Source organism: Physeter macrocephalus, chromosome 2, assembly GCF_002837175.3.
Source record: "Physeter macrocephalus isolate SW-GA chromosome 2, ASM283717v5, whole genome shotgun sequence".
In the NCBI taxonomy this organism is placed as follows: Eukaryota; Metazoa; Chordata; class Mammalia; order Artiodactyla; family Physeteridae; genus Physeter; species Physeter macrocephalus.
The window spans coordinates 51,726,148-51,798,236 of NC_041215.1; positions in this window are offsets into that span (position 1 = coordinate 51,726,148).

Genomic DNA, 72,089 nt, shown 5'->3' on the forward strand with positions numbered 1-72,089 from the left:
GGTCTCTTCTCCTCACAGATTCATAATGTTTATTAAAATCAGCAATGTACTATATGCATATGAAGGTGCTTTGGTAATCAAGCCTGATCTAATTGTAAAATGGTATGGCAATATTTAAAGTAAAGTAGAATATTTTTCATAATACTGACATTGAGGAACAGGATCAATATTACCTTGAGTTTCAATTTTTTGCAACATAGGGAGTATAATACTGTTGATAAAATGGCAAAATCTCTGTAAGAATCAATGAAATTTTAGAATATATCAGGGCAATCTAAGCAACAACTTTCCAACATTGTTCTCATTTTTCACTAACACATTTTTCTTAGTTGCACAATCTCCAACTATAACCAAGCGGTAACCAAGTAGTTTATTCAAATTTCCTGGAGTGTCCTCTACACTCTCTTCGTCTTGACCTTCTCTGATAATATCACCCTCAGTTTATGACTCTAATAACATAACATCACATCATAATCCTAATGTTTTCTCTTTTCGACAACTGGGAAATTTTAATAGAAATCAACAAACATACTTGGGGTGGGTAGTAGAAAAAAGGGCTTTGTCTCTACATGTGACTGGAGCAATTCATGGAAACTGACCTACAAAGCAAACTACAACATCTGCTTTTGTTATAAATTTCAAAATAAAACATGGGTCCACAGTGATTCCATAGATTTTAGCCACCAATGCTGGGAGCTAATTCACTCACCGGTAACTCACTTATCACTAACTTATGTAAGTTCTCATCTTGAAACTTGTCATGGTGAGACAGAAATATTTCTAGGATCAAAACTGAAAGCAGGTAGATGCCGTGGTTATGTAGCTAAGAATATTAAATCTGTCTGAATTGAATACATGTTGAGGTTACTGAGATTTGGTTCATTGAACAACTGGGTGAAATACATATCATAGTTCAGATATGACTGCACACTGGAATTTCTTTTAGCAACTGAATAGGTGCCATGTATGCGTGTATGTGTGTACGTGTGTGTGTGTTTGTGGTAGAGCTCCTCAGCATGGTTAGTGTAAGACTCATGTGTCAGTTCTTTCCTTGAATACCAAGAACTGATGGTCTAACTGGAGTGGTATCAGATAAATTGGAGGCAACAAAGGAGAATGATATAGAAGGTAAAAGAAAGCTGAGTGGAGGATTAGGTTGAGTCCCGTTTCCTGGATAAACTTAGGTTAGTCAGAAGCATTCCAGGATATGTGTTTGCTAATACCCAACTTGGGCAGGTCTGAGTCATTCTTTTAAACATTATTTAATGCCAAGACTAACTATTCTTGAGGTCACCAACTTTCCTGAGCAATGGAAACCCATGATGGTATATGTGAATGGTTTAAATTGGTGGTTCTCAAATTCTAGCTTGCATCAGAATCACCTGGAGAATCGTTAAAGGACAGATTCCAAGATTTTCGTTCAGAAGTTCGGGGGCAGAGCCTGAGAATTTTCATTTTTAACACGTTCCCAGGTAATGCAGATACTGCTGGCTGGGGTAAACATACTTTGCGTGATCCACTGGAGCCACCCTATTTCCACGCATGTGCTTTGTAATTGTCCAGTCAAATGACACATTCAAATCACTATGAGTGAGCTCCCTCCTCACCCCTCCCCTCCCCCTCCCAAATAATAAATGTGTGTGCAGTCAAGTAGAGCTCTTGAAAGTGATCAGTGGAGAATCATGGAAATTAAGTCCATGCCCAGAGGAGCTACTCTTTATTTGATAAATTAGCTGGTTTATTTTAAAACAAGCCGCATTCTAGGGCCTGTGGCAGAGACTGTGAACCACAAGGTCCTTTAATGAGAAAAATGATGATAACTCACCACCAGATGCTTATCTTCACTTTTCAGTATATTATGTGGAGTAAGGTGGACTCCGAGAAGGAGTTAAGAAGGATCCTGAGCTCAGAGTGGAAGGCCCCGATGCCACGCAGCTGCATGTTCCTTCTCACTCTGCAGCACACTCCAGAACTTTTCAATCATTGACTCATCCACTTACATATCAAGCAGTTATTGAGTACCTACTATTGATACATGCCAGGAATTGGCCCAGATGCAGGGATTACAACTGGTAACAAGATAGACATAGTTCCTGCTTTTGTGGGACTAACCTCTTAGTGTGGGTGGGAGGAAGGGGGAGAGAGAGATAGAGTGAAAGAGAGAGACAGAAAGAGAGACAGAGAGGGAGAGAGGGAGGAGGGGGGCAGGAAGAGAGACAGAACATGGGCAAATATAGAATAATTCAGAAAAATATCCCATAGCAGTAAGTAAAACACAGAGAAATAAAACAGTGATTTGTTATTAAGTGATGGGTTACAGAGTGGCTATTTTGGATTGGATGGTCAAGAAGGGCATTCTGAGATGACATTTAAGCTGTGAGTTGAATGACAAGAAAAAGGCAGGTATGTGAAAGATCAAGGGCTAAGAGTCTTCCAAGCAAGGGAGCAGCTAGTGCAAAAGTCTCAAGGTGGGAGTGAGCTTGGCAAGTTTAAGGAATGGAAGATCAGTGTGGCTCGAGCGTCATGGACCAGAGAGTGAGAGATACCAAATGATGTTAAAGGACAGGCAGGGGCTATTTGAGAGTCATTGATGTGATTTAGTCATAGGTGTGATGGAAAAAGACATTGGCTATTGGTAATATGGTGTGACTGGTATAAGGATGCGGTGGACAGAACATCCTACAGAACAGGGGAAAAGCAGAAGCAGGAGACTAGTTGGGAATCCATGATAGTACTATAGGGGAAAGATGATGGTGGCACTGCCAGGTGTTGTGAGTTGGTAAGTCATCAGATTCTGAAGAAATGTGGTCAATTAAGTGTTACTGACTTTTTGAATATGTGTGTGGGGATGTGCATTAGGGAAACAAGAACTATCTCCAAGGTCCTTGCTATTCAATAACATGATTTGAGGACTAGCAGCATCACATCATTTGGAACTTGTTATAAATGCAGAATCATAGGCTATGACTCAGACCTGCTGAATTAGAAGACCCCTCAGGTGACTCATATACACATTAAAGCTTGAGAAGCCTTGTGTTAGATTATTGTCTTGATCTCCAGGGAGAATACTGCTATTTACTGAGATGGAGAACCCTGAGGCAGGAGTCAGTTGGGGTGAGGGAAGGGAATCAAAATTTCTCTTTTATGTGTGTGGATTTTGAAACATTTATATGACATGCAAGTGGAGACCTCAAGTAACAGTTGGTTACATGTGTCTGGATTTCTTTGGAATGGTCAGGGCTAGAGATAAAGATGTGGGATATGTTAGTATTTGCATGGTGCTCACTATCCAATGAATGAATGGATGAGCTAACTAGTGAGAAGGTGTAGACAGAGGAGAAATCCAGGAATGAGCTGGGCACTCTAAAGTTTAGAAGTCAGCAACGGAGACTGAACAGAGGAAAGCCATGAGAGCATGATGTCATGGAAGCCTGGAGAAGAAAATATTTCAAGAAAAAGGGAGCAGTCAGCTGCACTCAATGGTGCTGAGAGGCTGAGTAAGAGAACAAGGAAAAGAGCATTGGGTTTGGCAACATGGATGTCAGTGATGACTTTGGCCAAAGCAGTGTTAAAATGGTGGGAATGGATATCTTTTGAAGTACACAGAGGAGAGAATTTGAGATAAGTGAGTAGAGACAGTGCTTACAGATGACTATTTAAAGTATCTGGGAAGTAATATAGTTTTGTTTACTTCATTGGTGCTCTGAAACCAGTGATCACTCTTGGTATCTCCTGCCATAGCTGAACTCCTAACGTGTCCTTCCAGATATGTAGAATAGAAAGTATAAAAAATCCTGGTCATTGCCTTCAAGCAACTCATAATCTAGTGAGAGATAGATGCACACAAGTAATTCAGTGCTCTGATAACTTTATATTAGAATTATTAGGATTTATGGGCTGGGGAGAGAGTTAATGTTTTTGCTTGCATTCTGCTGGGCACATTGCAGATATTATCTTATTTAATCCTCACTATATTCCTTTGAGGTTATCCCAGTTTTACTGATGGGGAGATAAAAATTCAAAGAGGCTCGGGACTTGTTTTTGTGTAACTAGTCAACGGTGAGGCTAAAATTTGAAACTCAGTTCTGCTGACCCCAGGGCTATAATCTTTGCAATGACATGTTACTTTTCACAGTGGAAAAAGAGAAGAAATAAAAATTATGTTTAGCAAAACTGCGATTGGTCTTTTACAAATTGGAATACAAGGATTCCTTACTGTATTAATACAGTAGAGTTGCATCTTATGCAGTGTTTAGGGGTAAAATTCCAAGTGGTGAAAATTATCCTAAAAAAATTTCATTATATCACTCACATGTGGCTGGGAAATGCTCACATTATGAGAGCCATTTAGGAATTGAGGTCAGCTGAAGAAATGTCAGACTTACGTTTCCCTTCTCACTCAGGGAAATACAATCATTGAGGAGACTTGCCTGTAATACTATTATTATTATTATTGGCTGTGTACATATGGCTTCATTAACATCAGTTAAATTCACATATTAGGCAAATCTAATGAGTTAGTATTAACTGAAAACTTACTATGTATGGTCAGTGTACTAGAAACATTTCATGTATTTTCTTTTTTTAAAATTTAATTTAATTTTTTAAATTTTTATTGAAGTATAGTTGAGTTACAATGTTGTGTTACTTTCTGCTGTACAGCAAAGTGAATCCATTATACATATACATATATCCACGTTTTTCTGGATTCTTTTCCCATATAGGCCATTACAGAGTATTGAGTAGAGTTCCCTGTGCTATACAATAGATCCTTATTAGTTACCTATTTTATATATAGTAGGGTGTATATGTCGATCCCAATCTCCCATTTATCCCTCCCCCCGTATCCCCCCTGGTAACCATAAGATTGTTTTCTACATTTTTAACTCTATTTCTGTTCTGTAAATAAGTTCATTTGTACCATATTTTAAGATTCCACATATAAGTGATATCACGCAATATTTGCCCTTCTCTGTCTGACTTACTTCACTCAGTATGACAATCTCTAGGTCCATCCATATTGCTGCAAATGGTATTATTTTGTTCTTTTTTTATGGCTGAGTAATATTCCATTGTGTTTATGTACCACATCTTCTTTATCCATTCCTCTGTTGATGGACACATTTAGGTTGCTTCTATGTCCTGGCTGTTGTAAATAATGCTGCAGTGGACATTGGGGTGCATGTATATTTTCAAATTATGTTTTTTTCCAGGTATATGCCCAGGAGTGGGATTGCTCCATTCTTAGTTTTCTTGAGGAACCTCCGTACTATTCTCCATAGTGGCTGTACCAATTTACATTCCCACCAACAGTGCAAGAGGATTCCCTTTTCTCCATACCCTCTCCAGCACTTATTGTTTGTAGATTTTTTTGATGATTGCCATTCTGACTGTTGTGAGTTGATACCTCATTGTAGTTTTGATTTGTATTTCTCTAATAATTAGTGACGTTGAACATCTTTTCATGTGCTTTTTGGCCTCTCTATGTCTTCTTTGTAGAAATGTCTACTTAGGTCTTTTGCCCATTTTTTGATTGGGTTGTTTGTTTTTCTGTTATCAAGCTGCATGAGCTGTTTGTATACTTTGGAGATTAATCCCTTGTCAGACACTTCATTTGCAAGTATTTTCTCCCCTTCTGTGGGTCATGCATTTTCTTTGTTTTTCTTTTTTTTTTTTTTAACGTCTTTATTGGAGTATAATTGCTTTACAATGGTGTGTTAGTTTCTGCTGTATAACAAAGTGAATCAGCTATACATATACATATGTTCCCATATCTCCTCCCTCTTGCATCTCCCTCCCACCCTCCCTATCCCACCCCTCTAGGTGGTCACAAATCACCGAGCTGATCTCCCTGTGCTATGCGGCTGCTTCCCACTAGCTATCTGTTTGACATTTGGTACTGTATTATGTCCAGGTCATGCATTTTCTTCTTCAGATTTTAATCCACACACTAACCCTGTGAGGTAGGTATTTTTATCTCTTTTTTTGCTGATGGGAAGACTGACTTTCCTAAGATCACAGAGCTAGCAAGTTGGAGAATTGCTTTCCTAACTCCAAATGACTCCAACATGAGTGTGCCTTCCCCTGTGCACATGGTCTTCCTGGCTTGCAGTCTTCTGTACCAGCCAAACAGACCCTTACAGTTAGTTAACTCACAGGGCTCCTTAACCATGTGACCTGCTCATTCCTCCGCAGCAGTAGCTTCCCCCTTTATCTCCACCACATACTTTCACTCCTTTCTTAGTAAAGGCTCCCTTTCCTTCTTAAGCCACTGCTGAAGCTCATTAGTATCTATGGATCAGCTAGGGGATTTGTATTACAGACTCTGTAAGGAGGAAACAAACTCCTGAAGTCAGAGAGCATTTAGAACCATGTGACCTGATTTAATGTAAACACAATAACCACATTCTTGTTAAAGATTAGCTCTTTGTCTTTCAAAGTTGTCAGAGCAACTGTTTTAAAAGTTTAGATGTTTGCAAGTACCATCTAAAAGACTCAATAAAAATACTGCTCAGCTCAATTCAGATATAACTTAATATTTTTATTAACATAAGCCACCCTTTAAAGATTATTCGCAACTTTTGTTCTTCCAGTCCTCTTCCATGGCTCTCTGGATAGTACCCTATTTCTATAGCCAGCTAATGGGCATTTGCCGCTCCCCCTTGCCTGATTGGATAATGCAAACCTGAATTTTAGGGGTTTACCTAAGGGATTTTTCTCCAGCCCTCTTTGACTCTCTCCTGGCTTTGAATGTTAATTCTCTATCTCTGGAAATTGCCCTGAGCATTGTGAACAACTACTGTCTTCCAAGTCTCTTTCTTGATGGAAAAGAGAAGTCTGTGATGTGACTTAATTAACTTCTTTCAAGATCAAAGTGTAAGACAACAGGGAATCAACGGTGAGGAGTGAAATCAGAGCCTGGTGGACAGTCTGGAGTGACTTTTCCATCTTCATTTTTTAACTCTCTTATATTTGAAGCTGGAAGAATGCAGTGACGACAATTATATATGGTTGTCCACCTGGTGAGGCTTGGCTTGGAACAATTCTGAGACATTGTATTAGACTAGATGGGCTAGGGAACGTTGTAGCGACAAACAATGCCAAAATCTTAATGGTTAACAAAAATAGTATTATTTTCAGTCATTCAAACCTTCTGCTGGTTCAGGTATCTTTACAGGTGTTCTCCATGTGGGGACCAAGCATTCCAGGCTGATCCATCTCATGGCACTTTTCTCAACATACGGCTTTGGGGTTTGTCTAAGCAGAGAATGAGAGCATTGGGAATTGTGCATTGGCTCTTGAGTACTTCCTCCCCAACGTGACTTTTCTATCTCAATCTATTGGCCAAAATTAGTCATAGTTCCACCCAAATGCAAAAGGGGCCGAGAAAAATGGCCTTCTATGTGACTAGGAAGGGTTGGAAAACCAAGGTGGGCACTAGCAATGTCCATTACAGACACCTTTGGATGATGTTTCTCCCAGCCTCATGTTCTTAGACATTCAGATGCTGGGGTATATGAGGTATGGCCTAAGATGTAAGGGTATGTAGGCAGAGGGGAAAAATTTTGTCTTGAAGACAACACCAATGTCTTTGTCCACAGCCTGAATGATGAACTTCCAAAAATTTTCTTGTATGCCATCTTGGCACAAAGACTTAAAGAAAAACAGACTAATCCCCTTATAGCCATGAGTAAATAAATACACTTTTACGAGATACTTTACAAGGTAACCGAGGACTTTGAATTGAAGGCCTAGATCTGGATCCCCTTAGGTATAAAATAGGCAACTGTGGATTTTTATATTTTTAATTCTTCTTTTTCCAAGGTTTGTTGTAGGAATTAAAAATTAAAATCGAGTCCAGGCAGCAATAATGAATCAGAAAGGGGATGAAGAAAGCTCGGGTACAGACTCAGTGGATAAACTATAGAGCTGTGAGCCTTCTCCGAGGGGCAGGAATGGAATCTTTCATTTAACACATCTTCTTAGTTTGTTATCCTGGGAGCAAGTTTGATACCAGTTTCTAGTTATGGGAATAGTGATCAGGCCCCAATGCCTTATAAACGTTGTATGTATGTGTGTACAGTCTCACCTCTAAAATTTCAAGGTAATAGAAAGTAATCTAATTATGTGGATAATTAAAAACAACCAAAGTGCAAGTTTAAAACTTGTACTTTTATGACTGCAAAGCAGGCTATCAAAATGACAGGGTGTCTGGATGGGATCGTTGCACGCACTCAGATTAAATGAGTGCATTAGTTGATTGTTTCTGGTATGAAGATAAGCAGAGAAAAGTATAATAATGTTGGCATTTAAGTGGACCTAATTAGACTTCACGTTTAACACTCCATTAAGATGAATGGGAAAGGGTCACCCCCTGTTCAAGCTGTGGTATTGTCTTAGTGTGTCTGGATCTTGCCTCTGAAGACAACAGTCTGTCAGCATACGTTCTCACAGTCACCCCTGTAAAGCAGACTGGAAATTTAATTCTTCTAAAATTAAATCTCAGGTTCTGGAGGCCACAGTAAAATCCACAGGGAGATCTTAAATCTTCAAGTTCTACAGCTGTATTAGTCATAAGCAACAACAATAGCATTGATAATTCTTTCAGTTATCTATAGGAACACTCAAGTGCAGACTTCAGTGTTTCCTGAATATAAACTGGTGAAACTTAACAACCTCCAGTTTACCACTGAAGGACCCTGTCCATGGGAAGGGTGAGTGACTTGGATAAAGTTACAGAGCATGTCACCGGTAAAGCCAGAAATAACATGGAGGGACTGTTCAGTTTTTGTTGCAGTAGTCTGTCATCCATCAGGGAAGGGGAGTAAGGAACAATGATCTTATCTACTAAACTGAGGGTACATGCATTTGAAAGAAAACCTAAGAATCTAAGGGCAGCACAGCCCAGTAGATGTGTTTATAGGGAGATGACCGGGGAAATTCTGCCATCCTGCCATATGGAAATAGTGTGTAAGTAGGAGGAAAGTTTAGTCATGCCAATGCCCAAGGTGTATAGATGTGGTCTGAAAGTTATGACACTTGGGAACCACATTCACAGTTGTCACCCAAAGAGCCACAGGGTCACTGTATGCCTTTTAGTGATTGGATTCAAAACTAGATGCCTGGAGATTGCATGAGGAGAAGCCACATATGGCTTGAATTGAGTAGTTGGGTAAATGGTTGTCATAATTTTCCGATTCTTTAGAAAGTAGTATGGCTACATCTCCAAGCACAATCTCAGGACTGGTAACTTGTAATTCTGGTTATGCTGTAGGTTTGCTGCATGTCATTGGACAAATAATTTTCTCTTGCTAAGTTTCAGTTGTCTATTTTTTGAAATTAGTAAGATGAAATTTGGCCTGCTTATCCAAATTCTAGGTTTTATAGCTGTGTTATTCACTAAGATTTCAGAAGGGAAGTTCTGCTGTACAGCTGGTGCCTAGATAGACCCGTTACTATGTCCAACTTTTTTCTAAATGTGAAATTATTGTAAATTTTGGAACTGTTTAAATGGGTTCAATAATAATAAAATAATGGCAGTATTTTTTATTAAAAATAAGCCATCTATAGAATCATTGATCTTAGCATTTAGGAGTTGGATGGAAAGAAGTATAGTTCTCTGAGTCAACTTCTTTCAACATGATGGGATCCATTATTTCAGATCCCTGACTCATGATATGCCATTGCTCGAACATTTCTAATAATTGGAGAGTTGAGAATGGGATATTCTTTCCCAGTGCTGGTCATGTTGGGTTATTAGTTCTTCTCACTCCTTCTTGAAATATTCTATACCAATTGATACTAATCTTGACTCTGAGAATACAATGTCTATTCCATCTGCTATTTGATAGCTTTCAGATATCTGAAGCAAATGATCATGTTAATCCCTTGGTTTTCTCTTTTTTATTCATTATAAGGCATACAGAAGTTTTCATAAACTTTGTTGCTTCAGAAATGTCCCTCACGCTTTAATATTTCATGAGGATTCAACTTAGCTTATAAATGTTCCATGTTATGTTATTATATTTGATTATTCTCACTCATTGAGAACAAACAAATTAGTATTTGGAATGTATTCTTTTTCACAGTATATTAAATTTTTTTTTGTTTTAAGGAAATCTAATTAATTTGGGTTTATCCTAATTAATTTAAACAATTGTTTACTTGTAGCTTGCTTTGCTCCAGAATTAGTCATTTAATGCCATTTCCAATAATGAACTGATAAGATAAAAAACATGGAAATGGCAAAAAATAAAATGTAGAAAAATAAGAAAGAACTGGGTAGAGTTCACTATATAAAATACACTTACAAGGTTATTATATATTTATTTGTGGTGAGTCCAAATTTGATTTTGAACTTGCTAACAGCCAATTCAAAGAGAGAAATAAGACCAGTTATGAGACTAATAACATCTAAAATGTCAAAAAAGCAATTGGAAAAAAACTCAACAATTTCTCATACTGAGTCCTGGGAACATTATCTCCTGAGTTCCTATAGCGAAGACTCTCTATAACGAAGTAAGAATATCTCCAACAGCATTTTTATCGTGAATTCCACAACAGATTTCATAGGGTTTTTCCATGATAAAGTGATAAAATTTCCAAGTGCAAGTGCCTGGTACTTAGTAAGAGCTTGTAATGGGTGAATTGTGTCCCTCCAAAATATGTTGAAGTCCTAACCCCCCATACCTCTCAGGGTTACTTTATCCGGAAATATGGTCTTTACAGATATAATCAGGATACAGTGAAGTCCTACTGAATTAGGGTGGGCCCAATCCAATATGACTGGTGTCTATAAAAAGAGGAGAAGAGTCACAGACACAGAGGGAATACGGCCATGTGAAGACAGAAGGAGAGATTGGAGTTGTGCTGCCACATGCCAAGGAATGCCTGTGGCTATCAGGAGCTGGAAGAGACAATGAAGGATCCCACTTTAGAAGTTTCAGAGGGAATGCAGCCCTGCCAACATGCTGATTTTGGATTTCTAACCTGCAGAACTGAGAGAATGAGTTTCTGTTTTAAGCGACTCAATTTGTGATCCTTTGTTATGTAGATAACTCTAGGAAACTAATATGATACTCGGTAAATATTTACTGAATGTATGGATAAGTTTTATAGAACAGTTGACTGATGGGAATGGGCTACTCAGAAATTTAGAGACACTGCTGTGATCAGCTAAGAAAAAAAAATTGGCACAATTCCACCAGATATATTTATATCTGTTTCTATTTTTACTAAAGTTAGAATTACTGCATAGAAAATGTATTTGTTGGGGGGTTTATAATTAATAATCCATTATCAGGAGGTTTAATGTGTAGATTTGACCACTACCATGAGCCATTTTATTTCCTATGACATACAACTCTTCTTAGAGCTTTGTGCAGTATCCAGCTGATAGTAGGTATTCGAAAAATGTATATAGGAATAAGATATATAGTAAATTCTATTATTACTTGATAAATAATGAGAGTAGAGGAGGGTCCTGTCCCCAAATGCCATTATTTTAAAGGGGACGTATGACACATATATTTTAATTAGCTATGTCACAGGAATCCTGTTATCTCTCCTTGTGAATTTTACTAAGCAGGGGTGTTCCTGCTTCTTTTTCATTAGTCCTTTCCTCAAAACACATGCCCGTGACTTCAGTCCCTATCATCTCCAACTATCTTCAAGAAATCAAATAAATCAATGACTCCCTAAACATTGAGAAGAAAAGAAAATGAAAAATGATCCAAGAGGAAAAATAATGCCCTGATTCTGGCTGGAACACAGTCTTCCAAAGTTGTTGCAAGACCAGTTTCAGTCTCTTGAGTACTGGCTTCCCCTCCTACTCTCTCCTTCAGGCAGTCAAATGTTGTGATAGGATAAACGTAGAGAGACTAATGGATCATAAGCCCACCACAACTTATGAAAGCTCACCAAACACAATGAATAGCACGCATGATGAGCTAGTTTAGAAAAAAAAATCCATTTTCTTTTCAATAACCTAATATTTTATTTGAAATGGAAAAACTTTGGAGAATCATTGAACACCTATGAATTATGATAACCTTCAACTTACAAAACGGAGATGAAGTTGCTCAAGTTTTAAATACAAGAGGCATCATTCGGGACCTGAAAAGAAGAAGAAAAAAACCCAAACAAACAAATTAAAACAAAAACAAAAAAGAAACCCAAAAACGTGGTGGGCAATCTCTAGCGGACCTGTGGAAATATGGAGCAATTGAATGCTCACGTGTTTGCAAAAAGTTCTGTTCTATTCATGCTTCCTAGGTTCATCCCACCGGCAGGCAGTTCCACCCTTGTGAGGAATATAATGGAGCACAATCTCGAAGCTGCTCCGCCTGTAACATTCACAGGTTCTCTCTCCCCCCAAATTTGAGCTGAGGCACTTTTCCTTTCTAAAGAGCAGCATCTGGCCTCTTCGTGCGCTCATTTGCATGCCAATACTGGATTGCTCTCCCAGCACACAGCTATTTAATAGTGGTGCTGGTGTCCGAGCTCTGGGAACAAACGAAATGGTTTGGGTGTGCTTTTGTGTGCAGTGAGGGTCGTTGCTACAGTGTGCTTATTAAGAATAGTACACATTCATTATAACAAGATTGCTCTTTTGCTCAGGGGCCATCACGGCACATTCTGTAAATGAATTAACAGTAGCATGCATTTGTGTATTATGGGCCCAGAAGATGCATTTGTTTATTAAATAAATCTGCAACACAGAAAGTATAGTTGAAAAAAAATCTAGAAAATAATCAGCGTGCGAATGTACAGTAGCTATTTGTTTGTGTGTGTGTTTTTTTTGAAACCTCAACATCTTGGCGAGTTTTCCTCCTTTGTTTCTTTTAAATAACCAGAGATCACAGGCCACACTATAGACTAACAGCCTGCAAATATTGATGTAAAAAAAAAGGAAACCAAATTTAAGTTACAGAAGCACAAAACATTTCCAGAAGTGGTATTGTAAATAATCATGTACCTTTATAATGATTAATATTATGGTTCTTTTGCTTTTCTTTAAATTCTTTTGTTATTCTTAAAATCGTTTGTCTCTAAAAATCACTATTTTTATTTCTGGCTAAAATTTAGCTTGCATTACATATATAATTTTCCCCATTGAACTTTGATGTCTTTTGAAATGCAAACTCTGCTTTTGGGGCATTCAGCTAATATTGATCCATTTATTTTCAACCTTTTAGCTCAGGTATAGCTAGTATAATATATTAATAAACATGAATCAGTCTGTTAGATTTTATTCCTGTTAACTAATGATTATTTAAAAGCCCAATGGCAGTTCACAATTACACTGAGAACTCAGATTATGTTTTAGATGTGGCTATTCTGTATTTCTCTCTACTTATATTATGTATCTTGCTGTCTTTAATATGTAATCTGACATGTTGCACACTTGAAATATAATGGAAAGAAAATGGAAATATTTAAAAATATGAAATGCTAAAAGTGTCTAAAGCCACAGCATGGATAGTATGAAATTTATTAAAATGAACTGAGGGAAAAAGGGGAGAAGAAACAGTCATATTCTCAAATTTTTGAAATTCTTATGTTATTCAAAAGATGCATGTCTTTTAAAAAGAAATTGGTTTCATATTTGATTTCTTGAAACTTTTCTATAAAATCCAGGGGTACTAAGTGAAATTTGCCAGAATATTTTAAAAGGGAAAGCCTGGTAGAATGAGTGGATTAGGACTTCATAGATTTTGGGCTTAGCTAAATATCTATGACCCTATTAAATATACCCAGCTAATTACTACATCTGCAAATAAAAAATGTGTTTTGTAAGAAACATATTTCTTACAAAATATGGACTTCTAAAAGATATTCCATATGCAGCAAAAATACATAGCTGATTGAAGCAGGATAACACTTTTTGCCCACATGGAATCTTACTTAGCATTTTGTCCTTAAAGAAGTAATATTCTGCTCTGATGTACATTGGGGGTGAGAACTCAACCATTGTAACAATTGATTTGATAATTATGTAAGGGAGAAGAAAATATTTGAAACCTAGTTTCTTTTCTTTCATCTTTTTTTTTTTTTTTTGGTAAAAAGCTCTATTTTCCAGAGCATTTTATTTATTCCACTGCAGCTTTTAGAGAGGCCAGCCAATCAGAAAGTCTGTAAGGGCCCAGGCCCAGACTCAGCGCTGAGCTCCAAATGCGATTCCAGTCCTGACAGGGGGATTATAGGAAACAGATGACTTACGCTTCTAATTTGTGGCCTTAAATTGCAAACAGAATTTCAGGAGTCGAGCAGAGTAATAAATGGCAATAGAAAAAGCCACACACAGCCAGATCAGTATGTGGTGGTTGTAGGTTAAACTAAATGGGAAGAGACAGGTTATGATGGTTCAGTGTATTACAGAGAAGAAAGTCTTAAATTACCAGTGCTGAGAGGTATTGCTCCACAGCAGACAGCATTGCATTGTGCAGTCCACAGATATCCCAAGCAGAACAATAAAAAAGCAGGTTTAACATAGAACCTGTTGCTGGAGGAATCATTTTTTTCCCCCTCTTTTAGAAATGGAAGCGGTGTTTTATGTTTGTTTTGACCTCTGCTGTATACTTGGCCCCATAACATCTGTTTTCTACCATTGCCGTTTTTCACACCAAATTAAATGTCGAGGAGTCAGATAAAATAAGTTCAAAATATGTCCAAATTATTTTTGTGGACTTCCAACAAATGTCTCAGTAACTCTTTTCACACGGAACGATACCATTTAAATGCCAACGTAGAAAATTATTTTCCTTTCAACATTTTAAGAGCTAAAGAAAGGGATTTCGAGGTGTACTTAAACTTGGGAAATATTGCATTGGCCTTTTTGGTAACTTGTATGACTGTTTCAGACTTGCTTTAAGGCTATTCCATCATATAAAGTTATGTGCATTTGTTGGATAAAAACAGGAAAATTGTTTAACAACGACATATAATAAAACTATTATTCAGCGCTGCTTGAAACCATAAATACCAGTTAGAAGCAAAAGAGATCCACTTTTTATCATGTGGAAACCAGTAGGTATCTGTTTTCCTTTTTTCTTTCTGTGTGTGTTTGTGTGTGCCTGTGTGTAAGGGTAAGAATTAAGATGAGAATGACGTGAATTTCCACTGTCATAAGAAGTCTGGCTGTCGTAAGTCTGTGATATGAAAAATTAAAAATGGCATTGCATTTGCAACTTCTAATCCAATAAATATATTGATGGAAGTAAACTATCTTTCTTTGAAAAGAATAACACCTTATTTTAAGATCCAACTTATCTCTGTGTCAGAGATTGGCAACTAATTCATGATAAAGATTGATTAAAAAGTAATTACCCCATCCTATATTATTTATTGCCAATATATCAAAGTAACACATTTCTTTCCCTAGTGAATGATAGAAACAAGGCTTACTTTAGTCCACAATGCTGTGCTTGAAGTGAGGCCAAGTAAAATCCAAAGTTTTTCTTCCACTTTCCTTATGAACAAGAAATCTGTCACTCTAAAATTCAGATATTTTAACTGCTATGTTAACTTTAAACTTGAACGTTTTGTTTTATATGCTGAATAAAAACTGTTATCTTGCGAGTAACCTGGGGAAAACCAAACTATTTTTGTTGTACTATTAAGCAAGTCGGTTGATAATCATTGAAGATGACTGACTAAATAGATTTGATTAATCACTTGCAGAAACTGTGCTTGTTAGAACCACTTTGTATTCTGTGTCATGGTAATATCAATGTAGGTTATAGCTATTTCTTTGTACATGATGTGTTTTTTGTTTTTAAATCACCTGGCAAAAAGAGACAACAAACCTTAGTTGAAAGCTTTTGTCTCTAAGAGAAAAACTCTTTTCATGCCTGTCCTTTTTTTTTTTTTTTTTTTTTTAAGAAATGCTCAATTATTATTTGTGTCATAGTGGGAAAACTGGGTCTCTATAGGGCCTGAACCTTTTCAAACAGGAGATAGCTTTTGTTTTTGTACCTCATCAACACCGATCACCTAATTAAATCTGATATTTCTGGCTAAAGCAAAATGATTTGTAATACTCCTTTGGAGTTTACTTAATTAGTTTCAATGTCTTTTGTGTGGTAAATGTGGTGATATTTTATAAAACAGAGCTGAAAAAGGAGGAGGCAAAATGCAATCTTGCAAAGGATGGGAAAGATGGGAGGTGAGAGGGAGGGCAGACCAGTATGACCAAACCATGAAAGCAAGGTGTAGTTCCAGCGCAAAGGCTTGCAGGCTGGAGTCATTCATTAGTTGAGATCATCAAGCAGATCTGACCTGGAAAAAGGCTTTCTGTCAAATGTAGGCCTGGGCATCTGTCAGGGCCTCAGATTCTACACCTTGATCAGCCCAAGACACTGACACCATTTTCTTTAACAAACACCAACAGCCTTTTTTCTCCTTCATTTTAACATCTCTCAGGGGTTGGATTCCCTTTCTTCTCCCGCTCTGTAGAGAGTAAAGGGAGCTTGTTAACTTGCTTAGATATTTTGACTGCCGATGCTCTTTGTCCACTTGCCTGTGGTAACAGTGTCAAAGCATAACTTGGTATAATTGCTATATTTGCAGTCAGAAGAGTGTTCTGTATTTATGTTCAAGCTGCTGAATGAAAAGGAAGTGTCACTTTGGAAAATCCTGTAAATTATCCTCAAAGTTCAGGCAAAATATAATGTGTGGCATACCTGGTGTGTCTTGTTTTCATTGCCAAGATACAGAAGAGGAAAATAATGGAGCTTTAACTATGTCAGTTAAATTCCTGTGTTCCTTACGCTCAGACTGGAGAACAATAAAATAAAATTAAACTTAAAAATGAAAGCAGAAGAACTGGGCTCTATAATTTAAAAAGTAACTGGAAAGCATTATAATTTTTAATTATCCATTGTGTCACAATTTATACACAGTATGGATTAGAAATGACAATTTGTGATGGACCTTCATTTAATAAAGACATGCATAATTTACAGACATTAGCAGTTCCCATTCTGCAAGTGGAAATTAGGATTGTAATGGGACTTTATCCTATTGATAGGTAGTAATAGATGGCAATCTAAAAACCAAATTTATTATAAGGTGAACTTTTAAAGAGATAGAGTTGTATTCACTCTGTATTTTGTATGTTTTCAAAGAGTCATTATGGTAGGAAAAACTGCAAAACAGGATTTGTGGGTTTTTTTCCCTTAATATATAACTATGTGAAATTTGAGGCAAAGAGTGATGAGTGACAGAAAAGTATGGATATCCCTCTGGCCTTTTCCACACAAGATGTGTGTGTGTGTACATCTTCAAGGATGATCCTTCCAGAATGAGTGCCAGCTGAACATTACGTAACACCGGGAGGCCCAGGGCTGCCAATGCTGACATTCCTTAGTCTGAGAAAAATCATCCTTCTAGTTAAGTAGACCCTCCCTGTGTCTCACTAACTGTACAAAACTGCATGCTGCTGGCAGATAATGGCTTGTAATTAGTGTGGCAGGCAGGTAATGACTTGAAATCACCTTCCAGTTGTTTGAGTGTTTGCTCTGTTTCAAAACCTTGGGTGAGTAGGAAAGTCATGGGGGACTGTAAGGATGCAAACAGAGAAAAAGGGGAAGAACACAACCAGGGAATCTCTTTCTGAATGGAATTTCTCCCCAATTGTTGCTTATTTTACCCCTAGGTCCTCCCTGAGAGGCTCTAGAAAGGCACTGAGAATTGGCAGGTTACTTTACCTGCCTGCTGCTCCTGCTGGGAGAGATGGTGCCCGTTGAGAAAGTCATTGCTGTTTTGGAATCAAACCAGCCTTCTTAGTTGCAGCCTCTGCACTAGAAAATTGGGATGGAGAGAGGAATGGCAGCTCTGCTTGTTAGAAAAGAAGCACGAATTACTGAAAGCCAGATTTTGCTTCCCTGTTACAACCTACTTCTCTCTCTTTCATGAGCTTTCCCCAAATTCATGGAGAGCTTTTGCTGTTGAAGCAAGAAAAAGCTGAGCCAGGAGCCTGTGCAAAATCGAGACTAGACCACTTCTCTAAGGATCCCACAAAACATTTAGACCAGTGCTTAAGGCATAAATATGCGTACAAGCTCCAAGAGAGTAACAATTGAACATACCGAGAGGTGAGCTGGACAGTGTGTGGCCACAGCCAATTGCTAGAATGTGGGTCAAGGGTGGCCAGATTTCCTAAATTCTTGAGAGAGCCAGAAATCTGGAATTTTGTGGAAAAATATACCATTTTTAAAGCATTGAAACTAATTTAAAAGATTTAAACCTTTGTGTGAGTGAAACAAAACCAGTGGCCTGATTTCAGGCCACAAGCAGCTAGTTGATGATTTCTGTTTTAAATTAATTCTTCTTGGTGCCTTTTCTTTTTGTCATCTTTTTAGATTAGTAAAAAGGAAAAAAAAAACAAACCAAAAAACAAGGACAGACTCAAACATGCAACAAGTGTTACTTGGCTTTTACAATTTTCTTGTGATCATTACATGCAAACGCTTGGAAAAGAACTTCTTAGGAAATGGCCCACACAATGTCTCCCTGGCTTTGAGCTTTCCCTGCGCTTTGAGGGCTCCTTTGGGCCAAACGTGTGGGGCTCTTTCAAACTTACTTTTAGATGAGCCTCTCTGAGCCCTGACTGACTGGTTCTAATAAGTCATTATCAAGGAGAGTCCCCTGACTTCTCTCAGGCAGCAGTCCCAAAGGCTCCAAAGAACACAGTTTTGGAGGTGGTAAGGCCTGGATTTCATTTGATCTGGTCTCTGCCTACTTACCACCACCTCAACCCTAAGTAAGCCATCTATCAACTCAGTCTCCATTTCTTAGCTGGTATGGTCAGGATTAGAGAAAAATGCTTAAATTATGCCTTTTATTAATCCTTTATATAACATAGATGAGTAGATTATTGTCATGGGACTCAATAGCCAGATATGTACTTTACACTGGTTAAGATCCAACTCATAAATACCCTTTATATTTACTTGAATTCAAACCCTCTATGCTTTTCCAGAATATTTAAAGAAAACTAGTAAATGTTCTTGATAAAGTTCACTTTCAGTTTAAATAGTATCATATAAAATCATGTTGCGACATCTAGAACACTTATGTAATTATACGATAAGCTTTTAAAAAGTTGGAAATCTGATTAGAGTAAAATAAGTCTAGCTTTTCAATGTAATATCTGAAGGGAGAACTTGCTCTGATTTTGGGGCTTGGCCTACTGGGAAAAATGATGAGAGTGATTTTGTTTTAAGCCAGGTTATTATACATTTAAATATGAGTAAGAATCATCTAGCAGATCAAGGTTAATAGAGACTAGTCATACAAAGAGAAAATTTATTAGGTTTGTGTCAGAGTGACAGCAATAATGGGTCTGGTCACTCTGAATATGCAAGACTAGACGAAAAAGAACTTGCATAGGTGTCTTGTAGTCCAATTACCAGGTTTTATAGGTGGCCTCAATACAGTCTTAAAAATCATCATGTCCATATTTCAGATTTCTTTTCTACATGCCCTTACTGTACTTTTATAAGAGGTTTCTAGCTATATAGTATCAAACTGAAAAATTACTTGCTTCTTTGTTAGGTGGGGTTTTGTGGGAGGGCAGAGAGGTAATATAAGTAGTAAAAACATTATTCTCAAACTGAAAAAGGAAATTGAAACTATATGAAAGCAAAAATGTCACTGGCCTAACTCGTCCTTTTCCAAAATGTTTTTTTCCAATATAATTGGCTAAACAATTTGTGGACACCTTTATCCTCTTTCTACCTGCAATCGATTTTGTATATAGGTTGTCTTTAAAATGAAAATATTAAAATCAGTCTCACATTCAGCTGTTTGGTTCCAGTTTTTAGATTCTGCTTGTTCAGTTGCATAGTAATTAAGATATGCGTCTTAATTTCTTGGAAGTTCTTTGAAGATTCTTTTTTCAAGGTAAAAAATAATCCGGCACCTAAATTGTTTGAAGATCCAGTTTAACTTAGAAAGGACAAAACCAAAACATAGGTATAGAGAACTATAAATATATCTGAATGTATAAGTTGAATTACATGGGCTAAAGATTGGAGAAGTTATGTTTTTTAATATACCATTATTATTTTTGAAACATCTGACTATAACATAAAGGACTTAATAATATACTATGATTTTTGCATAGTCTGATGGCTACAGGTACTGAGATATTACTCATCTTCCTCATCTGTTTGCTCTTATGCATGTTCATCTCAGTATTAAATAGAATATTAAGTGATAGATTTAGTTTTCCATAAAGTAGGACTATAATAGAATTTAACCCGGGAAATCCAAACACACGTTATGAACAATTAAGTATAAAAATTGCGATACTTTGGTGGTTTATCAGCATGAAAATGAAAAGCTAGCTTATCATAACCATGTACAACCATCAGTTCTGTGTTCCATTAGGAAAAAATCCCCTTGAGGTCAGATAAATTATTTTGCTAAATAAACAGAATTTTCTATTTTAATTTGTGAAAACTTAAAAACTAGAGGAATTGATATCATGCTTTCAAAAGAAAAATTTAACTCATTTACACGCAGATTTTTATGAATCCTTGTCAGAATTTGTGCATTTTTTTCAATTAAATTATTTTCTTTTAAAAAGCTAGCTTCAGTGGGGGTTGGGTGGGAGGAAGCGGGCGGAGGGAGAGGCTACCTCAAGAGGCATGAACATAAATTGTCTCAATTTCTAAGAAATGTGGGTCTGACAATCACTTAAGACGATATAGTTGATATGGCTATCAGGCTGAACTCTTTTCAAAAGAATGTTTTTATAGAATATCATTGTGACATTTTGCTCAGATGGATGTCTTTAGCAGTATTTGATTAATGTAATGTAATAAAAGAGATGCACACCAAAGTGTCTGTACATGTCTTGTTAAGTATGTTTGATTCATTATGTGTGGTTCTCAGTTCTTTCCTCTTTCCGCAGTTCATTTTTTATCATTTCGATAATATATCTATAAATATGAAAAAGTTGGCACTTTCAAAGTCTTTGACATATATGGCTATTAATTCATAACTCTAAAAAATTGTATCTTTCAACCTGTCATTTTAAAGCTTGTAGAGTTTATTACAGTAAGTAACCTGTGTTAGAAATTAGATTTTGAACTTCAGCAAGAAGATAAATAAGCTCATGAACAGAAAAGTTAAAGACACCTAGACATAGTTCTAAGGTAGAATCACATGAAAAGATCAGTGATTAAAGATATAATTTTAAACTTCCTAAAGATAGCGTTGACGTTTATATTGGTTACTGGTTTCCAACTTATTTTGTTCTCCAACTCCAGATATCAAATACTGAACAGGCTTATAATTAACAAAGCTATTTGAATTCAGTTTCACAATCATCTTTGTTGCAGTGAGTTAATGGGTTAAACTTTGTAGTTTATATATCAATGACACAGATGGTTTAAAGCGAAGATATTCTGAAGGCAAAATAATGGTAGTACTTATTTATATATACATCTCGGTGTTACTATTTTAATGAGAGTAAGTCCTATAAGGTAAATGCTATTTTACTTCCATTTTACTGATGAGGAAATGAGGTGGGGGTAACATGCCCAAGATCGCACATACACTAAGGGGCAGAGCTGAGCTTGGAACTCGGAACTTGGAAGTCTGGCTCCAGAACCTTTGACCTCCTATAGGGAAAGCTAAACTCAGAATGTTTTCGCCTTGGTGCCTTTGGTCCTGCTTCACATCCTCTACTGCATAAGTAACAGCTTGGCCCCCTCCTTCCCCATGTTCCTTTCATGGGTTCAGTTAAAAAAATAATGGCCAAACATTAGGATAGCAAGTCTGAAGTATTCCACGTAATGAGCTCTGACTCACGGATGATTTGGGAGTTTAGGGTGCCATGTGTGAATAAGCTTGTGGCAGGGACTGAGGGTGAGGTCTGAGGACATGGTTTATGTTGGAGCCTCACCGTATTCTGGTGACTCATGTACACTAAACAGCAGAGTCATGAACATTTACACACACCCAATATCAGGTTTACTCTGAGTCTGTTCAGAGCCGTTTTACAGCCCTCTCTACAAAGCATGAACTTATTTGGCCCTTTTCACTGAAGGAATGAAGAGGAATTAAAGAACAGACGGCCCCAAGGTCCTGAAAGTCCCTTCCTGGGGAGATCCGTCCTCCTCTGGGCTCTAAAAGACACTCAGATGGTACTCCTGCTGCGTGCAAGGAGTGGGTTTGGGGTCAGTTAGACAGAGGCCTAGCTCTTGGCAATGTCTTCACCACATCTGAGACCTTGGGCAGTTCACTTATTATTCTTGGGTATGATTTTCTTGGAAATCTATAAAACTTATAGAATGGGATAGGAGCATTTTTATGCATTTGTAAGAAATTAGCACAGAAGAAATTTTATTATTTTCAGCTGTCACTTAGGCAATTGCTTCAGCTCAGGGATGACCGATGCCAGAGCATCGATTAAGGATGTTAATTTTATTCATCATTGTATCTGTTTAGTGTCAAGTGAGAGGAAGAGAGGGTTTAAAATGTGCCCTGGTAATTTATTTGTACACTTTTAAAACTAAAAACAAAGTCAAGGAATCTGTGCAAGGACTAAAAGAGAGTTAAGAGAAAAGAAGCATTCAATATTGTAGGCTCAGAGCACACATGGCATCTTCCAGGCCAGGAGAAGGCATGGTCCATCCTACACCGCTCACAGAGCGATCTCTTTGGGGCTCAGAAGCACCTTCAAGCCTCTGAGCTCTTCTGCGCTAGCAGAGACCTGCCGTTGTTTATTATCAATGCCATCACTCCAGGCCAGGAAGAAGAGGTGGCCTTAAGGGAGTCAACTAGGTTGCTGAGGATTGTATGTTTTGGGGACACATTGGCTAAAATGAATCATGAAATTATAGTTCTGAGTGATTCTCTGTTCTTGGGTGCCCAGAATTGGAGAGGAAAGCTGTGTTTGTCATTTTAGGGTGCTCAGATCTGGCACTTCTCTTCAGTATGTGTTTTGGGCAGGTCCTGTCACTGTTCAGAGACTAACTTACTGCCCCCTGGAAATGAGGGGATTGGACCCAAAGATCTCTAAGACCCCATTAGAGCTTGCATGCCATTGACTCTGGACTTTTCTATGTAAACACTAAGTAAGTTTACAGTAACCATGGAGAAAAGCTGTGTCCTTGCTGATAACTGTAAATGTCCATGATGTCAAAATGGAGGATGGTAAAAAGTGAAGTTGAAAAATGAGGAAGAGGTATGACAGGGTGTAATCTAAATATTTTTGAAGGGTGTGCACTTTTTAGGCTGCCTAAGGTCGAGTCTGAAAAATATATGTCTTCTCCTAGCATATTTCAGAGTTGGCCGAACTACATTTTAGTTGAGAACTATCTCATCCAGAAAGAGAGAGGATGATAATTAAAGCAAAAGTAGCCCCACAGCTCAGAAGACCCCTTTCTCTGGTGGAGGAATCTTTGGATGGTTGTTTTTCTACTGAGCCTTTAAAATAGAGCTCTAGACTTACAAAAGGAGCTAAGAGCCCTTGTAGAAGTAGGCAGAGAGGAACAAGGGAAAGAGAAATGACTTTTCTTAAAGTTTTAAAACTTATTATTAAATTCATAAATTAGATCAAATTTATTATTGAATTTTATATAAGTCTCAAACATATATAAAATATAACGAAGGGTATAATGAATCTCCATGGTTCCCATCGACTCAACAATCAATTTATGGCCAATCTTGTGTCATCTATCTCTTTACTTAATCTTGTTTTAATAAGATTGTTTAGAAGCAAATCCTTAAGTAATTTCATTTGTAAGTATTTCCAAATGTACCTCTAAAAGTTAAGGACTCTTTTTATTAAAAAGACAATTGCAATATTATTAACACACCTAAAATTTTAACCAAAAATTCCTGAATATTATTCCATATCAACTCAGGGTTCAGATATCTCCAATTGTCTCATATTTTTTGTTTAACAATTTATTTGAATCTGGATCCTAATAAGGTCCACAGATAGCTATTGGTGAATATGTCTCTTAAATGTCTTTTAATCTACAGGTTTCCTTCATTCATTCTTTTTTTTCCCCTTAACATCTATTTGGTGAAGAAACTGGGACACTTTTCCTGTGAATTTTTTGATTTTAATGATTAAATTTCTGTGTTATCTTTTGACATGTTTCTCAGTTTCTTCTATTTCCTGTAAATTGGTACTTTAAGGCACGATTAGATTCACTTTTTTTGGGGGGGGGCAACTTTACTTCATAGATGTGTAGTGTATTCTTATTAGGAGGCAAACAATGTCTCATTGCCTCCCTTTTCATGATATTAGTAGCCATTATTGATTATTGCCTGGATCTCTTAATTTATTACAGGCGGCAATATGTTAATTCTATTAATATAATTCCTTTAAACCCAGTAGCTTAAAATATTTCTATTAAGAGAAACTTCCCCTATTTGATTACTCTGAGGAATTATAGTTCATAATTATTTGTATGTGAGACTCAGGATAAATAATGGATTTAACCCTTTACATACTAGATTTCAGCTTATTTTCTAGCATTGTTCAAAGGTGACCAACGAGAGCTATGTGTGTGTGTTTTTTAAAATTAATTAATTATTTATTTTTGGCTGCGTTGGGTCTTCGTTGCTGTGGGTGGGCTTTCTCTAGTTGTGGCGAGCGGGGGCTACTCTTCGTTGCGGTGCACGGGCTTCTCATTGCCATGGCTTCTCTTGTTGCGGAGCACCATCTCTAGGTGCGTGGGCTTCAGTCGTTGTGGCTCGCAGGCTCAGTAGTTGTGGCTCGAGGGCTCTAGAGCAGTAGTTGTGGTGCATGGGCTTAGTTGCTCGTGGAATGTGGGATGTTCCCAGACCAGGGATGGAACCTACGTCCCCTGCATTGGCAGGTGGATTCTTAACCACTGCACCAGCAGGGAAGACCCTATGTGTGTGTTTTAAAATTATATTACTTTGAATCCATAGATTTAAAACTATTTGAATCATAAACTTTGAAGTCATATGGATGTAGTCTGCCCTATTACACCAGAAAATCTTTCTTCTTTTCTTCCCATGGTTAAATGCTAGTCACTTTGGTGGTCTTCTGCAGTTAGAGTTTAAAAGCTCCCCAATGCACAGTTACACACTCATTTGCGTGGATGTTTGTTTAGTGCCAGATTTCTTAATGGACTGTAAGCTTCATGTGGGTAGGGAACATGTTTTATTTTAATTAAGCATCATATTCCCTTCATATGCACAATGCCTTGCAAATTGAGTTTGCCTGTAAATATTTGTTTATTGAATGCTGAAAAACATGGCAAACTGATCTCCCTGAGCTTCAGTTTTCTCACCTGTAAAATGGGGGTAATAACACTGATGCTTTGAAGTTATTGTGAAGATTAAATGAGGCAGGGGGTGCAAGACACCTGATCCATGGTAGGTATTCTCAAGTGGTAGCCAGTTGTATTACTATTTCATATCTAATGACCTTGGATACTTCAACTCCACTTGTGAATTTCTTTGCTGATATCTCTGTCTGAAAGCATTGCCTGAGAAACAAGTAAAAAAAAAAATTTGTCTGCTTCTGTTTGGGACTGCTAAGTCAGATGAAAGATTTACAGCATTTATAGAGCTCTAAAATGTTCTGAAAGGGGGAAGAGAGAGGAACACCATTCAAGACACCTGCCTCCAAAGTATTGTGGAGGAGACAAGGTAATAATTGGGAATAATATCAAAATAGTCATGAAGAATTCTGTGAGCCAATTAAGTCTGGTGAATGGATGGAAAAAAGTCTCCAGGAATGTTGGATTATAAAGGAGGTGAAGAACATACTCTGGAGGAGTCTTTGAGATTGGAAGAGAAATTCTGAAGTTAGGACTGGTCTCATTCTCAGAAAAGGAAGCTGCTGCTTTAGGAAGGCTGACTAATGTTCTCACAATATTCACTCGACTAAAAATATCTCTTCCACTGGCTTGAGATCATTCAGATCAGAGTCTATCCTTATGCAAATGCTAGAACTTGAGATTTTTCGTGCTCCCACCACACTTTGTCCCAACTGCATAATTTTGCTCAGGCTGGGCCTTCTCTGGAATGCCCTTCCCACCTTCTTTCTCACTCCCTATTTCTACACCAGGTCAGGAGTCACTTCTGTAGGATGTCTTTCTCAGGCCCTTACCCCAATCCACTGGGTGGGCTATAGGGATTTGCATTTTCACAAGCTCAATATACTAATAGCATGGAAGCCAGGAGACCAATTTGAAGTATCTAGGGAATAGTGATGGACTGTGACATGTAGATGATGAGGGCCTGGGGCAGTGGGTTTGGAGAAAAGAGGACAGTTGAGAAGCAGATTTAGTAGGTAGAATTGATAGTGCTTGAGTACAGTATTTGATCTGAGATGGATCCTGAGCATTCACCACATGAGTAAAACAAAATGTTAGCCCATTAGCACAGTGCAGACCTCAGGATTCTTATATTCTTTGGTGTTTACAATTGCCCTTACTCCTGTTGCCTTCCATAAAGCTGCGTGACCTTGACTTTTCCTCTGTGTTTGCCCAGTACATCCTGTACATATCCCTATGGCCAGATTTACCACACTGTTATGTTTGCTGACTATATCGAACTATAAGCACCCAGAGGTAACAACTCTCTTATTTATTTTCATTGTCTCAGCAGAATGCCCAGCATATACTTAGTGCTTAAAAAATAACAACTGGGTGATTGAGGTCTTATCTGGCAACTTGTACATTTCAATTTGGCAATGATATTGAGTTACCCGGAAGGATAGAGATCGGTAATGCGTTGACATATGAACCTGAGTTAGTAGACCCAATTGACCTCTTTTCAGGAGCAGGAACAGAGTGGTGAGGAGTTGGCACAGACAGCAAGCTGATTTCGGGCAGGTCAGCGGTGTAAACTGTCAGCCATGGCTGAGGAGCAGGGAGAGAGGAAAGATAAACCACCTAGTTTGTATTCTTTTTTCTTCACAGGGTCCCTATGTGAAAGCTGGGTAAAGCTAGAAATGTTTAGAGAATAGTGATCTGCCTTTTAGTCTTTCTTGACTAGATCATAGAAGTTGAGCAGAAGCAAACCATATAGAGATTAGGTGGGGTGGGCAATTGTTGGAGAGCTTTAGAACGTGGACATATGATAGGGGTATATGTAGAAATGCATAAGTCTTTTCAGAAAAAAAACCATCTTATCGTCACAGTGTTTTGTATATTTGCACAGACAACTTGCTCCTTTATCTGAGTTCTTAAAACACTCAGTTATCTGCCTAAGAGAGATGCTTTTTGACATAAACAACTATCTACCTGGGGTCAGAATTTCTCAACAGATAAGACGCCCTTGTGCTCAGGAAGGAACTTCTGCAGTCAGATAGCGCACTAAACTTTTATTGTTAATATGGGAAGAAAGGCATGCATCGGAATAACAGGAAGACCCGCTCTGGTGTATCTGAATCTGACGTGGGGGAGGGGTTGTCATTTTTATCAGGCAGCAGTTCTTGAAACATGGACTGTCCTAGATTTTATTGCTTTCTGAAATTGTTAGTACCATGGCAGAGATTAAATGAAATCCAGGATTATTTCAGACAGTGTTAGAAATGAACAATAAAATGTTTCTCATTAAGGATCTGACTGATCTTGTTGTATTTCATAGGATTTAGTGCTTGTCGGTGTTTGTCCAATTAAATGTCTTCATACATAACATGTGTTTCTTTCCTGGGTGGAGGGATGGGCAGGAGTAGATCTTTTTCTGTGAAAAACAATTTTTTTGTTTTCATGTTTAAAAGCATAAAATTTCATAGTTATTTTCCAATAGCTCTGTATGCGCTAAACAAGGTTGTTATATAAAGATTTATAAGTGACATTTTGACTTCTGATTTGTATGGAATCTTAAGAAATTATACTAAGTAAACTTCCAAATTATACTGACTAGGAAGTTGGATATTCTTCTCAAAAGGAAGATAAAGATTCTAATTTCTTTTTAAACATAAGTTTTTGTGTTATGCCTCAGTCTTATGGCAGTGAAGAGATAAAATAAAATGCCAGTTTGAGGTAACTTTTTATATTTTTAATTTTCATATCCTAACAATACAGAGATGATTCCTAGGAAACCTCATTTCCCTGACAAGTCAAAGATTTACCTTTGTGCCTCTTGTTATGTGCTTTTAAAAATGTCAGTGACTTTTTCTTTTTCTTCCCCAAAGTCAATTGAACTGCTTAACCAAATACATCTTAATAGTGTTGATAAAGTCTCATTATTATTCCCTGTAATAATTATTTCTTTAGGACCAGCAGGAAGTCTGGTATTCAACATGGTTTACAAGCTCAGTGAGATGGACGATTCACAGAAATGCCAACTGTGGTTGAGACTAGAACAGTGTTGTTCTGCTCTCTTTGCCTTATTATACATTTTTGTTTGTTTCCTTATTCCTGTCAAACAGACTTCCCCTGAGCAGTTTAGATGGAGACTCTAAGGGAGGTGTGTTTTCAGGAAGACTTAGTGGCCACATTGGAAAGAAGTCTTAGTGAGATACGGCAGAGGTCATTATAACATGCTTTGAGTCTCAGAATTCTGGAGGAAGTAGGTATGAGGTGGTGGCAGAGAAGGAAAGATACTGAGGTGTTTCTAATACAGGCATAGGAACATGTGGCAATAATAGAATATTACTAAAGTTTTCCTCTAGAATGAGTCATTGCCAAATATAATTTGAAGCTTTATGCAGCCCTAAGAAAATACCAATTTCTTTGATTTTTATGAACTTGCACTTTGGCAAGGCTGGCAAATTGATTGACTGACAATGAATAAGTGCATTCAGAATTCAGAGTTGAAGCTCATATTGTGGCTTGACTTTAGCTAGGTGTGATACACATGGCTATCTTTCCAAAGGTCTGATTTGTTAAAAACAATACTGAAATAAATTGACATATAACTGTAAGTATTCTAGGCTTAGCTAGGAGGCAAATTTTGCATTACAGTTCAAGACTAGGCAGTAGCTTTTTAAACCCAAATCAAGTATCTAACCACCCTAAAGAAATGTTTTGTTGTGAAGCTGAAAAGATTACGTATAATATTCTTTAATTTAATTAGAGACAGATGTAACTCTGGTCTAATAAGCTCCATATTGTTAAATGGCAATGCTAGCAATCTCCCTTCATCAGCATTACCCAAAATTTAATCTTAATGTTATTTTACTGAATCTATGGTGATATTTGTTATTTTTTGTTTTGTTTTGTTTTGGGTGGTAGCTGGGGTGTGTGGAGGAGTGGATGCTCAGAAGATTGGGGACCAGTTTGTAAGAATCCAAAGATTCAGGAAGCTTTGCAACTTTAAACAAAAATCAGAATAGAGGGACTGATACCTGTTTCCATATGAATTTTTTTTCTATCAGTATAAAGTATGATAAAGTATGAAAAAAGCAAAGTTTGGGATACTTTTGTGAGAGCTTGATATTGTAGGTGGACATAATGTCAGATATTATACTAATTTAGTCTAAGTACTCTAACACTATGAAAGTAGACGCAGATAGGCTATCTTCTCTAAAGAGATCATAGATAAAATAATACTTGGAAATGGCCACATATTAGCTTAACTTTTCACTTTAGAGATACCTTATTGTACAGACAAATAATGGTCTGTACAATAAGGTGTAATGGTGTGTATTTTACTTCTAAGAATTTGGTGACCAAAGTACTTTGCCTTCTCCCTCATGTTCTGATAATAAAATTTCATATTCTGTGAACATTCTACATTTCTCAATCCTCTGAACCTATGAAGAGTCCTCCTCCCTTACCTCTCAACTCCCCTGAGATAAAGCTATGAAGGAGAAGTCCATTCCTTCCATAGGCACTGCCATACCATATGGTAACCTTTGTCTCTTCCCAAGGGCTCCAGTTGGCTGTTTGCAGGAATCTATGGAAGACTCCACCATGTTCAGTGGTTATTTAGTAAAACTGAAACGCCACTTGTCTATGGCCCATTTCAACTGTCCCGTGATTCTTAGGAAGGCCCTGGCCTCCATTTTGAAAACAGAAAATAAAACCACAGATCTATGAAGGTCAAAGGGGAAGTGAAGAAAGCTATAGCGATTGTTAAGACATGGTAACTTCTTGTTTAAATTTCATTATCCCCACTTACATTGACTCTCAGGTAGACACTCTAATGACTTGTGATTTTGTTGGGTACTTTATGAAGCAGCAGAAAATGGCAGACCTTGCAAAACGCATGAATAGAGAGAAAGCGTCAGTACTGGTAATCAGCTCAGTAGAATAAATAAATGGGAGTTGGGCTATTTCCTGGAGGTTTGAGTGCAGATTTGACAAGGCCAGGAAAATGGATTGCACTCCAGTGTGAACTAGTTTAAACTTGAATTGAGAAAACTCCACATTTCTTCCTTGTTGAGTCCTATGAATAGAGAAGAGCCTAAGAAAGGGAAGTAATTCAGAAGTAGGGGTTCAGAGAGTAAACTGAAGATTTCCATGGAAATAAGCTGGGTTTTCTTTTTTATCACTTTTTTTGTGTATGTGTGTGTGTCCCACTTTTAAGCTATTGCTTTCAGTTTACTTCAATGCAGTCACTGAAGTAGCTTAGAAAGAAATCTTTGATACGCCAGATCAACCAAATGTTTTAAAATATCCTTTTGTGCCTCCATTTATAATGCAAATAGTAAGTTGGCATTTTGGGTTCATTTCACCATCATCTCTGAAGTGGGTTAACATACACAGAGTGAGGAAGTGAAGGGAGTCCCACAAGAGAGCACATCTTTGATAGTTCAATAATAGTAAAAAAAAAAAATGTATTTAGGTCTTTTCTAAATACCTTTTACCTCCTAAGAGTATAAAAAATGAGAGGAAGAGATCTAAGAAGAATAAATTGTGGTTGCCCTCTATGTTAGCTGAATGTCTAAAGATATCGTTCTATGAATTACCCACTACTTAAATATTCCTAAGTCTAGCCTTTATGAGCTCATAAAAAAGACTTTGCTTATGTGTCTAGGAAAGCCAGTATCTTTATATACTGTCAGAACAGAACTAACATACTGTTTCAATATAAGTTTGAAAACCAGCAGATATTTTGTTATATAAAGCAAGCTGGGCAATCACCTTAAACCCACGTTTACATTTTAGTTTTATCATATATAAACATTCCCTCGCTGAAATAGTTTAAAAAAGTGGTAACCTATGTTTGAGAATGATGGAAAGAGACTGAATTCTTGTTGAAATAGTATTACCACTGTAGTGTTTTATTCAGGAGAATCTCCAATCTTTTTCCAGATATACTAAAAAAGCCAAAATTAATTAATGTCAGAAACGAAAATGAAGGTTGGCAATGATCATACATCCATGCTAGCAGAGGGAAGGCTGGGAGTCCTCTATAGTATATAAACCCGATTCCACTTTCCTATGTGAGTTCCTCTGTAAAGCCTCTCATGCATTCTGAAGTTTCAGAATTTCTTCTAGGCAACTGATGTCAAAATACATCTTCTGACAAATATCCCCCAAAAATGCAACCAAAAGCAATAATATTTCAGGAAGCTTCAGCTGAAGTGTGAGTAATAACCTCTGGATAAACAGAAGTTTTACCATCTTCTGTTTCATGATTGAGCTTTTCAAATGTAAACAATTTACAAGGAAAAAGTGGGCCATGTCAGATTCGAGAAACAGAGAGAAGTTTGACAGGAAAACCAGAGTTGTGCTTTGTCAGGAGAGGTAGTTAGGACATGCCTATGACTCTAAACTGTTTAGATATAGTCTCGTCTATTTTTTTTTTTTTTTTTTTTTTTGCGGTACGCGGGCCTCTCACTATTGTGGCCTCTCCCGTTGTGGAGCACAGGCTCCGGACGCACAGGCTCAGCGGCCATGGCTCACGGGCCCAGCCGCTCCACGGCATGTGGGATCTTCCCGGACCGGGGCACGAACCCGTGTCCCCTGCATCGGCAGGCTGACTCTCAACCACTGCGCCACCAGGGAAGCCCTATTCTCGTCTTTGAAATCATCATTCCTACCCTTCCCTCCACCCCCACTCCCTTCTCCTCTCTTCTTGGGCACTGGCTTGGATTCCTTTGCCTTTGCTTCTCTCAGGGACCTGAGTTCTCAGTTCCTTCCCATTTTCCCCCTTCTCCTCTCATTCATCTTTCTGGACCCTTCTCTCTCTCAGGCATGTTGAGGAGCCATTTCTTCCCAGGTGCCTTCCTCGCCTCAGCCTTGCTTAAGTATCTCTCATATATATTTCATAATTTTAGTAGAAAAAAAGTCTCCCAGTGACCCTTTTTCTTTTGTTATCTGACTTGAACTAAGTTTTACAACTCTGATTAGAGACAAATCTTTATTTTTCTACATTGCCTCTCTCTCTCTGCTGTCTCATTTAACACAGCTGGTGTAAAAGTGATCAAATGCTGAAACTGTTAGCATGTCAAGACCCATTTGCAGAAATGATGATGAAATACTGTGAGAAAGCATGCTATATAATGCTGTAGTGGATGCTGTTGGTACCCTGCCTAGATCCCCTTCAGTGACTGGTGCTTGCTCCCTGCAGCTGCTTTGAGTGTGGCTGGTAAACTTACAGCTGCCTCCTCTGGAGAACTGCCCCTGGCCAGTGACTGTCAGGAATGGTGGAAGCTTGCAAAGGCCAGCCTCTTGGCCTCAAGGTGCACTGAATGCTGTGGTGTGATTTATGCTCCAGACTTTCTGTGCACATCAACTGAACCTGGTCTCCAGCTGAGCCCACGTTCTTGCCTGGTGTTCTTGCCTTCTTTCTTCCCTCTCCTTCAAACACTCCTCCAAAGAAATCACTTGAACAAGAATTCCTATCCTAGTCTCTGCTTCTAGGGAAACTCACCTAAGACTTACACTTTTAAAATAAAAAAAAATCTTAGAATTATCTGACCAAATCTCCAATATATGAGAAATGACTAGTTTTAAGACGGACATTGATAGAATAAAGCCTTAGGTTTGGAAAAATAGAATGAAAACTTAAGATATTTTTGGTTATGGCAAAACTTAAGAAGTGTAGAGACATTATTTTTTACCTCATAAAAAAAGAGGAAATGCGTTTTAAGGAATTGCAAATATTTAAGATGTTATTAGCCTAGAGAAATCCCATGAGTGGGGCTGAGGCAGTCTCCTAAATACTTCCCGGATGACTACTACTTCATAATTTCCAAAGTATTTTCTATTACATGACCTTAAGTCAATCTCATGGCAGGCATGACAGGCAGGGATAATGATTAGCTCCATTTCCCACATGTGAAGACTGTGTCTTAAAGAGGTTAAATGACTTGGCTGTTATCTCACAGGTAGTAAGTACCAGATCTATAGCTGGTGTTCAGACCTAGGTATCTGTGTGAAATATGAATAAGATTTTCTGATTATTTCAAACCACTTTCTTAGGTTTGTCACAGGTTGGAGCTTCATAATTCTGTTATTAAGTCTATTAGGGCTGCCTCAGTGATCCACCTACTAATCTAGAGTTAATCTTGGACAAAGTGGTCAAATTCATATTAAATGTATTTTAGCTATCCATTGATATGTAACAAATTATTCTAAAAAATAGCAGCTTTAAACACATTTATTACTCACAATTTCTGTGGGTCAGGGATCTGAGGGTTGCTTAAGTACTTCCGTCTCAAAGACTTCTCAGAACTACAGTCAAGGTGTTGGCCAGGATGGTTGTCTCATCTAAAGGCTCAGTTGAGGGAGGATTAGTTTCTAAGCTCACTTGGGTAGTTGTTGGCAAGATTCAGTTTCTGGGGAGCTATTGAACTGAGGGCTTGATTTTCTCACTAGCTGTTGGCTGGAGGCCTTCCTCAGTTCCTTATCACATGGCTCTTTCCACTGGGCAGCTCACAATATGGCAGCTGACTTCCCTCAAAGTGAGCAGGGGAGAGAAAGCAAGAAAGCATGAGCAAGGTGGAAGCCAGAGCTTAATCTTGGAAGTGACATTCCATCACTTTTACTGTGTTTTGTTGGTTAGAAGCGAGTTACTAGGTCCAGCCCCCTCTCAGTGGGAGAGAATTACACAAGGATGTGAACATCAGGAGGCAGGGGCCGTTTGAGAGGCTGTCTACCACAATGGGTCCCTTGGCTTTCTCATGTATGAGGCCCTGCAGCTTGATCCAACCCCTTCTTCTCTCTATAGGGAAACACTGGATGATTTTCAATATGTTGATTTCATGGGTGTGAGCATATGTGCCCTAGTTTAATGCTCTTCTCACTTGTTCTTCCTCCCACCCACTCTTTAATTTCTCTTCTCCTTTTGTTCTTCCTTTCTTGCTTCCTCTGCCCTCCTGCTTCTGTCACTACTCACTTCTCTTTCAGACTCCCTGTTTTCTCTCTCCTTCCTTCTCATCCTGTCACAGTTACCTTCTTTCCAAGAATATAAGTTCTTTACATCTTTCATGCTGCTGTGGCCTTTACTGCTTCTCTGTCTGCTCATAGGGGCCATGGACAACCAGCAATTTTAGAAGCTGGCTTTTCAGTTTCTAAATAAAGTGATTTAATTGGACTATTGGGTCTAGTCGTTCTTCTGTCTCCATGGAGTGAGACAACATAAAAGGGCAGGGTGGTGGTGGATTTCTTTTCTATTTCTCCATACATAATGTCAGGACTCAGTTATATCTAGTGTCCAGTCTTGTGTGTTTTATGTTAAATTCTTTTTTAAAAAGTTTTCTTTAGAATTAAAAAAATATATTTATTTATTTTATTTTTTTTTGGCTACATCGGGTCTGAGTTGCGGCACACAGGGTCTTCGATGAGGCATGCAGGATCTTTCGTTGTGGCACATGGGCTTCTCTCTAGTTGTGGCTTGTGGGCTCCAGGGCACGTGGGATCTGTAGTTGTGGCGTGCAGGGTTCAGAGTGCATGGGCTCTGTAGTTTGAGGCACGTGGCCTCTCGCATTGAGGCGTGCCAGCTCAGTAGTTGTGGTGCGTGGGCTTAGTTGCCCCACAGCATGTGGGATTTTACTTCTCTGACCAGGGATCGAACCCGCCTCCCCTGCGTTGGAAGGTGGATTCTTTACCACTGGACCACCAGGGAAGTCCCTTTATGTTAAATTCTTTAAGCACATAAGATGATGGTGATGATGATGACAATGATGCAGGCCAAAGTACACTATTACATCGCTTATCTAAAATGACCTGTTTAACTCCTGATGGCAGGCACAGCATCCTTTATCTCTATTTCCACTATCTAGCACTATTTGAATGAATAAATAAATGTAGTACTATAGCAGAACTACAGTAGATTGGATAGGTTGGCTATTTCAGTTGCTAAAGATAGGGTGGAAAATGTTTTTTCCAAATCTTATATGAAACTCAGAAAAAATGTTAATGGTGTCTTTCTATTTTTCAACAATAGGAATTGCTCTCAATGAAAAGGGACTATTTGACCCAGCATAGAACATATTTCACATGTGGTGAAGATGTACAGTAATTAGCCTGTTTTGGTCTAGGATGACTGATAGTGATAGTTTTATGATATTAGGCAAAGTTTCTTGGGGCAAAACATGATTAGAATATGTTCAACTTGATGATGTGTATGGTAAGCCTATTGGCACATAGTAACCAATTTCTCTGCATGATCTATTGGCTAGAAACTTCACAAGTAGAAGTCACATTATTTGGAAAACTGTTGTTTAGTGAGTTAGAATGAATGAAATCTTTAGTGAGCACAGGCATCAAATTGTGTCCTGGTTTGTTGCTTGTCATGCCCTATTCTCCATCTGGGATGCCCAAGGCACTCTTTTTCAGGACACTTGACCTACCAGTTATATTTCAGAAACTACTGATTTGGTGCTTGCATGATGGAGTTTAGACTCTCAGGAGTCCAGCTGCTGGACTACATACAGACTAATGACCCATCAGATGCTAAAGGCAAAAAGCTTAAAGTGCACTAGTGAATTAAACCACAGTATTGTAGGAAAGGAAGAATTTATTACATCATTAAACTTAATTCAGTAAGTTTTGCTTCTTTAGATGCACTGCACTGAGGGAAAAGTAAGAAATTAATTTTAAACAAGTGTTACCATTTTTCTTCCACTTTCCCAGGTAAAGGATATTCACGTGAAATTAAGAGACAGAGTATTTCATTGGGATTAAAAGAAAGGCATTAAAAGGAATGACAAATTGTGAAACTGGGCATGACTGCCTAGCCAGGCATGTACTTCTAGATCAGAGACTATGTGCTTCAGTTAGTAAACACAGAGGAAAACCAGCCTTGCCTAATTTAATGGTACCCTGAGTGAAGTTTTCAGGGCTTTGCATAAAATCTCAGAGGCTCATTGATACAAAAATGTCAGCAATAATCATGATTGATGTTTAGAATTTAATCTGAAAGAATGGGCACAAAATGAAAATCAAAATGGAGTTGTTTTGCTTCAAATCTAGGAATTATTATGATATGAAGAAAATTCTCAATTTAAAGATTACTATAAAACATAAAAATGTAACATATTTGATATTTAATCTTTCTACATATACACCTCATGATTGATTTATAGCAATAGATAAAGTGCTTATAAATAGTACCGTAAAGATTACTGAGGAAATTGCTGAGTGTTTGTATCTTTTGTCATTTGTGAATCAAAGTAATCTGACAATCCTCCCAGGGGTTCTAAAATGAATTCCAGCATTATAGAGGTAAATGGTTTTTTAAAAATAGATTTCTTATCATATCTATAATGCCAGTCCTAATAATGGAGAGACTCTTAGTATTTGTATTCTAGGTAATAAAATATATTTTCTATTAGTGATTTTTATTTAGTGTTATAAAAGAAAGAGTTCAAATTCTCAAAGAACAGATTTTGATCATTGTTTTAACTGAATAAATTCCATAGCAGATGGCTTATGTCAAAGTAAAGAAAAAAATACTATGAGGTAGGTCTGTGTCCAAGGGACTAAACATTGTAATTTCATTAGAAATCTATCCTATCTCAGGATATGCAATATGCTGTGCTCAAGATGAACATAGAAATAATAACCAAAGCGGCACTTTCTTTCTTTTGTTCATTCATTACTAAAGGTGACACTTTAAAAAAATTTTTAAAGTAGGGTTTTAAAGCCAATATGATTAGGAATTTTCATTTTTCTTTCCTTCCCTCCCTCCCTCCCTCCTTCCCCCTCCCTCCTCCTCCTTCCTCTCTCTCCCTTCCTTCCTTCCTTCCTTCCTTCCTTCCTTCCTTCCTTCCTTCCTTCCTTCCTTTCTTTCTTTTCTTTTCTTTTCTTTTCTTTCTCACACTGGAGTCACAAGGTTTGTTTTGATTTTATTCCTGAAATTATTTTAATCTTGGAACATTACCAGGAATAACAGACAAGAGTTTCCACCTTCTAGTTATTCAGTATGCTTAGTAATACAAATAATTTTTTTTAAGAATAGCTTTCCCTTATGGTGGTCCTAAATTTCACGGTAAGGCACACCTTGGGAGGAAAGAAAAGCTGAGAAGGAAAATTCATCTGCCCTTTGTGGAGCTTGCAATTTTCCCCAAAATATCCCACTCTACAATTCCAGGATGAGTATCTGGCCTGGTTTCTCTGTCAATTGCTTCTTTGCCAAGAATGGAAGTTTATAAAGAAAAGAATGTCAGACCAAGGTAACTATGGCTGTCCACAGAGCTTTCCTAAAGAACCATTGTGTGACCATTTGTGGAGTGTGTGAAAGGAAACCAATTTCTACTCATACATACTATTTTAAACATCTCTCATATATTAGTGAAACTAGGTTTTTGCCTGTAGCTATAAAACCATGGTGTTTATACCTACTGCATGAGTTTATTGCATGGGTTAATTGCGTAAAGGTTTATAAACTCCTAGAAAGTACATGAAATATAGAAAGACATTCTATATTCTATATTAATTTATTTGTTAATTTAGTGCTTCTCAAATTTTAATGTTCAAAATATTCATCTGGGGATCTTATTGAAATGCACTGACTCAGTAGGTCTGGCATGGGGCCTAAGATTCTGCCTTTCTTTTTTATTTATTTAGTTTTGGCTGAGTTAGGTTTTCGTTGCTGCGCGCGGGCTTTCTCTAATTGTGGCGAGTGGGGGCTACTCTTCGTTGTGGTGCGTGGGCTTCTCATCGTGGTGGCTTCTCTTGTTGCGGAGCACGGGCTCTAGGTACATGGGCTTCAGTAGTTGTGGCACGTGGGCTCAGTAGTTGTGGCTTGTAGGCTCTAGAGCGCAGGCTCAGTCGTTGTGGTGCACAGGCTTAGTTGCTCTGCGGCATGTGGGTTCTTCCCGGACCAGGGCTCGAACCCGTGTTCTCTGCATTGGCAGGTAGATTCTTTTTTAAAAAAAAAATAAATTTATTTATTTTATTTTTATTTATTTTTTTAGCTGCGTTGGGTCTTTGTTGCTGTGCGCCGGCCTTCTCCAGCTGCGATGAGTGGGGGCCACTCTTCAGTGCAGTGCGCGGGCCTCTCACTGCGGTGGCCTCTCCCGTTTCGGAGCACGGGCTCCAGGCACGGGCTTCGGTAGCTGTGGTGCACAGGCTCAGTCTCTCCATGGCATGTGGGATCTTCCTGGACCAGGGCTCGAACCCGTGTCCTGTGTGTTGGCAGGCGGATTCCCAACCACTGCGCCACCAGGGAAACCCTGGCAGGTAGATTCTTAACCACCGTGCCGCCAGGGAAGTCCTAATTCTGCCTTTCTAACAAGCAGCTGGATAATGTTCGTGCTGCTGATCCACAGACTGCACTCTGAGTAGCAAAGTTGTAGGTAGTGATTTATCTAGTCGTGAAGTGACTATAGCGTCTATGAGGTCTTAGTCACTATTGTCTTTTACTGATATCTAGAAGCCAATGAGAGATGAGCTGTACAACGTCATTTTATATGTATTTCTTGCCCATATACTCTCTTGAGGTCTGAAGGAATATACGATGCATCATAGGAATAGCTGTGACATATAATCCATAATCTAAAGTTTAATCCATAATCCCACTAACCCTTCAGGTGATTCTCATTTGCATTTTGGCAGCCATTAATGCATTTGGGAGAAATGGGTGTTTTGGGGGAGTAAAAATTTGTTTTGTAAATTCAAAAAATCTTTTCTTGTTTAGACTAAAAAGTGTTTTCATGATGAAGCCTACCTGGTAGTCTCTAGGAAACCTCTTAAGGATTCATTTCAGGGAAGGTATTTAGTGAGATACAGCGCTTGCTACGCTCAGCAACAAGTTGCTGAAGGAACATTGGTTGCACAATTATTCATCCTGTTACGAGGTTTAACCTACTGACCAATGTTGCCTGTACCATTATTGCAGGTATGTTTACATTATGATTGTGAACATTGTACATGAGCCTTTTCTCTCTCTCTAGGATTTTCATCCATTTTTCCTGCTGTTACACATGTCCCCAGATATCAGTAGGATCTTATCTACTTGACTTATCAATAGTATCTTTTCTGGAAGTGTGTTTTCTCTCTTATTCAATTTTCTTTAACTCCAGCCTGATTGTTCTGGTTGCTAGTATAGTAAACCAAAAGTAAATCTGGAAAAGGAAACCGAAGAAAACTTGTGAAACAATAATATTTATTAGTCTGATCCTGAGTCTCTAATGATCACTGAATATAAAGAAAATCCATCTGGGAATTAAGATTTTGGAATGATCACTTTCTAGAAACAAAAACTATCATTGCAAAAACAAAGGGGAAAAAAAACCCCAGAAGCTCTACTACTTTGTTTCTTGACTAATCTTAAATTTACCTTAAATATATTATTCTGTGACCAGCCCCTCCTACCAGTTAACTAGTTCAAATACCATGGTAGAGTTATAGATTTTTCTCTTGTATATTTTGCACATGGTAATAGATGACCTGTTCAGGGATGTGGCTGACGTTCAGAAGACTGTCATGGATAAAGAAGTACTATCATGTATATATGTCATTGTGGTACACTCGTGTACCTCATTCTTTGGCAGCAGTCTTCGACCCTCACTTATGACCAGTTTAGTCTTCTAGCTCAGGAATCTGGTTTCCTGGCGAACATTATACAAGAAGCAACAAGGTAGAAGGGAGTAGAGATTGCTATAAGTAGCATGGTAGCTTATGGAAAAGGAGATTTTTTTTTTTTAAGTCTACAAAATGAGATACAAAAATGGAAAAAAAATTTGTAATCTGAAGTATTTGCTCTGGGGACAAATAGCCCTCCATATGTCAGATTTGTATTACAACATAGTTCAATCATAAATGGTCATAATGGTGGCCTAGAGTAGTCAAGAAAGCCTAAACTTGTTTTTGGTTTACCCTGTCTTAGCAAACCATTTATGATACAATTTAGAAAGATTTCAATGAAAATTATGTAAAAATTTGATAATGAGGCTTTATATCTTAAATAAATATACCGTTTTTCCTTGGTTATGCCAGATAAATCAAGCATTAATATGATTTTAATTTGAATTTTTTCAATATAAAAAAGAATAGATTCTGAGTGAGAAAGAGGGGGTTAGAAATTAGAGTTTCATAGGTGTTAAAACTTTTGATTTATATTCAAACTTTGTGTGGAAAAGTAAAATTTATTCTTGTCCTGGGAAATGAAGTCAAGTGCAATTAGGGAGTAATTCTGACTAAAAGTCTGAGTTTATAAACTCCAAGTGCTGCAAAACTGACAGACTCTGTGAGTTAATATTTATCCTGCACCTTGCTACCTTCAGATGAAAAGTACCACACAAATATCAAGCACTGTGAACTCTGTGGAATTTTCAGTTCTTACAGTTTGCTAACAGCAAAACACTCAGTGGCTTATTATAGAAAGTGTTCCTCTTGCAGGCCCACAGCAGTACTGGTTTATGTTGGTGTCTGAATTCATTAGTAAAATCATTTCTTACCTGTTGCCTTTCTCAGAGTCTTTCTGAATTTTAATATGACCAATGAAATGGGCTATCTTTCAGTGTAAAATATTCTGGCAGAAACTTTATGTCTGAATAGCCAGAGTGAAAAGTGTATTTGAAATCCTATCAGGTGAATTTTTTACAGAGAGTATATACCACAAAATTCTGATTACACAAAACTTGAGGTTTTGCCTTGACAGTGTGCCTGACTCTAGGGGTAGCTGTCCCTTGGAAGTAGGTCTCTAAGGCATGCAATATGCCTTTCTTTATCTGTCCAGCACAGGCAGGGAAAGGCAGCTCAAAAGGGTCTTCACTAGCTGGTGTTATTGGGAATGTGGTATTATCCACATTTTTTGTTTAACTGCAAGATAATCCATAATGTACTACACTGTTCTGAAGGCAAGATACTACATAGAAAAGCTTTCTTACTTCTGGAACTTCTGAAATATTTGTATTAGTTATGTTCTATTATATATTTTTAGAAATCTAGCATTTTAATGATCACAAATCTACCATGTAGGAAAGTAGTCCATCCAACACTGAGCCAATGAATTTTGATAGTACTCTCATAAAAATAAGATGTACAATTATCTGATGAAGTCAGTAATCAGAATAAACTAATAATGTCCTCTCTCTCACCCATACTCACTCATTCCCATAGTCACACACATATACACAGGCACAAGCACAAATTCACACACACTCGCAATCACAAACACACTGATTCTTGCCCCCAAATTCACAGAGAAAACAGAAATTTTAAAATTCTCATGAGAAATGACTAATTTTTTTTAAGGTACATACCATATTTTAATTAATTAATTAATTTTTGATCAGAGATCCAAATGATAGTGTTTATTTATTTGTTTATTTTTTTGCTAATAAACAACAGAAATTTATTTTTCATAGCTCTGGGGGATGGAAGTCCAGGATCAGGGTACCAGCATGGCTGGGGAGGACCCTCTTCTGGATAGCAGACATGGCAGAAGGGGCAAAGGGACTCTGTTGGGCCTCTTTCTTTTTCTTCTTATTACTTATCTATTTTCTACATATTAGTGTATATTCCCAATTCATCCCACCGCCAGCCCCCTCCTCTGCTTTCCCCCCTTGGTGTCCGTACGTTTATTCTCTACATCTGTGTCTCTATTTCTCCCTTGCAAACCGGTTCATCTGTACCATTTTTCTAGATTCCACATATACGCGTTAATATATGATATTTGTTTTTCTCTTTCTGACTTACTTCACTCTCTGTGATGGTCTCTAGGTCCTAATTTTTAAGAAAAGTTAGATTAAGAATATAAGAAGCTAATAAGTAATTGATAAGTTGAAAGTGCTTGTATAAATAGAGGTTTAAAGACTAGACCAAAATGTAAATAAGTGCTAAATTAGTAAGTGTAAAAATTAACCTAGCATATATGGCAAATGCTGCCTCATCCTCCCCTTCCCACCTCCCTCACACTGTCCCTCACCCCACCCACGTGGTATCATACACAGAAGTTCAGAGAATTTTTGTTGTCTTTGCTTTAGAGTAATCTGCAGATCATGATCCTTTCTGACTACAACTTTTGACATTTAAAATTTTTTTCTTTCTTCCTGAAGACTTTTCACCAGCAATATTTGAATATAGAGCTGTTGGTCTTCCAAGCTGTACTCTTATCTATATTTTTGTCTCTGAATCTTTCCAACATTGTCATGCAAGCTCTTGAAGCTTGGAGTTACCCAGGTGGTGGTTATTAACTGATGAGTCATGGTTCATGGTGAACAAGCTAGGTCAACAAACTTGTTTTTCATCATGGCTGGTTTTAATTTGAAAGGGAGCTTGTTACCTATTTGATAATGCTTCACTGAGGTTCACCTATTTCAGGTAGATTAATAGCTTGTCCAGGGATGAGGAGCCCAGGGCCCCTGTTGTAACTGTGTGCTGTTAGGTTCAAGGTTCAAACTTCAGAAAGTTATAAAAGTCCTTGTTTTTCTTCTACCTGTTTGGCAGTGCATGCCTTAGTGAACTTTTATACTTGGTAACACTTGAACAGTCACAGGTTTGAGATCTTACAGTAATATTAGGAACTGTGTTATATAATTCAGAAAGAGATGTGCTCTTGTAGTACTTTCCAGATTAGAAGATTTTTCAATTTTGAAGAACATGGGGTTGGTGGAGATTGAAAAATATTCATACAGTTTCCGGATCATTCACCAGGAAAAAAGATTCAAAATCTCTCTAAAATGGAATATTGAATTTCGTGCAAATCCTGATACCATAGGTGGGTATTAGATTGAAGTAAATAGACAAGTAAAGGCTGTTCATGTTTGGACCAATTCATGATGGTGACATATCAGTAATTCCTTAAATGAATGTCTACATAAATACATTTATAATACATTTTAAAATTTGTAGTAAATTATTAACTGAAAAAAACTCTCTTTTTAAAATAAACGAGAGGTTTACCACATTTGTTTTCTTTTAGTTATTCATAAGATAGATCCTTGGACACAGGAGGTATATCAGCTAGCTCTGTCCATATGGAGAAAAAAAAATTCAAGATGCACTTGCTTCATAACATGGTCCTTATGAATCTCAACGTAGCTGAAGTTCTCAGATTTTGCTCCTGAAACATTTAAATTCGACAGTACTATTTAAAGATTAAACCACTGTGGAAATATTAATGATGTCTCTGTACTGAAAACAGCTTGGCAATCTCTTAAATTGATAGGTTTCTAAAGAAACTCTCCATTTCAAATAAGGATCTGATGTTTGGATCTCCTAACTGGTCTGAAATGTAGTTTACCTTCATAGATTGGCTATCTAGGAGCTTGTAAACAAATTCATAAATTTGTCATGCTGATTATAGTGTTGGCAAACACAATGGCTGATCATGTTATAAATGTTTATCAACACTCGCACTCACCCACCTGCTAAGAGGTGCTACGCTTTAATGAAATTGTTTGAATATCAAGGCTGGTTGCTAAGATACAATGTTCTTGTTACTAGGGATGTGATGCTTGCAGATTTCTGTTATCAAATAATGATTAGAGATGTGCTAACCTCAAGGTGCTCAGTGCAGTGAAAGGTTTACCGAACTACAAATTAGTAAACTGTCTGCTTGAGCAGGCACTGGCAGAAGAAACATGTGCCTCATCCATACACGACTGGCATTTTAAAAGAAGACAAGAGAGGACAGGGACCATGGCTGTGAATGACGGGTCTTTGAAAGTTTGCCATGGAAGGTTTACGTACTCTATTGCCCAGCATGATAAATCTTTAGCTAGCTGGGGAATTTGTTGAAATCCATTTCGATAACTCCCTTTCTCATGAAAAGTCGATTCTTTACATTTCCTTTTAATTGGTTGTTTTGGAATTATTAACATTAAATACATCATATCTTTTTGTGAGAAACAAAAGTGTAATCCTGCAGAATGGAGATTTGAACATGAACACATTTAAAAAATAATGCCAGGTTTAAGAGACTTATTGGTGTAAATGTCATAGTATAATAAATTCTGCAAATAATAATGCACAATTTTTTCTATTGAAAATTCAATCTGCCAGAATAGCTAATATAATATAAAATACCATTGTGTAAGTGTTGAAATGTTTCTCTTTATTTTCACATTCCCTCAAACAATACAGTGGGGATGGACAAAGCTGAGCTGTCTATATTAGTCTAATTGTTTATCTTGCTTAAGTAGAATCTGAGTTGCAGTGTGGCACCTATACTGGGGATACTTTGAGCACAGCACTTTCAGGTTGAAAAAATTTCTGTGATTTTATGACAGTTTCTGGAATTCCCAAGTGCTGTGCTCATGACTAGTAATATTTCAGAAATGTGTGGGCAACAGTACTTCTGGTGTCATGTGTAACTTTTACTCTTGTTACTTTATAAGAAATTTCAATTATTAGGATCACAGATCTGATGGATATTTAATTGACTCATGAAATTTCCCTTAATAAAAATTGAAATTGTAGATATATTTTAATAATGAAATTTTTAAAATAAAATGATAGTCCGATATAACATCTGGCCTTCCTTAGATCATGAATACCATGAGAGCAGAGACTGAGTCTGTTTTTCCTGACCATTGTATAACCATCCTCCAGAAGAGTGCCTACATAAGACAGGTACCTTATGAATAAATGAATGATACCTAAGTCCAGAAAACTTTGCTAATATCCATAGTAGATACTTAAGAGTTTATAAGTTAAATCTTCCTGACTTTTGTGTAGAGTACAAAAAGACCCATATAAAAATCTGATAATATCTTACCTTTGTGAAATAGATTTCATACATCCCAGTTTTACAGATGAGGAAAGCAAAGTTCAGAGGAAGAAGATAATGAATGAATTTTGCAGTGTCACACAACTAATGTGAAGCAAATTTGGACCTGAAACTCCGGTCTTTCTTAAGTCTAGTCGTATTTCCAGAACACCAGCTGCCTCTCTGATAGTGTCAGAGCTGATCGGGGAGCTAACAGTTAAGTTGATATGGATGAGAACACATTTAAATGCAGCAAACATAAAATGCATACTCTGTGCCAAACATACAGGTAGTCATATGAAGGATAAAAAGAAAGTCCTTGGCCATAGGAAGTTTTCAGTTTATTTGTTGAAATAGGATATGCTCACTTTTCAGAACTTGGGGACTAAATATGAGTTCCAAGGAAAACATTTAGCCTGAGCATGGAGAGAAAATTCTCATTGTGGATGAAGTTAGGGGAGGACATTGAAAGGATAGGTGTTTCGTTAGGAGATGTGGCTCTTTTACTGGCAAGATCTGGGTTTGAGTTCTTCTGTCATATACTGGCTTCATGAATTTGGACTAATTCTTAAGCTAAATATTCTTTTGCTGTTGTTACTATTATTTTCTTATGTGGATTAAATTAGTTGGGTAAGGTAATGTGCTTAGCACATACTAAGCAGTCAATAAAAGTTATTTCTAAGATACTCATTGTATTCCACAGAATAAAGCTATATTACACTTGTTATAGCCCCCAAATTGTTTCTGAAGCTGAAATTTCACCTTTCTAATGAGGTACTTAACTCATTTTTATACTGTCCACGTTTGGTTCAATGAAAGTGATTCATATTTGTTAATTAATCCAAAAGAGATGTTGCAAAAACCTTCCCATGTTTTTATTTGAAGACTTTTGGGCTTCAAATAGACTTATACGCTAGCACGTGGTTAATTATAGTTGTACAGGGACATGTAGAAGTTTCTTGGGCAGGAGTGTGCTGTCATGGTAGGAGTGACCAGTGCTGGGTAGGCTTATCTGGAAGAGATTTTTTTTCTTTTCCTACTCAAAGTGTTCTTATGAGGCTTAAGTGAGAAGCTAAATCTGAATGTCAAAAGTGGTATCCAAAGTCAAGGTAATTCAAATTATAATGTTACATCTTATCCAAGGAGGAAGAAGTAGACAAACAGAAAACAAACCTCTTAAAGTTTTCAGGACTGTAATACTTGCCAATGATACCATATATACTGACTTTTCTTGGAAATTAACTGTTGTGGTATTCAGCAAAGCATCTCTCCACTTTCTGCTACTTCTTTTATCATAATTCAATGCTGCTTTCTTATTTTCTGAGCCTTCTTACTGTCTGCACTTGCAGAGTATTTTATCTTTAGTCTAAATAAGAATACTAAATATTTGGCCTACTGGCTCAGAAGCCAGCTTGTCTAAGCCAAAAATTGTCTCTACTGTCTAATTTTTAAGGCTATATTTTAAAATGCTTCTTATTCACCAGTGAGAAAATTACAAAATGGACTATTAAAAAAACATGAGGTTTATGCCACTTAGAGAATGTATTCTATGCACCCAAACACCCATCGTTCATATTTAGAGATGCCCCTAAATATAGATGTACTAAACTACCTACATATAATTCAGATCATGTCAAAGCACAAACCCCTCTCAGTGTGGGGTAGTATGAGCACTTTGTTATCTACAGCAGCTGTTACCTCTTTTTGAGGAGAAAAAACCTACTCCAGTTTAAATTTATGTTACATTGAGCAAGTTGTATTGCTTGCGATTATATGTGGCTCAGCTGTGTCACGTGGCGTGACCTACTCTAACCTGACTTAATGCAATCCACATGTTGTACTGAATGACACGCATTAAAACATTCCACTTCTCCACGGAACTGTGTGAGCAGGTGATTTCTCTAAATGGCAGACACTCCCATGCTTGTATTTTAAACCTCTACCACTTTAGCTAAAAATATCTTCAAAAGCCCACCCAAAACATTTCCCTGGGTTATTTTTGCAAATTGTTGGGTGACTTACAAAGAGCAGGGAGGGATGCACAAGGAGAAGTTTTGAATTATTTACATAATTTGATAGGATGGTGCCTCGTTTAAAAAATGCACTTGGTGGAAGTCACAAATTTATCTACTTCACATAATCGAGTCATAGAGAGGGGACCTAATCGTATGATTATTAACTTGCTGCTTCTTGGATTCCAGCAAGTTGACAGTTATATTTCTCATCAAACTAAAAAAAAATATGAAAATGACTATGTCCCAGCAAACAGCCTTCATAGGAATGCACACTATTTTTACCAATATATTTATTCCTCTTTGACAACAATGAGCACCATTGGTCCTGAATTCAGCTTGAAGTGTTTGGTGATCAGTGATAAAACTTTATATTGGGCCATTCAGACATTTTCACCGGGTTCCCCAAATGACCAACGGAACACATTGGTAGCACATCTGGAGCAGAGTACTCCTTTGTTATTAAGGAAACTGACCAAATGGGGTTTTTCCAGCATTGTTGCTCTAGTTAAGTGAGGCAACTTGCTAGGTGTATAGCTCAGAAATGAGATCCTCAGAACACGGGTCTGGGAAATGGACATGCTGGTCAAATCCCAGTTCCAGCACATACTAGCTGGGTAACCCAGTGAAAGTCACTTAACCTCTCTGAGCCTTTCCCTCTTTGACAAAATGAGATGATAATATTATGTACACTGTAGCATCTTTTCAAGAGGAAATTAGCTAAATTCTGTGAAGTGCCCTGTAAAATGCTGGGTATTTAGGAGGCATTCAAAGCAACTGAGCTGTTATTAGCTTTGTTAAGTTCAGTTAGAGAAAGATAAAACCAACAACTAGCCACAAGTAAAGTGAGTAAAAAAAATTGACACGTTTACAAGATACTTCAAGGTCCTTTTTGCTTCTTTTTTTCTAGAAATATTTGGGGCCCCAGTGTACTTTGCAAGTCAATTCTTCTGGACACTAATTTTCTGAGATATTTTGTTATGGGCTTTAGAGCTTTGTCTTCCTTTTCCTTTAACTGATTAAGAAGACTGTTTATCAAAAGTATTTGAAAATATGAAAGACCAGGAGGCTAAATGCTACAGCAAAGGCAAGAAAGAAAACACTTTCTTACCTAAGACTTTAATTTTCATGATATAATGTATACATTTTTAACCTAGTGTTATCAAGATCTCCAACACCATTTGGCTCGATGAAGGTAAAATGTCAGGTTATTTGATCCTGTCAAGAAAGGTAATGATTTCTTGGTAGAGTATCTATTAATGATTGAATAATTTGTCAGCTGTAAAGTGCATTTGTACCCAGATGTGTCTGTATTTGATAGGGCATAGGAGATACTACAGCAAAAACATAAATCTAGTGGGTTAGATTTGGTTGCTATTTGACATAAACATTGAATGGGAAAATGGTTCTACTCTACTGGAAAATTTACTTTTTGCCTGTAAAGAGTAAGATATAACTAACTTAACAACTGTGGTTATTTCTTTCAAATAGCGTACACAAGTAAAAGTGATATGTGATGTTCTCCAGTCATTCCTGAGGACATGACTTTACTTAATTTATCAACCATGATTTTCTCTTCCTGTGTGGATGAAGTTAACATCTTCTCTGCTCTTACTAGTCTTCCATCTTTTCTTCTGACTTTTGGGGGACTTGTTTTCTTTAAGTTAAATATAAGTGTTTTCTGCTTTCCCTCCATTGTTAAGTCTTAAGTTGCTTATTTTTTACATTTATATAGCATGTTCTAGAAACAAAATGATTCTTGTACTTCATCTAATATGACAAAATTGAAACTGAGCATCTGGATCAGTTACTGACCTATAGTAGCTGCTCAGTAACTTCACGTTGGATGCATGAATGGGTGGGTAAATGAAACAATGAATTAAAGAAAGCAAGTATGAAGGAAAAAATTGATTTGTAATGAATGCTATATATGCCATTATAGTTGTTTTTATACCTCTCACAGTTATTTGTTGTGCTGCCTTAATTTTAAGGTTCACTCGTGACACACCGCTTTAAATTAAATGTAGGTATTTTCTAGATTAATAATAAACTTCATGAAATCCCCATGCAGAATTTTTTAATCCATCTCCACTGCCATGCTTGTGGATGACTTAAGTAAAAGCAATATTAGGAAAGACAGGATGGTTGGCAAGATGGAACTGACTTTGACTCAAGTCTTATATGGAAACCTGTTATTGTACTCCTAGGGCATCATGTAGAGGTGGAAGTCTGAGTTTTAGACTAGGGAACACTGTGATTTTTGCTAACAAACCGTATTTACTGAAACACATGTGTTAAATATATCTGGGTGGACTGGGGGGGGTTTGCTTTGGGAAACTGGCTATAATTTGAAAGGAGCTTCTGTTAATGTCTGTGTTTTTCACACTGCATCTGCTGGACCTTATCAATGAAGTGGAATACACTGAAGGGAGAATTGTGTCCCAGTGGAGAAAAACTTGAGTAAGCCTGGCTGCAAAAGTACATGGCCACAATCATAATCTTTCTTTTTAGAAACACAATTTAAAATAATATAAGGGTAAGCATTTTGTTTAGGTAACATTAGTCTAAACCCTTTCTTTTACAGATGAAGAAACCGAAATGTACTGAAGTTGTATTACTTGTCTAAAGTGGCACAACTAGTTTGTTGTATAGAATGCCAAATGAGGTCTCTTGACTTCCAGTCCAGTGCAATTTTTGTACATGACATCAACTCTTAATTTATTATAAAAGAGTCAAGTGATACAAATTCAAGAAGATGGAAATGTAATTAGCATGACATAGACAGCATTTTCAACAGCGGTGAAGCATTTGCACTATACTTACGACATACCAACACTGAGGAGAAGAAAGATAGGGAATTCAGGGAAAACTAAAATCCAAGGAGTTATAATGTGATTGAGATTGAAATAATAGTCTACTTAGAAAACGGTTCAAGAAAGGACATACCCCAAACTAACTTACGCTCACAGAAGCCAAGTTGTGCAATTCACATTGAGAGAGGAATGCGCTGGTGGGGAAGTGAGACTTCATGTAGAAAATGGCTTTTGAAGGGAGAGTAATGTTCGCATAGTTAGGGAGGAAGAAGGATATCTAATTAGGGGGAAAAAACCTGATGTGAAAGTGTGTGTAGCGTAAATGGGGCTGTTGCAATGAGATTCACTGTTGGTGGACAGCAGCCAAAAGCTTGGAAAAGGGAAAATAGGTTTTGGTGTATGAGGACAGGTGAGATTAAACTATGTGTTATGTTGGGAAGAGCATAGACTTCAAAACCAGAGAGACCTGAGTTGGAAGTAGCATCTGTCATTTAATAACTTGACAACTCTGCACAAGTTACTAAACTCTCTGAGCCTTGGTCTCCTCATCTGTATAACGGACAGATTACCCACAGGGTTGTGTCAGTGAGATAACATATAAAGTGTTCAAAGATGCCCCCCCCAACACACACATAATATTTGTGTGGTAAACATAACCCTTTATCTTCTTTCTCCTTTGGTTCCTTTAAAATGTATGACACACAATTCTAAGAAAACTGATTCATTTAACAAATATATATTGACCGTAGATGATGAGTCAGTCACTATGTTGGTGCTGAGACTATTGCAGAAATAATGAAGAGAACTGTCTAAGATCAGGAGTATGTTCTGTGACAGCACTATAAAGAGTGAATATAACTAGACCACATAGCTAGAGAATACACAACCTTCATCAAATTAACATCCTGTCCAGATGAACTAAGCTAAGTGTTGATATTAATCTGTGGAGAGAAATATTTGATTGATCTTTTATTTTAGTCAAGAATTATGTGCAGAGCATGACACAAGAACTTAGCTGAGAACTATCTGCAGAGCATGACATAAGTACTACATTATATATCCAGGGGTGATATTTAACAGTTCCAAGTACATGGATTACTTTTATGGAACAGTCAGCTTTATGGGCACTTAAAAGTCCATGAGGTATATCTTTGAGCATTCTTTGGTTGTCACAATTCCACTAAGTCTTGCTTCTTGCTAATTGCAAAAGTGTGCATGAGGTATGACATGTGTGAAGGGTCCTATCTACTTTGGAAATTTTCTTTAAGGAGCTTGGACAGAAAAACATCAATTCAAATGGCTTGTGATAATGAGAACAAATTTGATTGAATTTTAAGTTTTCCTAATTCCACAAATTAGCCCAGTCTCTCTCTTCAGGCCAGTTAATATCAGGCTATATTTTATTGTTAATGTTGCCTGTTCTATGGGATACTCACTGTAAGCATGCATTGGCTACATCATTTTGGGATGACAGTTTAGGGATTTGGAGGATACCTAAAACTTGTTGATATGGAAAACATGGAACAATTTTCTCATGAATTTAGAAATACTAGCTTCTAGGTACTTTCAATTATTTTCATCTATGGCTGTGAACCTAGGTTTTCATAAATCAGGGCCTATTATATAATCTTCCTCTTTTCTATATAGAGTAATGAAAATGTTTGAATGCAATATCATGAAATAGATATTAATGCAGTCCTGCCAGAAACCGGCTTCTTATATCAAAAGGCTAAAACTTAAGTTGTAAATGTGACTTACTTTTAAAAATATGTGAATTAAGAATTTCAAGAAAGGTAAATTAAAACAAATTATAAGATAATTATAATAATTGAGGAAACCTTAATAGGTCACGTTTCTTTTGTCCATATTATTCACTGTCCCCTATTTTAGTGGTGTAATACCTGGTCACTCAAGGTGAGGCATACCTGTGTGAAGGTCTTTTGGCTCTGCTTTGTGTATAAATTCTGTATTTTTCAGAAGTTGCAATATGATTCTGTGTTTGATAATTTGGTGCAATAGGCATTGTTGTGGTAAGAATCTTACCCTTGATGGAAAGTAATGAGACCACATTTGTTCCTTTTTCACTTTTCATTTGGAAGATGTAAATGCAGGTGGTGTCTTGGTTCTTGGGGGCTTTTCTCTATGGCTCTGTGTGTTGAAGTAGTCATGTCAGATTTGAGTGTCAAATTTTCAATTTTATTCAAAGATTTTTTTCAGGCACATGGCAGACACTTATATCTTGTCTTCCCTGAGTTTGTTTTTAATTGGGGAAGGGCTTGGCTGATGAAAACAATATTTTAAAATGCATTAATGGATTAAATATTCAACTTTATCAATTTTTCTTTTAATCTTGAGATTGTGCATGGTGCTAACTCCTGGCTTGAGCAGAGAGAAGAATCTCTCTGTTTTTTGATTGCATATATTTTTCCTTGCTTACTAGTGTTTTTAAGATATATTTTTCTCATAGTGTTTTTTTTCCCTTTTCCTCAAAATTCTCTGTATATATTTTCTCTTCACTTTCTAATGTTTTCTCTACCAGATATCATATAGTTACTTCCTGGACTATGGGTGCCTCACTTTTATTCAATCTACCTTTACTGACACATCATTGTAATAAAGAGAAAAATATTTAGGAATTGCCTGTGTCCTGGTAAAAGAAGGATCAGCTAGGTTGTGCTGTGTAACAAAAATCTTTAAAGTTCTAGCGGCTTAAATAACAAAGTTTTATTCTAATTCACACCTTGTCCATCACAGATCAACAGAGTGGTTTTGCTCATTTTACTCAGGAACCCACACTGATGGAGCCACCGCCATCTTGAACATTTCTAGGCTTAATAGAAGAAGAAAGAGAGGGTTCTAAAAGGTAGTGAAGTAGAAATTAAATATTACACTCTGTAAGTGACACATCACTTATATTCACAACACATTGGGCAGAACTAGAACTAGTCATATATTTCCATAAAACCAGTGGAGAGGAGGAAGTATAATCCTATCTTATGCCTGGAAGGGGTTGGACTGGAACTACAAGTACTATAGCAGGAAGCTTGCCAGGCTGCCTTTGATCTTAGTTGAAGTTATGAATCACAGATGAAGGGATGGAGAGGTTTGGCTTTGTTCAGCAGTTGTGAAGATTACTGGCATCTGACAATGTCTACACATAGCCAGTTAAATTACTCTGTACCATGGACAGTCTAATTTGGACTCCAAGTACTTGGCCCTGTTCTAGCTTAGTTCCAAGAGTAAAGGCAGGATGACCTAATGATGATAAACATAGGCTTTGGAGCTAGAATCCTGGATTTGAATCCTCAAATCTGTCTTTTACAGTCAGTATCTTCTTTGGAGAGTTATTTAATTCTCTGAATATTAGTTACTTCATCTTCAAAGTAAGGATGATTACAACAGTAGTAAACAGGTTTATTGTCCACACCTTTACCCACCTGGCTGAAATGTAAGCTCTGTTAGAGCAGGGATATTTGTCTGTTTATGTCAGTGAACAATTTCTAATTCCTTAGAACATTGTCTGATACATAAAAGGTAATTAATAAATCCATGTTGAATGATTAAATATATGTATAGGATTTTTATTAGCATCAAATAAGACCATGTATCTGAAGTCTATTATAAAGTGGCTGGTACATATTTAGGGATCAGTAAATGGTAGCTATTACTTTTAAAATTCTGGAAGGAAATTAAGAAATAAGTTGAGGTTTGCAAATAATGGGGAAAATCTTTCCTAGGTCTGTTCATAGTAGAATGTATTTCAAGGAAGTTCCAAAGATGGAGTAAGCTCTGTGGTGGGTTTGGAGGTCCAATTTGATTTTAAACTAAAATTCATTTCTATCCTAGAGAACATACAAAATATGAAATATTTTTATAACTGGCATTGTTTTTAACTGTCTGAAATAATTTTGTAACTTTTCCTGGGGTCAAGACAAACTGTCACAGAGCTGCATCTGTTGGGACTTCTCTGAGGGCTATGGGGTTGACATCTGTAGTGCCAGGTTTCATAATTCTCCCTACAATAATCCATCCATTCATCCATCCATCCAATTAGTAAATATTTATTGAGTGCTACTTCATGCCAGGGAATGAAACTTTCCTGTAAAGTTTCCTCTTATTATTATTTTATTTTGTAGTAAGTTAGCAGGGGTTTTAACTTCAGTATTGTTAATGATAATTGAAGACCTATAGTTCAGATTACAATAGGACCCTTCTGGTAACCAGTGTCATATTACATGATAGCACATTCTTGTCCACAGAGTGATAATGTATTTGGAACAGTTTTTTAGGTAAACTAAACTGAACCAGAGAGCTAGCAAACATTCTAGCAAAGATGAGGTAATTATGATGCCAATACTGCAGTTAGCATCACCCATAGACAAAGGGCCTGACTTGATTAGCCCCATCACTAAATTTTTGGTGCTACGGGTAGCTAAATGCCATTTCAAGAGTTTAAATTTGAGGAATTCTAGGAATGTATTTTTCCTTTTATTCTGAATATTTTTGGATGTTTTGGCACAAAAAAAATTCTCTGCTGTATTTATTTATGATACTTCTCTGTTGGGAAACAATAATCTTTCTGCTTCTTAATCTAAATCGAACTTCAGTATACCAATAAAACAAGTCACAACATACAGAGTAAATTTTCTCTGTATAAATAATTAACTCTTTAAGATTTATTGGCCTTTTTCTATTTCCCCCTTTCTCTGAGTGGTGTAATCCAAGTAAAATGTTGCATTTATTCTCACCTGATAAAATATTCATAAAAGAGACCACTATCTTTGAATTTGGATTAAGAAACTATGAAGAAAACATGGTTATGAATGTTGACCTTTGTCTGAGTACTACCTAAAGCCTATTAGCTGAAACCAGCCGTCTGCAGGGAATCTTCTTTTACTTTACCTTTATTTTTGCTTTTTGGTTTTTGTTAAAACTTTCATTGACTTCAAAGTACTACATAATGATTTTGAAACAAACAAAAGTGAGTGATTAGTTGTATTTTCACCATGTATGCGCTATGATAAGTGAACCAGGACTTGGCTAGAAAATATTGTGGGATGATATGAGTGGCTTTGGAAACAATGAGGGCAATCCGGGAAGAAGATTCCCTCTGTCCCAGATGAGCAGATTTTGCTGCTGTAGAAGTCAGATTTAGAATCGTGATTTTGATCTTTTATGGTTATTTGTTGCTCTGTGCCATGAGATGAAATGTATCTGTATCAGTCCTCAGGGTAAACTTGCTGCCAGGTCCCTTAGTTTTTCACGTGTCCTAGGACAGTAGGTGTATCTTTGTTTTGGCTTTCATCTAGGCTAGAGGATTCCAGCAATACTAAAGGAATTCTGGTGCCCAGCTAGGACTCTGAGTTTACTGTGAGATGGGTTCTATTGTGAATATTCTAAAAATCCCAAATCCACAATGATGCACAGTAGTGTTCTTAGAAGAGGTAGATCTCTGATGCTCCTTTTACCCTACAGGAAAGTTTTAAAATGGATTATCAAATAAAAGATTGCTTGATGTTTGCTGGAGTGTCACTTGAGGGTGGACAAATAAATCTTTGTGCCTTGGCTCATTTGATAATAAATTCCTCAGTTCAACAATGAAAACACCTTAGCCTCTGAGGGAAAGCCTCATAGAAATCACCAAACATTAGCTGGTTCAGGAGTTCCCAAAAACCAGTGAAGGATCACCTCCATCTTGTGATAACATTTTCACTGGATGGTGTCACACATACGTTTTAGTGTAAGGCCGACGAATTGTTTTCCTTGAGAAGATCGTAATTTATTTTGAGATCATGCTCTTTCTTTTTTTCATGTAAAAATATGCTTTCTTTTATAAGATGATAATGAGAATAGAAGGTAGAAAAGTAAAGTTTTAACCATGTAGGTCTCTTAATTTTTGCTTAAAATAAGCCAATTCTTAAAATTTAGAAGTCTGGGAACCAGTGAACTGAACAACTTTAGATCTAGGAGGGGCCTCTTTGTTCTAACTGCAGTCAGACTACTCTCTTCTAATATCGGGGGTCGACTGTCTTGGTGAGTCAGATATGTCATCACCTGTCCTAGCCCAGCCTAGCCAAACAGTATTGGATGGGTTAGAGTTCATATTTAGTGTTTTTAAAAAACCAAGTTAAATTTGACTAGAACAGCAAGCCCAAAGAGGATCCGAACCAACAGGAACTGACATGGCCTCTGCAGTCGAAGTGCCAGCATTTGACTGCCTTGTAGAATTAGATACATTTTAGTGTTAGCGTCAGGTTTTTGAGTAATTCTTACTTTCTAACCTGGATGAGTCCTTGAGTTTTTCAAGATAATTTTCCTTTTGATATTAAACAGTGGTTGAGTATTATTGGAAGTTGTTTCATTCTACTTTAATGATTGCACTTAGTAGCTAGACTTACTAAATAAACTCTAGAGAACGATGTAAAACTCTATATATTTATTTTGTATTTTTAATTGTGTGTCAATTGAGGGAATTTTAGGAAATTTAGAAACAAGTGAATAAGAAAATGAAAAGCATTTACACTCTTATTTCCCAGAAATGACAACTGTTAACATTTTTTATACACCCTTTTGGTCTTCTTTGTGTGTATATTTATTAACTTGGGATCATGTAGTATGTAACATTTTGTGATCTGATTGATTTTTGCTATTTTACAATATACAGCAACAATTTCCTTTATCATGTATCAATCTTCAGCAATATGATTTTTAATGGCTGCATAATATTCTATTTTACAATCCCATCTTATTGGATATTTAGTTTGTTTCCAATGTTTCACACTTGGAGATGATGCTTTAATAACCATCCTGTATCCATTTGGATTTTTTTTTTTTTTTAGGTTGGCTTCCAAGAAGTAGAATTACTGGGTTAAAGACTATAAATATTTTCAAGATGTGAAGAAAGATTTAAACATTTTCTGAGAGGGGATAATAAAATCAGGTACTGTTTTGAGACATATAAATCACAATCCAGATTAAATGTCTGGCAAGCAAATATTCACATTTTCTACAGGAGATTCTGGGACTCTGAGAAAGGGATAATGTAGGGAAAGAATAAAGAACGGAGTTGTAATGTCAGTGTGACCAAATAGGAATGTGGGAGAGCAGAAAAATATTGGCTAGCTGGTCTTTCAATAAAGTTGGAAAATGTTGACATAGATAATCACCCTTGGCAGTGATATCTATATTAATTGGATCAAGAACTAGCCCAGAATAAATCGCCCAACAAAGTGGACACAGGATTTGTTAGATATTGACTGCCTAACATTAAACGTATATACTTAAAAAAAAATTAATTAATTAATTAATTAATGGCTGCGTTGGGTCTTGCTGCACGCAGGCTTTTCTCTAGTTGCTGTGGGCGGGGGCTACTGTTCGTTGTGGTACGCAGGCTTCTCATTGCGGTGGCTTCTCTTGTTGCGGAGCACGGGCTGTAGGTGCGTGGGCTTCAGTAGTTATGGCACGTGGGCTTCAGTAGTTATGTCACATGGGCTCAGTAGTTGTGGCTCCCGGGCTCTAGAGCGCAGGCTTCAGTAGTTGTGGCGCTTGGGCTTAGTTGCTCGGTGGCATGTGGGATCTTCCTGGACCAGGGCTCGAACCCGTGTCTCCTGCATTGGCAGGCAGATTCTTAACCACTGCGCCACCAGGGAAGCCCTAAACTTATATACTCTTAAGAATTTTTTTTTTTACCTGTCGAGTTTTGGTGTTTCACACAAAATATAAACTACAGGTTTGTGGTGTTGATGGAGTAGTAACTGGGTTCAGTTGATAAAGGTTTTATTCAAGAGGTAACTGAAGATAAAGATGGATGTCAAATATTAGGTTTCATGTAATTTATATCTTATTTTGTTGTGTGATTTTAACCTGCAGGTTTTCTACCTACACCTTAACTGGTGAAATATAAGAGTGCCACATGCTGACTAAGCAACTCCACCATCCACTGCTCTGTGTGCAATCTGATCACACCTCTGGCTTTGTGAGCTGTAGCCATGGCTTTCATTTAAATTACTAGACTGCCATAAATCTGATTTTGGACTGAATTTCATGTGTTTAAAATACTAAACCACTATTTACCAATCCCTAATGAGAAGTCATCATGGCAGTTCAAATACTTATATTTAACTAAAGGTAGAGTGAAATTAAATAGAAGTATATCATTATGAGAAAACAAGTGCAAACAGAGCTCAAAAATGTTCACTCTGTTCTATTCTATAAACAAAGGGGAAAAGTTATCATGAGTTTATTTTAAACACCTTTATTTGGGATATGTTTGAACTCCAAAACTAAATTTATAGCCTAACTGATTCACATTCCCCTCAAATAGCATCTCCTCTTGAAGGTTTCCTAGATCACCAGGAATAAATAGCCACTCATTTTTCCATTCAGCCATGAGACCCGATGCATAATACTATCAGTGTTTAATCTTCTATTAATTGTTTTCAGGTGTTCCCTTCCAATTAGGCTGTGAACTTGGCAAGATCTGGCTCTGAGTCTGTTATCTCTGTCTTCCAACGTCCTGGTACAAATAGATATTTGAAACTTGTTTATTGAATGCATCTACATATGGAGTTTGGCAATTTAGTAAAATACAAAACTCCAAATGCACCTGAATTACAAAAATGTTCTGTGGTTATTTTTCTTTCATTTCTTATCTATTTTCAAAGATGGCAAGTATAATACTCCTTTTTTTTTTTTAGCCGCTCTGCGGCATGTGGGATCTTCCCGGACTGGGGCATGAACCCGTGTCCCCTGCATTGGCAGGCGGACTCTCAACCACTGCACTACGAGGGAAGCCCTTATTTTTTTTTTTTCTTTTTTTTTCTTTTTTTAATACTCTTCAAAATTTCAGTAATGTTCACTACAGTTTACAGGTCCATGTCTAGGAATGGGGGAGGGAAAATGAATAGTACCATTAATAAATATTTATTGGAACCTCTCCATGCTACAGAACACTCCACTATCCCTTTAAGATACAAAAGTAAGAGGAATGTACTTCAGGAATGAAAAATCTAAAAGAAAAAAAGTATGGCATTTCTCAAATTGTGTTAAGGGCTTGTGCTGTTTTTTTCTGACAGCCACAACAGCAGCATCATATGTCTTCCAGGGCTGCTGCAGCACAAAAAAATAGAGCCTGGGGATATCAGAGTCTTACCGCTTTGTTCCAGAAGTGATACATGTCACAGTCACTCACAGCTCATTGGCCAGAAGTAGCCACATGGCTTCAACCAGACTGCAAGGGAGAATGAGAAGTCTGTGCATGTGACAAAGAAGGACAAGTCCTGGAATTGGCAAACACTAACTTCAAAGACTAAAACTGAAACAAAAATTTTTAATAAATTAAAATTTAATTATAAAAGTAATAAATACTCATGTTAGAAAATTCAAACAGTATGAAGGAATACAAAGTGATTAACAAAATCCTTCCCCTAACCCAAGTATCCCCAATTTAGCCACTTTTAACAGTTTTGTGCGTTTTGGAAATTTAAAATTATATATATATATATATATATATATATATACATACACACACATATATTTTACTTTTTTGTCTGTTTGTAAATCATACTATAGATGATACTAAAATAGGATTATACCATAGATCATTGATACTTTTTGTGGAACATTTTCTATTCAAATAGTCTGTTGTGAACATCTTTCCATTTGAGCATATATGGATCTATCTCATTACTTTTTGTGGCATCTAATGGCAGGGTTTTCCATTTGTAAAGCTAAAATCATATATAGAGATTGTTTGGTCTAATGCTGATAATGATGATGAGGTGGAATTAGAGGAGAAGAAGAAGAAAGATAGTGATATTTGATATTAGTTAAGTGTTATTCCATGGGCCAGGCTCTGTGATAAGCATTTCACAGGCAGTTACACTTTTAATCCTCATAGCTTTAGTGGGATGAGGTAGGCAATATTATAAGCATTTCACAGAGGAGGAAACTGAGGCATAATGAGGTTAAGAAACTTGCCCCAAATCACACAGCAAGGAAGTGACAGAACCACACTATGATTCATTTCTTCCTGGATCCAGTGCTTGTGCTCATAACCCTGGGATATATTGTCTCTGCAGGGTATGAGACTTTAAGCCTTGATGTATATTTCAAAGTTACTTTCTGAAATTTTAACACCATATTAAAGTCCCAGCAATAGAGAAGAGTACGTGTTTCCCACACCTTCATCAACTCTGAGCTGGTTTAAACTCTGCCATCCTGACATGTAAATACTGTGTTGGTTTTTGAGGACCTCCAGAGCTATGAATTGGAGCACAGACAGAAGCAAGAAAGATGCTAGACACTTCTGGGAAATGATACTTGCTTTGTCTGAGAGGAAGGGTTTGACAAGATGATTAATTGTGCGTTTGCTACTCATTTGAAGCAAATTTCCTTTCCAGTGTCAGCATCAGCCAGTCTTCAACCATTCACAGTTACATTTTTGTTTGGAGGATTTAGGGCAAAGAATGAGAAGAAGCATTTTCCTGGTTTCTAAAGGGTATTAATTATGAGTTACGAGAGTGGATATATTTTTTAAAATTTAATTAATTAATTAATTAATTTTTGGCTGTGTTGGGTCCTCATTGCTGCGCGTGGTCTTTCTTTAGTTGCGATGAGCAGGGGCTACTCTCTGTTGCAGTGTGCAGGCTTCTCATTGTGGTGGCTTCTCTTGTTGCGGAGCACGGGCTCTAGGTGCGTGGGCTTCGGGAGGTGGGGCACGGGGGCTCTGGAGCACAGGCTCAGTAGACGTGGCACACGGGCTTTGTTGCTCCGCGGCATGTGGGATCTTCCCAGACCAGGGCTCGAACCCGTGTCCCCTGCATTGGCAGGTGGATTCTTAACCACTGCGCCACCAGGGAAGCCCCGAGAGTGGATATTGAAGGTAATGTGTTGCACTGTGCTATGACTTTGTACTGAAAGTCACATGAAAGAGGTATCAGCATGTTCTTTAGTTCCCTGTGTGTGTGGAGGCAGGTTCTAGAGAATAAGACCATGGCAAAGGTCCATCTAGCCAAGTCTGAGGGCAGTGTTACATATGGCAGTTACTTATTGAGTACCTACTATATGCCAGATCCTATGCTAAGCAATAGAAATACAATGAGAACCAAAAGAACTACTGTCCCTGTCCTCACAGAGTGTATAGTTTTCAGAAGAGATCAAAAAAATTAAATTATACAACTAAATATCAGCTGAGTCAAGGGACCACCTAGTACATAATACTATAAGAACCTATGAATAGTCAGGAATGTCCTCCATCAGGAAATGATGTTTGAGTTAAGATCTGAATGAAGATGAGTCATTAAAAACTTCTCTTTTGGGAAAGATCACATTTGCCATCCTTAGGGGATCTAGTTGAAGACAGATTAGATAGTGCTGGTAGCTTTATTATCATTGTCCAGCAAGAGACAATGATGGCTGAGGTTCAGATGTTGGTGGTGAGGATGGAGAGGAGACACATTCAAGAAATGTTTAATAGAGAAAGTCAATATAGCTTACCGATAGCTTTGATTTGGATGGTAGGGGAAAGAGCAGTGTCAAAAATGAAGCTAGCTTCCTGGCTTGCATACTTGGTGGTGTCTTTCTTAGATTAGCTATGGGAGTCACTGGGATGGCACTGAGTGTGGGGGAAGTGCATTATGAGTTTGGTTTTGGACAGATGGAACTCTCAGTGCCTTTGAGATATCATGAAGACAGGAATCTTATCTTTCTTATTCACTGTTGTATCCCTAGTGCCTAGAATGTTGTCCTGCATTTTGATATGTACTAAGTAAAAGTTTTTTGAAGTAATTTCATGATGACATGTCTTTTCAATTATTTAAGTTATTTTACCTTTCTCAATGGCATTTTAACATTTTATTCATGTAGATTTTACACAATTCTTAATGGCTCCTTTTTTCATGTTTCATCTGTTTTGTTGCCGTAGTTAACATCAAAAGCAACAGGATTCCCCCCCCCATGATATTCTCTAATAGGTTATTTTTTTCTGTAAAAGAATGTTATTTATTTTTTAAATTAATGTAACCAGCTACTTCAGTTCATTCTCAGATTTTTCTAGTGGATTTTTTAGTCAATTCTCTAGGTTCTTTTAGTTATAGATTTCATTATTTGAAAGTAAAATAATTTTGCCTCTTTATTACTTCTTAAAAATACTTTTAAACGTATATTATGTCATTTATTCCTTCTCATAACCCAGGTTCAAAAATTCTGATGAGCTCGTTTTCCTAGGTAAGCCAGCATGCAACTTCATAGTAGAACAAAGTTATATTCCATTTTGTTAATGGATTCCTCTAAAAAAGACAAGTTTTAAAACATTGTGTCTTTCAAAATTTAGTTATGACACCTCTTTAAGAAAGATTAAACATAAATGATGAGACTTTAAATCCTGTAAATGAAGTCAATGCCTGGTGGCATATTCATTCATTCATAAATACTTACTGAATACCTGGTACATACCAGGAACCATTTTGTGTTCTCTAGTTTTTAATTACTGTAAAAAAAATAAAGGTAAAAATCGCTGCCATGATGGAACTTACATTCTAGTGAGGATTACAGACAATAACTAGGACATATAAAGAGAACATATTGTTTGTTAGGTAATGAAAGGTACCAAGGATAAAACTACAGTAAAGGAGGAAAATATAAGGTGTCATGGAGGGATGGTGAACTGTTAGATAGGACATCTAGGGAAGGCCTCACTGAAAAGATCCAGTTTAGATAAGAAGAAAATGAGGGGCACATCATCTAGCCATCTGGGAGGTAATTCCAGGCAAAGGGGCAAATTTAGCGCAATGGCAGGACAGTGTCTGGTTCATTTTAGAACACTGCTGTGGCCAGTATGCCCGGAGCAGAGAGATGGGGGAGTAATCAGAGAGTTCAGAGAGGTAATGCGTATGGAGGGTGGTGGAGTGGAGGCAGATTATATAGGACCTTGTAGGTCATAGTAAGGACTTTGGCTTTTCCTCTGAGTAATACAAAAAGCCATAGGTGGGTTCAGATGGAAGGAATAACAGGATGTGGCGTATGACTAAGGAGGGTCACTCTACCTGCTTTGTTAAGACTGGACTGCTGATGGGAAAGGAGACATGTTAAGACCTATTTCAACAATCCACACAGGAGATAATGGTGGTTTGGGTGAAGTTTGTAGCAGTGGAGGTCATGAGAAGTTGTTGGATTAGGGACATATTTTGAAGGTGTAATCAATAGGATTTCCTAATTGATTCGACATGGGGTATGAGAGACATAGAGAAGCTGATGATGCACCAAAGTTTTGGTCTGAATAACTAAGGATAAAATGCCCTTAACTGAGTAGACCGTGGGAGGATTGCTACTTTTATTTTGGAGGGGTTTAGTTATTAGGAGCTCCGTAGTGCTATTTGAGCAGTAGGATGTTAAGGATAGGCAGAGGGGTCTTACAGGGGTTTACCACTGCATTCCTTCTTCAGTTCTGACCCTTAAGGCTCCAACCATGGCAATGCACTGATGAATGGGTGGTATTCAGGCAATATCAGGCTGAAGAAAATTGGGGAGAAAGAAGATGAGGCCAGTCTCACACTGGGCAGGGGAAAGGGAAGAGAACCTGGCTGTTTGCTCCTGTGTTAAGAGATTTAACTATATGTGCTTACCATGTGGTGTTTGTTACCAGATTACAAAATGCATTATTATTCATAGATACACCCTTTATAAAGACCGAGATTTATAGGCCATTTTATTTATTTAGCAAGTACTTATTAAGCATTTCATCTGTGCCAGTTTCTGTGCCAGGATTTGGGGCTACAGAGAAGTATAAGGTTTGACCTTTACCCTGAAGCAGTTCACAGTCTGGAGGGCAGATATACATAAATAAACAGTGAGAAGTATTATTACAGAAGGATGGTCCCAAGCTATGAGATAAGAGAACAAGGGGTGATGAATTGTCAGGCGAGCTGGGCTGTGTATTTCTCCTTTGCTTATTAATTCTGGGATTCCATTTTATTGGTATTCTTATTTTTCCTTGTGAATCAGGGGTTTAACTATGAAGAGATTGCAGGGTAATGTATCATAAGACTCTTCATTGCCTGAGCTGAATTTCCTTCAGGACTTGCAAAATCTTGGGTCATGGGATTCCAACCTAAGATTAAAAAAAAAGTCCAAAGTTTCTGTTCCTTGTTTGTAATTCTCCTAAACACAATTATCTAACTTCTTCTCCAAGTGCCGTGACGAAGCAAAGTTTTTTCAATAGGGGTACCTATGTGCAGATTGAATGCGTTGTTCATGGTCTTCATTACCAGGTGCTTGAGAAGAAGCAAGACTAGTGATATTCAGGAGTGAGAAGTTCAAGGAGAATTCTTACTGGTGGTGGAGAGCTGAAGATACCTGTGTATTTTGTACTTTTATTGTTCATCCCTTTGAAAGGGCTCTGTGAGCACCATCATTCATTCCACGGTGCTTATTTTCATAGAAATTTCCTTTTCTGTTTTTGGTGGATACCAGCAGTCCAGTGAGGTTCAGTAGACTTGACTGTTGGTTGCCGTAGGATGATTACAACTTTCTCAGCTTCTGTAATAAGATATTACTTGAAAGAGACCATCCAGCTTTCTACCTTTAAATTTAGGCAGGTGTAGCAATTGCTTTGAATTCACTAAAAACAACCTGTACAATTGTCTTGTGAGCCTAGAATGGTCTCATCTTTGAATTATTTTCTTTTCAGGGTCTTTTTATTTCTATAGTCAAAAGATAGAGAAAAGAAGCAAAAAATGGGGAAAAATAAAATGATTAAGGGATATTTGTTTATTTAGCTGTATGACAATTGTTTCTAAATGCCCAGTTCATATGGGAATCACTTTGCATGGTTGATTTGTGAGGACCAAGAATTAGGTTTGTGCCTGGAGTAGGTTAAGAGGAGACTTCACCCCACTATGTGTTTAGGGAAGTGTGACTTTGCTTCAGTGCTCTACCACCCTTATGGAGCCCACACCCCTGCAACTACCAAGAATTATAGAAGTAGTGGCTTAATGTTCTTCCTATCCAAAGTTCTCCTCCTACCATATACTCATCTGGCAGCTAGTCTGTGACTTCTGCTATACTTTCCATTCAATCTACCTAGCTTGGCTAGAATCCCTTACTTAAGGTTTGTTTGTGATTACTTCTAATGATATCATTTTGCACTGACAACAGCTAAGCTTCTAAAACACTGAATAGGGCAGGAAAGGGCTAGATCAAGAAATCAGGTATTTTAAAATGTGTAATAATATTCTTTTTTTCTGATTACTAGTGAACCTGGGGTATATTATAAACTAAACTGGGTCATGTTGCCCATGGATTGTTTTTACAATAAAGTTAATTTAAAATCTTCTACTTTTTATTTCCAATTTTTAATCTCAGATGTATTCAGGATGTATTCAGCCTAGTTCAATAAACAATTATTAAGCCCTACGACATGCCAGACGCTATGCTAAATGCTGAGTAACGAACATGACAGAGGCATGATACTGGCTCTTCAGGAGCTCATGCCCCAGTAGAGAACATTGGTGTGTAATAATAACATCTATTACAAAAGTCACCATGTTTTAGACATCTACGTTGTGCCAGACACTCTCTTTGAGATTTTTCATCCATTTAATCCTCACAATATGCATTCAAGGCATATATTTAATTTCCATATATAACAGATGAGAAAAGCGAGGTTCAGTGAGGTCTAGTCACTTGCTCCAGGTGACAGACAGGAAGTGGTAAACAAGGGTTTAATATTTGGATTATCACAATCCATGACCTGTGTTCGTACCATTATGACACACTACTTTCTGCTACGAGAAAACCCACACCTTTAAAGCAATGTGAAATGGGTTGATGTTTTCTCATGTCTGCGTGTTGTCATTAATTAGGAATAAAATTCCTACAGAGTATTCTTATTGCATTTTGTTGTTATAATTTAAGAGGAAAAAAAATAAATTTGAGTTGCTCCATTTTCTAGAAAAAACAAGACGTGAAGGTGAAATATTTAGCAAGCATATAAGATTTACAGGGAAGTCATATTCGGTAGACTACATTTAATTCAGTGGTATTTGCCACTGTTCAAAATGCTTTGTACCTCCTTTTCGAAACTATTTTTAGATTCATTTTTATTCCTCATAAAGAGTTCATTTTATTATTTTTTTATCAAAAAAGAAGACTTGATCAATTTGTCAGTAGACTTGGCTCTGGATAAACTTTGGATGTTTGCAGAAACCAAACCCACCTTTTAAAGAGGACAATTTGCCACAGTTGAAATTCAAAACAATATGAGAGAGGTTTGATGGCAACTCCACAGTCATTTCTTAAGCAATCAATAGAATCAATGTAAAGTTTTCCAAGGTCATTACTTGAAAGTGGACAATACTTACTTATTGCTATGAGCTGTTATATTTTTAATGAATGATTACTTTATAGTTTCGTATCATACAGGTAGATTCACTGCAACGAAGTAACAATTTGAAGAGTTCTACTTAACTTGTGAATGTGTTTCTTTTAGCTTCACCTTTCCTAGTCCTTGTCCATGAAGAAGAGAATAGCCATGTCAGGCAGCACCTTCCAAAGGATCAAAATTCAGTTTTAAAAAAGAAACAGGGAGGCAGCAACAGTGCGAACAAGAGAAGGAAAGAGAGGGAGAGATCATCAAAATGAGGAAGTGATTCCTCTAGTTATCAGAAACAGGAGCAAAGTAACAATAGCTGAAATTCACCTCCCCATGGGGGAATGAATCATCAAAATAACCGGTGGAAAACAAGGTTGTGCAACCTTGACCAGCGTGTGTCACCGGCTGGTGGAATTTTTAGAAAGGCAGCAGTTTGGGTTCATCACTGCGGTTCATGATTGCACACACCTGTTTGGGGCATGGATTTTGCAACCCCCCAAAAAGGGGAAACTGAACTCACTGCTCCTCCCGAGCTGTGCAAAAAAGCAGAAAACCACAGCTGCTTGAGCAGTTAACAGATATCAGTAAAATACCCATGTTACATAATTAAGGATAACGTTCTTGAAGCATATGGGCCGGAGGTATTCTACTCTCATTAAAACTTTAGGTAGGAAACAATTTAGCATATTCTCACACATTTCTACGGTTGAATTCTATAATAAATGTTTGTAATTAGGCATGCTGTAAACATTTTATTAAATAATACATGAAGAAAATGGTTGATGAAATATAGACGGCTCTGCATTTTGTGTACAATGACACGGAGACATCAAGAAGAGACATAAAAGATTTCTTCTCATTGGCTTGATAACTAGTCACTCTGGGCAGCTTAAGTAAGACTGGATGAGGTTTCATTCGTCAGAACAGCCTGTCTGTAATCTTAAAGAAGTAGGAATTGATGGCTCTGTTTTTTTTGCCTCCTTTTTTTAAAAAAATACATTATATGTAGCCTGGTCTTCTTTGAACTGCTGCTCCTGAACAGAAAGAAGTGCTTTGGACCAGAGCAATGGAAAAATCTCTTGCACTTTATTCTGGCAAGAATAGAGATCAGCCTGATAGGGGATAATAGGGCTGGATAGAGCCAAAAAAACCTAAATCAACATTTGAAAACTTCTACCTTGGCCAACAGGTGCTGTTATTTATAAGTTGGAGAGGAATAAGGGAGGGAAGTCTCCTGAGAATCTCCAAGACAGGTGTTGGGTCCTTGGGGAAGTGGTAGGAAACATGCCCTTGAGATGATATTAGAAGCAGGAAAGAGATTCTTTCAGTTCTGCAGCCCTGTTTGATATTGAAGCCAGGTGATTAATGGTCAACAATTCTGATCTAGATGGAAAAGTGTGTGATCTATGGAAAATGAGCTTGTATGATCCCAGGACATTCTCAAGGGAAGAGTGACAACTTTCTGAAGTCATTAAGGTCAACTAGGTATTTTGTTTTCTAATGTGCACAAATAAGAAATCTAGCAACAGAATAAACATGAAATTTGGAATGCCTTCTAGAACATACGTGGGGAAACTGGGCAAGGTTGACATAGATTTTACTGATTTGTCTGCTTAGTAGGTGAATGGGGTTGCCAGTCTGGCAGTTTGCAATGACAATAAATCACCACTAGACATTTTATTTAAAAATTGACACTGGCTTGAGGCATGTAAGGGATTGTCAATTTGCTTTTATTTGAGGCCAGGCACAATCATAACACACACAGGCCACCTGGAAACTTCAGCCCACGTGCAGAAGCGTGACTCAGGTCTCTATGGCTATATTTTTGTATGCTTGGAGAGTGCAGAGCTAAATCAGAGTCTCAGGATCCTGACCAGAAAGATCCTGGTAGACTGGCACAGCCTGGAGACATCCCTTTTGGAAACCAGTTTGGTTCTAGAATTATGATGTAGGAAGGATATCATAGATTTAATGTTGGACAGAAAATTTGGTGGTTTCCTCTTATATTGGTGGTGGTAATGGGGGGGGGGGACACCAGGAGAGCCCATGCAGAACAGACAACTTGTGCATTCCAAAAATCACTCTATTGTTAAGGAACTGGGTAGCTCTCTATTTTTTTTCAGCCTTATCTTGCTTCAAAGTTTACTTTTAAATTTTGTGGTAAATGGAGTCATAGTTTTCAGAAGAAATATACTGAAGTAAGGAATCAAGCAACTGCTGTTCTCTTGTAAGCAATGATAGATGTTCTTTCTTTGAAAATCAGTGTAATTAGAAGATGACAAAATGGAGAAAAAGGTTACATTGGACCCTTATAGCTACTCTAGTAGAAATGGTGGAGGTGAATTTCCTTCCTTTCATTTGTTTGCTAATTCCCTGAATATTCTTCTGAGCTTCACAGTATTCCTGCACAAATTATTTTGATTTAAGTCTGTTTAAGTATTGTGAAAATATGAAAGTTAGTGTGCCAGGACAATTATATTACAAGTAAGCTGATTTACAAATTACTAGTCTTTCCTCTCTGTTTACATATGATATTTATCAATCTTAATTGTACCGCATATTTTGTACCATGCAAATTATTAGAAAGGATCTGGTTAAGATAGAGATGTATTGACTTAACTTTGGTCTCACGAATAATTCAGTTTGTTCACTTTCTGGCTATATCCAGTTTGCTGTTGATGCTGCAAATATTTGAATTGGATTCGACTTGTCCCTCAGAGATTTCCCCCCTCTCTCATGGACTTCATATATGTAATTTTGATGACATTATCTACCAAAAAGTAAGAAAAATATGTACTTTTGTTTCTGCTTGGTAAAGTTATTCAAAGAGATACAAAATATCAAGAGCAAACAAGGAAGCCACACCAGTGATGTGCGGAAGCAATTGGCAGTTTTCCTGGTATTTGGGACATGGGAGTACTTAGACATTTGTGGCATTAATTGCATGTAAACAATTGAAGCATCAAATATCTGACCTGATAGGATTTTTCTTTGTTTTAAAGTATATAATATTAGCTCCTTTACTAAATATTTACAAAAGTTCTGTTACAAATGCAATGGGATCTGTGTTCCTTAGACCACAGTGTCTTACAAGCTGCCTGCTAGTAAATGACAACATTCATAAAATTAAAAAGAAAAAGAAAAGAAGAAAAATGAGAAATCCCCCAAAGCAGTCACTTTTATAAAAAGTCCCACAATTCTGCCAGTATCCAATGCCTGTATTAAATGTCATGCCAGTAAATCTTTACTCAAATAGATCAAGATGCAGCATATATAAGACTAAGAAAGAAATAAATTGTCAACATTTCTTGGGTAGCCTCCAAAACGATGCAGGTAATTAGCAGGTGTTTATATTTTTTGTTTTGATTTGCCCACAGGTATTCATTTAACAGTATGTCTTGGAGACAGTCATGTAAAGATTTTCATCTTGGCATGTGTCTCTAACATTTGTTTGACTTTAATATGCATGTTAATTCGGAGTGAAATATTCTGAACTGGATTTTATCATACTTGAGGGCCCTAAAAGCTTAATATGTGAGTATTTACAGCACCCTGGGTTTTCCAGCTAAGCTGTTAATTTCAGAGCAGTTAAACTTCAAGTTTTTACCTTTATTTTTTTCTCCTCCTGCTTGAGAATTATTATGGGACATAAATTGTGTGTGTGTATATTGTGTGTGAAGACAGTGTTAACTCACTTTGTGGAGATAATAGTTCTAATCCTATTTTCACTATTTTGTTCAAAAAAATCCCTTTCTTCTTTCATCCTGAAATTTTGAAGTGGATAACATAGCTTTAAAAAATTAAGATATGAGACATATTAGAGATAAAAATAATTCAGGGGAAAATAATATATATATTTTAAAAGGTATCTTATTCTCCATGAAAATAAAATGTCATTAACGTTCATTGAGTTCTCTAAACATAAAAGGGCACATGCATGCACATGCATTTTCTCACTTGCTCACTCGATAACTAGCAAAAATAGTCTCTGCGGGAAAGAGCTCTAAGACTGGTGCCAACTTCCCCAACATACCCAAGAATTTCTTTATTTAGAACCTCCCATGTGCTATTTTTTAAAATCTCTGGAATCTCAGGGATTTTCCCATCCTGCTACATGCTTGAGACGTTTCAGAGCATGGTAACCCCCTCTTGGAATCCTCTAACTCTTCTGTTTTATTTTTAAAGTGTGGGCAGCATTAGTGTACAGGGAAGTGACTGTTCCTATGACAAAGAAGGATCTGATTCCCAGTGTGTATAGCAACACCTCTGAAGAGCATTGTTGGGTAGAGAAGCAAACACCATGAGCCACTAAGTCTTCTTTTAAGGGGCCCTTGAAAATCATGAGATTTTAAATCAAGTGCTCTCTGAGAAGGTGAGAAGAGCCATGCATGGCAACATCTATAGGACACCTTGTGTAATCCTTGAATGTTCATTAGGTAACAGTTGATCTGTGCCAAAAGCTCAAGATGTGATTCATGTCTAGTCTTCTCTTTTTCAAATTTTCTTAGATGTGGTGGACTCGAATTTTGGTAATGCATTTGCTTTCAACACAAGTATGGCAAATTGGCTCTTTTGGGACCAGACCGTGATAATCTCTGGCAGAATTACTCTAGTATTGTTCCCTTGCATTATATGGGTAAAACTATTAATGTGTATTTTAAAAGCATATCATATTTGCATATGAAGTTTCTGATATAAACACACGACCTCCTTTTCAATAAAGCACAATGTGCAATTGCAGAAAACTCCTTTTCACTTATGAACGTCTCAGTCTGAGATTTACACAAACCACACTTTTGTTTGACTCCAAAATGTGGGTGCCAAATGAATCTACTGCACTAGGCTTATGAACACTACTGCAACTGTGCAGCTACTATTTCTCTGCTGGGAGAATTGTTTCGGCAGATAAACCATCTGGCTTGAAACACAGCCCTCTTTGAAAATATTCCCCATTATGTTAGGTCTGAAACAATGTGTACAACTATGCTCCAGTGGAGGACATGTTAACAGAAATTCAATGTCAAACAATATCTGCTCTGTAATCTTTTGCTAAATGTAAAAAAGAGGTAATCAAAATGCAAGATTTTAATTCTTTAAAGAGCCGTTGTGAATGTGACATAAGATGAAGAAAATTCAGGAAAATATTTAATAAGGAGCTATAATAGAAGAGTGTTTAACATACTGACTTTTTTCTTTAAGGATCACCCATGGAAAATGTGGCTTCTTTTGTTATAAGCGTCATGAAGATGGCACATTAATGCTTTGTGTTCATTCATTTTCTTTTTATTATTTTTCTGTTTTACTATTTTTTTTTCTGTTTTCAAATATGGATTAATAATATATGGTGGGTGAATTATCAGAAGCCAGTATTTATAGCTAGAGATGCTGAGGTGAACTTGGGTGACTAAATATGACTTATGAGTCAGGAACACTATGGAAAAACTAAACAAATGATATTGGGTGGAGAAAATTAGTATGCAGCGGCAATAGGTAATATCTATTACTAGCTAGAGGAAATTTAATAGAAGTTTTAAGAATCCAAGTCAACAGTGTTATTGTTATGGAAGAAAGCTAGAGGGAAACGAGATTTTAAAAAAATTTATTATCGGTTCAATTCTATTTAGGGTGATATTAAAAGAGAAGACTTGAGTGAAGTTATGAGAAAGTTGTAAAAAAGTTAAGCTGTCTGAGTTTATGAGATCAGATAAATCTATGGTGGGTGTATCTGGGCCATTGGTGGGGGTGATTGTAGGAGCAATCAGCATACTACTTAACTGAAGTGAAAATGAGCTAAGTCCTAGGAATTACTACAGTGTATGTGAAGTGAGAGAAAGTCTTAGGGAACAGAGCTAACTGGTCAATTGATGGGAAAGATTGGTGCCATAT